The 72089-nt window shown below is 46.8% G+C and overlaps 1 long non-coding RNA gene across 1 annotated transcript; it reads right to left on the reverse strand.

Moving 5' to 3' along the window:
- Positions 1-17860: 17860 nt before the first annotated feature.
- LOC141063380 (uncharacterized) lies at positions 17861-57249 on the reverse strand. Its single transcript, XR_012224868.1, has 4 exons — positions 57217-57249; positions 49518-49651; positions 49119-49286; positions 17861-17938 (listed from the first exon to the last, which is right to left on the reverse strand). It is a non-coding gene; the product is annotated as an uncharacterized lncRNA (long non-coding RNA).
- Positions 57250-72089: the final 14840 nt, after the last annotated feature.

A 72089-nucleotide genomic window follows, 5' to 3' on the forward strand; every position in this document is an offset into this window, starting at 1 on the left:
GTCCTCCACGCCGGCGACATGTTCTTGCGGCGACGCCATCTTGACTATCGCGGGATTTCGCCAATCCAAAATGGCGTCGCCGCAAGAACATGTCGCCGGCGTGGAGGACGTCTAGATCCAGGATGGCGCCGGCGGAAGAAGATGTCGGGGATCATGGATCAGCGGCGATGGCGGCGTGAGTATGAGAGACGGAGTGAGAGAAAGGGTCGTATGTGGAGTGAAAGAGTGAGTGGACGTGAGTGGAGATGGTGAAAGGTGAGAGGAGTGTGTGTGTTGAGGAGGAGTGGTGTGTTGTGGGTTAACATGGAAAGAGGTGTGCGGTGACGTCACCGGTTACAACTGGACGGAAGTTGTTACAACCGGAAGCTGCTTAGGGCATTTATTATTATAGATATTACCAGAACAGATTAACAGATAATACAGATGACAATTATTATCTTATTACTCAAATATTCAACTCTCATACAGACATACTCACCACTCACTGGTGGTGTGGCTTCTTTTGAACCGTGTTGTACAGTCTTACCCAGAGATATGTAGACATCCTTAGAAAGGTTGCAGATGCAGAATCAATGTAAGAATAAATGTTCTCAACTGCTGCAGCCTGGATTCTGCATATTCAACCTCCCAGGAAGCTCCCACATACGGATTCCGAATAGGCTGGTTTCCATGGTCCACGTTGGGCGTCAAAAACTGTCTTAGCTGCTTTTTGTTCTGACCAAGCGTCAGGTATGCCAGATCACCAGTGAGTCCGGATTGTGAGGTTTTCCGCCCTTCTGTTGTAAGCGCTTGGAGACAAAGAGACTCAACACACAAGCCATGGTCAAATCACTTTATTTGACGTAATGAAATACAAGGAAACTTTTATACCATTTACAACAATATGTGACTCTATGGAGCTCATTAGGCCCCCACCATCACCTCAGGGTCGTACCTTGTTTACAATGTACCCAGAATATGTTGTTGAGAACAAATATGATAATAAGTATAGTTTCCTTGAAGACAGAGACTAATAGTCTACATAAGAATAACACATAACAATAATAGGCAAAAGGCAGTTGAAGTCTTAAAGGCAATTAAAGGGATATAAAGCAAACCATTAACTCTTCTATATCACGGGGTATTTGGACAGCTCGGGTGTGTAGCCTACCCGAGCACTAAGGAGTATACCCCCTGACTGACTATAACCAGGGGGTTAGGGGTATAGCATAGTCCTTGTAACCCCTTACATATGCATGGTTCCTCAACCCTATCCTTGTATGCATGGCTCCTCATCACTATCCTGTTATGCATGGCTCCTCTTCTCTATTCTTGAATGTATGGTTCCTCATCCCTATCCTTGTATGCGTTGTCCCCATGAGAAAAGCATAAAAAAACATCCTACTTACCTTCCCTGCATGCCCTCATAAGATGCTGATCTTGCTCCAGTGACAGCAGTTCCTGCAGCCGGGCAATCACGTGTCCCAGCTCATTATGGGAATGAATACTCACCTGTCTCCATGCCTATTGAAGTGTAGATAGGTGAATATTCATAACTCTTAAGTAACTTGCACCCGTGATAGCCTGGTAAATTCTGGAAGTTGGCGGCTGTGGCTGACACTGTGAGAGCAATAAGAGAAATGAATATTCCTTGCTAGTGCAGTGAATATTCATTTCTCTTTAGCAGTGGGCACAGCCCATATAAAAAGCAGACATTTTGCTTTGCTGGTGCCATTTTCTCAGTGTTACAGTGCAAAGAGGCCACTGCTGCTGCTGCTGAAAGTGAACTTGTTAGTTAGCTAGATAGGATTCTGTCCTGTGTGAAATCTATCTCCCAGCATCTAACTGGATTGTGCGAAAACTGTGTTGCAGTGAGAAATCAGAAGGCCAGATTTCCACTTAAAAGTCACTATGTTTAATATTGAGGTTAAACCAGAAGGCTGAATGTGCTAATCCAAATTGTTTCTGATAAAACTGTTGCAGTGAGAAATCAGAAAAATTGCTAGGGCTAATAACTAATATTGTTGTTCAGCCGAGAGGCCCAATTTGCTAATCTAAGTTGTTTGTGATAAAACTGTATTGCAGTGGGAAATCAGAAGGCCAGATGTCCACTTAAAAATCCCTAGGTCTAATATTTTTGTTCAGCTAAGAAGCCCAATTTGCTAATCCAAATAATTTCTGATGAAACTGTGTTGCTGTGTGAAATCAGAGGGCCATATTTCCACTTAAAAATTGTTAGGCCTAATACTGTTGTTCAGTCAGGAGGCCCAATTTGCTAATCCAAATCATTTGTGATAAAACTGGGTTGCAATAAGAAATTAGAAGGCCACATTTTGACTTAAAAATCGTTAGGCCTAATATTTGGGTTCAGCCAGGAGACTCAATGTGCTAATCCCACTCGATTGTGATAAAATTGTGTTGCAGTGAGAAATCAAAAGGCCAGATTTCCACTTAAATTCATTAGGTATAACGGTATTGTTCAGGAACACTATCTAAGGGCCTTGTCACACATAGCGATGCACCAGTGATCCCGACAACGATATGACCTTGTCAGGATCGCTGGTGTGTCGTTACATGATCGCTGGTGAGCTGCCAAGCAGGCAGCTTCACCAGCAATCAGCACCAGCGACACGTGGGTAACAAGCGACGCACGTCGCTTAGTTACCCACTGTGTACCTTAGTTACCAGCATGCTGGTGCAGGGAGCTGGTAACCAAGGTACACATCGGGTTTCTAAGCAGCGCACAGCACTTAGAAACCCAATGTTTACCTTGGTTACCAGCTCCCTGCACCAGCGCGCTGGTAACTAAGGTATACATCGGGTTTCTAAGCGCTGCGCGCCGCTTAGAAACCCGATGTTTACCTTAGTAACCAGCAGCAGCTCACTGATCGCTGATCTCCCGCCTGTCACATGCAGCAATGCGTGCTGGCCAGCGGGAGACAAGAAAGAAGAAAGATGGCACAATAAGGCACAACCACCTGATTAACACAGTGAAAAAAGGCTTTATTGTAACAATAGTGCACACACTAATTAAAACCATTTAAAAAAAAAATTAAAAACATTGTGCAGGCTGTGTGACACAGATCGCAACAATATGTTGACAAACAATATAATCTGCTCTGTTACAATAGCAAGTGATGTTATGGTCTTGATACAATTAATGTCCTACCAAGTATGCAGAAAATCATTATGATAGTAAATACGTAATTCTTAAATAGAAAAACATACATTTGTCAACATATGGCACAATAAATAATAGCCCATAATAAGAAATATCACCCCTGGCAATGCAAAGACATGTGAGCACCTAATACTGTGTCAAATACTGTGGTTCCATGCATATTATATAAATGCAGAAATGGCCATACTCGCCAATGATTAATGTTATATTGCACTGCCCGTCCCTGGCCAGCGGGAGACCAGCGATCAAAAAAATGTCCTGGCCATTCCAGGATGATCAGAGATACCTGGCAGGAGGGCCGGTCGCTGGTCAGTGTCACACACAGGGATCTCACTGGCGAGATCGCTGTTGCGTCACAAAACTTGTGACTCAGCAGCGATCTCGCTAGCGAGATCGCTATGTGTGATGGGGGCTTAAGAAAACAAATAATGATTGTTTATTTAATAACAGGTGACAGACAGGTGTGGTCCTAAGGTTGTTAAATAGCAGATAAAAAGTGGTACAACATGAGCTGGAAAAAGCAAGGTCATGGTGGAAGGTGTTAATGTTAATTAAAGCTCAAGGGAACAAACACTGTCTTGTCCTAGCCAAATACCACTGACAACATTTGTTACTGGATGGGCTACAACGTTCCCTTTCTTTGGAAGTCGTACAGCAGTATGCATTGTAGATGAGACTCAGAAAGTGCATGTAATCCAGAGTATGGCAAGCACTGAATAAAATGGTTTGTCCTCCTCTTTCTCCACATTTACATCACACAGACACAGCACAATCCTCAGAGGTGGCACCCCAAACACCCTTGATCTCCCCCAGAGTTACAAATTTCCAACCGGCCAACTGACTGTGGAGAACCACAGATGAGACATTCTGCAGAGCTGTTCACATATTCTATCTCATGGGCAACAGAGGTCTGCTCCAAGGATTCACAGAATCCATAGAAGGAAAGCATCTGCACCAATGCTCAAAATATTTTCATGTTGGATCCAAAACTAGATGAAGTAGGGTTTGTGCAGGATCCAGACAGTTTCATTTCACCGGAAGAATTGCACTGAGTAGAGTTGAGCGAAACGGGTCCAACAATTTCAAAAGTCGCCGACTTTTGGCAAAGTCGGGTTTCATGAAACGAAACCCGACCCTAGGATGAGGTCGGCCAGGAGGTCGGCGACTTACGCGCCAAAGTCGCGTTTCAAAAGTTTGTTTTGTGCTCTTTTTCAGCCAATCAGGATCCACGGACACTGTGGGCAACGTGATGACATAGGCAGGGGTCACCACCATCTTTCAGAAGGGCATGCAAGTGATTGGCTTGCTTTGGTGGGCGTCACAGGGGGTATAAAAGGGCGTGCACGCCGACCGCCATCTTACTTCTGCCGATCTCAGTATAGGGAGAGGTTGCTGATTCTGTAGGGAGAGCGTTAGGCAGGGAAGAAGACAAAAAAACTGCTTCTGCTGCTAGCGATTTGGCCTGCACAACACACCAGTCACTGTGTGTGCAGTGCAAGGGGAGGCTATATAGTGGTGTATCAGTGGTGTTGGTTGTTGGGCTGCCTTCTAAGGCTTCCTGACATTCCTGCATTGCTGTTTACCCACTGCTCCGCAAACTGCTTTTTTAAAAGCAATCCAATCTCCCTTATCCTCTAGTCACTTTTGTCAAAGCTGTGCCATCGAGCCTGTGACATAGCGCTCAGATATCAGTGGGCCTCACACAATCCAAAAGTGTCCAGTGTCCAAAAGTGTGTGCAGAGATTCAAAATCTCCCTTATCCTCTAGTCACTTTGGTCACAGCTGTGCCATCGAGCCTGTCACATAGCGCTCAGATATTCATTGGGCCTCACACAATCCAAAAGTGTCCAGTGTCCAAAAGTGTGTGCAGAGATTCAAAATCTCCCTTATCCTCTAGTCACTTTGGTCACAGCTGTGCCATCGAGCCTGTCACATAGCGCTCAGATATTCATTGGGCCTCACACAATCCAAAAGTGTCCAGTGTCCAAAAGTGTGTGCAGAGATTCAAAATCTCCCTTATCCTCTAGTCACTTTGGTCACAGCTGTGCCATCGAGCCTGTCACATAGCGCTCAGATATTCATTGGGCCTCACACAATCCAAAAGTGTCCAGTGTCCAAAAGTGTGTGCAGAGATTCAAAATCTCCCTTATCCTCTAGTCACTTTGGTCACAGCTGTGCCATCGAGCCTGTCACATAGCGCTCAGATATTCATTGGGCCTCACACAATCCAAAAGTGTCCAGTGTCCAAAAGTGTGTGCAGAGATTCAAAATCTCCCTTATCCTCTAGTCACTTTGGTCACAGCTGTGCCATCGAGCCTGTGACATAGCGATCAGATATCAGTGGGCCTCACACAATCCAAAAGTGTCCAGTGTCCAAAAGTGTGTGCAGAGATTCAAAATCTCCCTTATCCTCTAGTCACTTTGGTCACAGCTGTGCCATCGAGCCTGTGACATAGCGTTCAGATATCAGTGGGCCTCACACAATCCAAAAGTGTCCAGTGTCCAAAAGTGTGTGCAGAGATTCAAAATCTCCCTTATCCTCTAGTCACTTTGGTCACAGCTGTGCCATCGAGCCTGTGACATAGCGCTCAGATATCAGTGGGCCTCACACAATCCAAAAGTGTCCAGTGTCCAAAAGTGTGTGCAGAGATTCAAAATCTCCCTTATCCTCTTGTCACTTTGGTCACAGCTGTGCCATCGAGCCTGTCACATAGCGCTCAGATATTCATTGGGCCTCACACAATCCAAAAGTGTCCAGTGTCCAAAAGTGTGTGCAGAGATTCAAAATCTCCCTTATCCTCTAGTCACTTTGGTCACAGCTGTGCCATCGAGCCTGTGACATAGCGCTGAGATATTCATTGGGCCTCACACAATCCAAAAGTGTCCAGTGTCCAAAAGTGTGTGCAGAGATTCAAAATCTCCCTTATCCTCTAGTCACTTTGGTCACAGCTGTGCCATCGAGCCTGTCACATAGCGCTCAGATATTCATTGGGCCTCACACAATCCAAAAGTGTCCAGTGTCCAAAAGTGTGTGCAGAGATTCAAAATCTCCCTTATCCTCTAGTCACTTTGGTCACAGCTGTGCCATCGAGCCTGTGACATAGCGATGAGATATCAGTGGGCCTCACTCAATCCAAAAGTGTCCAGTGTCCAAAAGTGTGTGCAGAGATTCAAAATCTCCCTTATCCTCTAGTCACTTTGGTCACAGCTGTGCCATCGAGCCTGTGACATAGCGTTCAGATATCAGTGGGCCTCACACAATCCAAAAGTGTCCAGTGTCCAAAAGTGTGTGCAGAGATTCAAAATCTCCCTTATCCTCTAGTCACTTTGGTCACAGCTGTGCCATCGAGCCTGTGACATAGCGCTCAGATATCAGTGGGCCTCACACAATCCAAAAGTGACCAGTGTCCAAAAGTGTGTGCAGAGATTCAAAATCTCCCTTATCCTCTAGTCACTTTGGTCACAGCTGTGCCATCGAGCCTGTCACATAGCGCTCAGATATTCATTGGGCCTCACACAATCCAAAAGTGTCCAGTGTCCAAAAGTGTGTGCAGAGATTCAAAATCTCCCTTATCCTCTAGTCACTTTGGTCACAGCTGTGCCATCGAGCCTGTCACATAGCGCTCAGATATTCATTGGGCCTCACACAATCCAAAAGTGTCCAGTGTCCAAAAGTGTGTGCAGAGATTCAAAATCTCCCTTATCCTCTAGTCACTTTGGTCACAGCTGTGCCATCGAGCCTGTCACATAGCGCTCAGATATTCATTGGGCCTCACACAATCCAAAAGTGTCCAGTGTCCAAAAGTGTGTGCAGAGATTCAAAATCTCCCTTATCCTCTAGTCACTTTGGTCACAGCTGTGCAATCGAGCCTGTGACATAGCGCTCAGATATCAGTGGGCCTCACACAATCCAAAAGTGTCCAGTGTCCAAAAGTGTGTGCAGAGATTCAAAATCTCCCTTATCCTCTAGTCACTTTGGTCACAGCTGTGCCATCGAGCCTGTCACATAGCGCTCAGATATTCATTGGGCCTCACACAATCCAAAAGTGTCCAGTGTCCAAATGTGTGTGCAGAGATTCAAAATCTCCCTTATCCTCTAGTCACTTTGGTCACAGCTGTGCCATCGAGCCTGTGACATAGCGCTCAGATATCAGTGGGCCTCACACAATGCAAAAGTGTCCAGTGTCCAAAAGTGTGTGCAGAGATTCAAAATCTCCCTTATCCTCTAGTCACTTTGGTCACAGCTGTGCCATCGAGCCTGTCACATAGCGCTCAGATATCAGTGGGCCTCACACAATCCAAAAGTGTCCAGTGTCCAAAAGTGTGTGCAGAGATTCAAAATCTCTCTTATCCTCTAGTCACTTTGGTCACAGCTGTGCCATCGAGCCTGTCACATAGCGCTCAGATATTCATTGGGCCTCACACAATCCAAAAGTGTCCAGTGTCCAAAAGTGTGTGCAGAGATTCAAAATCTCCCTTATCCTCTAGTCACTTTGGTCACAGCTGTGCCATCGAGCCTGTGACATAGCGCTCAGATATTCATTGGGCCTCACACAATCCAAAAGTGTCCAGTGTCCAAAAGTGTGTGCAGAGATTCAAAATCTCCCTTATCCTCTAGTCACTTTGGTCACAGCTGTGCCATCGAGCCTGTCACATAGCGCTCAGATATCAGTGGGCCTCACACAATCCAAAAGTGTCCAGTGTCCAAAAGTGTGTGCAGAGATTCAAAATCTCCCTTATCCTCTAGTCACTTTGGTCACAGCTGTGCCATCGAGCCTGTCATATAGCGCTCAGATATTCATTGGGCCTCACACAATCCAAAAGTGTCCAGTGTCCAAAAGTGTGTGCAGAGATTCAAAATCTCCCTTATCCTCTAGTCACTTTGGTCACAGCTGTGCCATCGAGCCTGTGACATAGCGTTCAGATATCAGTGGGCCTCACACAATCCAAAAGTGTCCAGTGTCCACAAGTGTCTGCAGAAATTCAAAATCTCCCCTGTCCTATAGACACCTTGTACCTTGTTTTACATTACTATATAGTTTGTTGGATTTTGTCTACATTTCTACCAAAAATGAGTAAGGCTGGTGGAAGAGGCCGTGGAATTGGGCGGGGGTTGGCAGCTGGTAATGATGGTGTTGGTGGTGGATCTGATGGTAGTGGCAAGAGCAAAATAGGACCGAATGCAGGAGGTGTTGAGCCTGCGTCATCGTCTGGCTACATAAGGCCTCGAACGCTTAGTTTTCTAGGAGTTGGCAAACCGCTTTTAAAGCCAGAGCATCAGGAAAAAGTTTTGTCTTACATTGCTGACTCAGCCTCCAGCTCTATCGCCTCCTCTTCTTCAGTTGTAAAAAGTAAAAGCACTGAGTCGTCATTGGAGGCTCATGTTCATGAACCACACCTTTCCTTGTGTCCTTCACCCCAACCAAGATTGAAGGATGACGCAGGCCATACTACTGATTACTCCATGGAGCTGTTTTCACATACCATGCCTGGATTATCAAGTCAAATGGTGAATTACCCAGGCCAAGATGAATCTGACATGAAGTGCACTGATGCACAGCCGCTGATAGATTATTCTGCTGGTACATTCACTCAGAGCACTACATTGTCCTCGCAGTGTACAGAGCCAGATTCTGACCCTGATGAGACTCAGGTGCCCCTTCCCGCACACTATACCACCATACACGGTGACACAGAGGAAGGTGCACATGACATAGAAGAGGAGGTGATGGATGACCCAGTTGTTGACCCAGATTGGCATCCATTGGGGGAAGAGGGTGCTGCTTCCAATAGCTCAGATGAGGAGCATCCACAGCAGACATCGACATCGCAACAACTGTTATCTGGCAGGCCCGTAGCACTCCAAAGACAGGTTCCAAACATCAAAAGAGTTGCTGGACAGCTTGTCCAGAGGGTCAAAAGATCACAGCGTGCTAGGCCGCAAAATGTCTGCCAAAGTAGGAAGAGTGCAGTGTGGCACTTTTTTGAACAAAATCCTCATGATCAGGCCAAGGTTATCTGTAAGAAGTGCGCAAAGACCTTTAGCCGAGGGAAAAATCTGAAAAATTTGAATACCAGTTGCATGCTTAGACATTTAACCAGCATGCACTTGCAAGCGTGGATACAACACCAAACCTCAAGTGCCACATGTGCAACTGATCACAACGAAGGTAGTCAGCAACGCTACATTGTTTCCCCCACTGTAAGCCCACCGGTTAGCACAGCAGCAAATGTTGAGGTGTCGTTGCAAGGCCACAGCAGTCAGGGAATCCCACTGTTATATCAACAAAAGACTGATTCTAGGCCATCAGAAAGAACACCAACTCCATCACCATCATCAACCCTCTCTCAGTCCGCCCTGTCCACCGCTACTTCCACCATATGCAGCTCTCAAGTCCAGCTCACCCTCCCAGACACTATGAGTAGGTCAAGAAACGTACTCAGTCTCTCATCCGCGTACACTGGGTTTGAACGCCCACATTGCCAAACTAATCTCGTTTGAGATGATGCCCTTTCGGTTGGTGGAAAGCACAGCTTTCCGCGAACTCATGGCCTATGCAGTACCACGCTATGACCTACCCAGTCGCCACTTCTTCTCTCGAAAAGCCATCCCAGCCCTCCACCATCATGTGAAAGACCGCATTGTCCATGCACTCAAGCAGTCAGTGAGCGGAAAGGTGCACCTCACAACTGATGCATGGTCCAGTCGGCATGGCCAGGGCCGTTACGTGTCCATCACTGCGCACTGGGTTAATGTGGTGGATGCAGGGTCCACAGGGGACAGCGGTGGTGGGACAGTGCTGCCTAGCCCACGGTATAGGAAACAGTTGGCTGTAGGCGTTCCACCCTCCTCCTCCTCCTCCAGAAGCGAAAGCTCGTCCACAGAGCGCAGTCGTACGAGCACTCCATCTGCAGCTGCCACTGTTGCACACGATGTGTCCCCCTATCGCGCAGCTAGTGGAAAGCGTCAGCAGGCTGTGTTGCAGATGATGTGTTTGGGCAACAGACACAACGCCGAGGTGCTGGCCGAGTACTTGAAGCGACAAACTGAGTCATGGCTGGGCAGTGTACATCTTGAGGCAGGCAAGGTAGTTAGTGATAACGGCCGTAATTTTGTGGCAGCCATAGCCCTTTCAAAACTCAGCCACATACCTTGCTTGGCTCACACCTTGAACCTGGTGGTGCAGTGCTTCCTCAAAAATTATCCGGAGTTAACAGCCCTGCTCCAGAAGGTGCGAAGACTGTGCTCGCACATCCGCCGGTCGCCTGTACACTCCGTTCGTATGCAGAAGCTGCAGCGATTGCTCCACCTTCCCAACCACCGCCTCATTATCGACATTGCAACAAGGTGGAACTCCACCCTGCACATGGTGGAGCGGCTGTGCGAGCAGAGGCAGGCCATAATGCATTTGTGGGAGGATACACGGCCAGGCACTTTGAGAGCAGACATGGAGTTGACAGGTGTGCAGTGGTCGAAGCTGAAAGACCTTTGTAAAGTCCTTCAGTGTTTTGAGGAATGCACACGGCTGGTAAGCGCAGACGACGCCATCCTAAGCATGAGCATCCCACTTATGCGTCTGCTCATGCAAACTTTGACGCACCTTAAGGAGCAGGCGTCTGCAGCCAATGTTGATGAGGAGGAAGAGGAGGAGGGAATCCTTGATGACATTCAGCCATTGTCTGCTCAGGGACCTCTCCTGGACGAGGTGGAGGAAGAAGAGGAGGAGGAGGATGATGATGGGGATGATTACTTAGGGGAGGAGGATGCATCTCGTGGGGCAAGTGAAAATGTTGGCGTGGCAAGGTCTGGTACAGGGTTTGTGCGTGACTGGAGGGATGTGGATTTGCCAGAAAGTGCTCCTCCACCCAGCACTCGCAGTGCATCATTGACACCGGGAACATTGACCCACATGTCAGATTATGCCTTGCAGATCCTAAAAAGGGACCCCCGCATTGCCAAAATTATGAACGATGACGACTACTGGTTGGCCAGCATCCTGGATCCACGCTATAAAGGCAAATTACAAAACATCATGCCACAGGAGAACCTTGACCTAATATTGGCTAATAAACAAGCAACTCTGGTAAATCGGTTGCTTGAGGCATTCCCAGCACACAGCAGCGGTGATGGTTCTCACACGAGCCGTACGGGCCGGGGGCAGCTTGGCAGAGGTGTTCGTGGTGCACACAGCAGAAGTGGCGTTGGAGACAGGGGTTTCATGACAATGTTGTGGACTGATTTTTCAAATACCGCTCACACAACTGGTAATACTGCATCGATGGAAAGTGACAGGAGACAGCAGTTGTCAACTATGGTTACAAACTACTTTTCCTCCCATATCGATGTTCTCCCACACAGGTCATTCCCCTTTGACTATTGGGCCGCTAAACTGGACACCTGGCCTGAATTGGCCCAATATGCCTTACAGGAGCTCGCTTGCCCAGCTGCAAGTGTGCTATCGGAAAGAGTCTTCAGTGCAGCTGGATCAATCCTGACAGAAAAAAGTACCCGTCTGTCAACCCAAAATGTGGATGATCTAACCTTCATTAAAATGAACCATGCATGGGTTTCCAAGGATTTTGTCCCACCTTCCCCTGATGACACATAGGGTGACAGAAAAATGGCTTGCTTTGGTCCACCTCTTCCTGGGACTTCACCTATTTCGCCTTTTGCATCAGCTGAATGTCCAACATCAACATATGCCACTTTCTAAAACTCCCTAACTGTGCTGCCTCCCCCCCATGGCCGGGGTCACCACCTAGCGCACGACACCGTGCGAGTGCCGTTGCCCTGGACAGGTGGGTAGGCCGACTCTTGGGCGCGGGCACTGGCACAGGGTCCCTCATAGTGCAATCAAGTGTCTCTGACGGTGGTGGTGCACACCCGCCGTCAGACACACCGCCGTACTATGAGGGGCCCAGTGCCAGTACCGACGCCCACGAGTGGGCCCCCATTGCTTGGGCAGGGCCCCAGCATTTGCAATCTTTACCTCTCCCTGCTCCTCCGCTGTGTAATCTGGGCCGTCAAATCCATACTGTGCCTGACACCATCTGAGCCTGCCTCCTGATGTATAGACATATATTTTGAATGTGTACGCTATCCATACATGTTATCTGGGGATACGGTACCCTTTCTAACCTTTGTGCAATCACGTGCAATCCATACTGGGCCTAACACCGTCTGAGCCTGCCTCCTGAGACATATATTTTGAATGTGTACGTTATCCATACATGTTATCCGGGGATACGGTACCCTTTCTAACCTTTGTGCAATCACATGCAATCCATACTGGGCCTAACACCGTCTGAGCCTGCCTCCTGAGACATATATTTTGAATGTGTACGCTATCCATACATGTTATCCGGGGAAACGGTACCCTTTCTTACCTTTGTGCAATCACGTGCAATCCATACTGGGCCTAACACCGTCTGAGCCTGCCTCCTGATGTATAGACATATATTTTGAATGTGTACGCTATCCATACATGTTATCTGGGGATACGGTAACCTTTCTAACCTTTGTGCAATCACGTGCAATCCATACTGGGCCTAACACCGTCTGAGCCTGCCTCCTGAGACATATATTTTGAATGTGTACGCTATCCATACATGTTATCTGGGGGATACGGTACCCTTTCTAACCTTTGTGCAATCACGTGCAATCCATACTGGGCCTAACACCGTCTGAGCCTGCCTCCTGAGACATATATTTTGAATGTGTACGCTATCCATACATGTTATCTGGGGATACGGTACCCTTTCTATTTCTTTGTGCAATCACGTACAATCCATACTGGGCCTAACACCGTCTGAGCCTGCCTCCTGAGACATATATTTTGAATGTGTACGCTATCCATACATGTTATCCGGGGATACGGTACCCTTTCTAACCTTTGTGCAATCCATACTGGGCCTAACACCGTCTGAGCCTGCCTCCTGAGACATATATTTTGAATGTGTACGCTATCCATACATGTTATCCGGGGAAACGGTACCCTTTCTAACCTTTGTGCAATCACGTGCAATCCATACTGGGCCTAACACCGTCTGAGCCTGCCTCCTGATGTATAGACATATATTTTGAATGTGTACGCTATCCATACATGTTATCTGGGGATACGGTACCCTTTCTAACCTTTGTGCAATCACGTGCAATCCATACTGGGCCTAACACCGTCTGAGCCTGCCTCCTGAGACATATATTTTGAATGTGTACGCTATCCATACATGCTATCTGGGGATACGGTACCCTTTCTAACCTTTGTGCAATCACGTGCAATCCATACTGGGCCTAACACCGTCTGAGCCTGCCTCCTGAGACATATATTTTGAATGTGTACGCTATCCATACATGTTATCCGGGGATACGGTACCCTTTCTAACCTTTGTGCAATCACGTGCAATCCATACTGGGCCTAACACCGTCTGAGCCTGCCTCCTGAGACATACATTTTGAATGTGTACGCTATCCATACATGTTATCTGGGGGATACGGTACCCTTTCTAACCTTTGTGCAATCACGTGCAATCCATACTGGGCCTAACACCGTCTGAGCCTGCCTCCTGAGACATATATTTTGAATGTGTACGCTATCCATACATGTTATCTGTGGAAACAGTACCCTTTCTAACCTTTGTGCAATCACGTGCAATCCATACTGGGCCTAACACCGTCTGAGCCTGCCTCCTGATGTATAGACATATATTTTGAATGTGTACGCTATCCATACATGTTATCTGGGGATACGGTACCCTTTCTAACCTTTGTGCAATCACGTGCAATCCATACTGGGCCTAACACCGTCTGAGCCTGCCTCCTGAGACATATATTTTGAATGTGTACGCTCTCCATACATGTTATCCGGGGATACGGTACCCTTTCTCACCTTTGTGCAATCACGTGTAATCCATACTGGGCGTGAGAACGGCTGGCGAGCTGTTAAGCAAGCTATAGCACCTGTGGTTTGCACACGTAAGTTTTTCATTTTTTCAGGAATGACGGTTAGGCCTAATTCCGGAACTGCGGTTGACCTGCACTTACTGGGAAATCATTGTTCGTGGGTAATAACTGTAATCAGTGATCCCCATCACTAACGTTGTTCAGCGGGTTATCTGCACCTGTAAGCGACAAACGCTGGCCTTTTCAGTGTAGCGCACATGCAGCCATGGACATGTAAGGGCATGACACACCAGTTATTGGCCAATCTCATGTGCCAGAGCCTCACGTGTCCCTCTAGTAAGCCGGACTCGGACCGTGGGGCATGACGGAGTCTCGTTTGTTAACGGAATTAAGCTTGCAATGTGTGCATCTGTTCTGTAGCTGGCATGGTTGAGGTTTCCCAGGTGGAGTCGAATTTAACCGTAGGCTCCACTCCTGGTGGTGCCCTTGTGGACATTCCTTTAAGGTTCAGCTTTGCAACCATACTGCCCACGTAAAACAAACACTTTGCCTTCATGAACGCTGTTTGGAGGGTCATGACTCGTGGGAATAACGCCGCCCAATCAGTTAACCTGCTAGAGAGATCCTTTGTTGCTCCCAAGCATGACATCACACTCCCTAGGAAGAAGGTAATGCCACTGTGGCGACCGTACTCCTGGGGGCGACACAAGTGCACTGATGCCCAGCCACTGCTCGATGAATCTGCTGGTACATTGACCCAGACCACTACATTCCCCTCGCACGCTACCCGGCCTGAATCTGACCCTGATGAAACTCAGGTTACCCTTCCCATATACAGTTCCATCTTACACGGTGACAAAGAGGAAGCTGCAGATGAAAGTGCAGGTTCGGCCCACCCGCCATCAGACACACCACCGTACTATCAGGGGCCCTGTGCCAGTGCCGTCGCCAACGAGTGGGCCCCCCCTGCTTGCCCAGGATCACAGCACTTGCAAAGTTGAAATACTGTGCAGTGAGATGGAAGATGGGGACGACGAGGAGTCTAGACTAGTACAGGGATTCCCTAGCGAGGAGACTTATTTGATTGTTTTCAATGTTGGGACAGCAATTTTTGGGGAGCACTATACTCTGGAGAATGATAGATGGGGCCCACCATACACGGAACATTCCACAGGTGGACATCAGACACTGGAGCAGCATTTACAGGGCCCATTATACACTAGAGCATTAGAAATGGGGCCCATTATGTTTGGAGCATTATTTGGGCCCATAAGACAGTGGAGCTTCATCCATGGGGACCAACATATACTGTAGCATTATGTGGAGCTCATCATATACTGTTTCAAACATTATATGGGACCAATGATTCTGTATGGAGAAATAGATGGGCCTCGTCATGAGATGTAAAAAGTGAGGTATTTTTCATTGTACTATACCGCTATTTCTCTGCCGTATCGGAGCATGATGAGTTGTGGTATGTGTTAAAGGGGCGCTCTTTCGCCCAGGGCACATGAAAACCTGCAGCCAGCCCTCCCCCCCACAACTTTAGCCAAATAACCCCCATTTTTCAGTGCATAACTTGTATTATGAAGTTAATTAAGGTTGACAAGCTTAAGTAAGAAGAATTGATGCTTTTGGCATTCAAATGGGCACTGTAGGTGTGTTTCCTGTCCTCTCACTGCCGACTTTTATTCCCCATTGACTTACATTGGGTTTCGTGTTTCGGGACCACCCCGACTTTTCCCTATAATAGGACGATCTTGCTCGACCCGACTTTTGGAAAAGTCGGGTTTCACGAAACGAAACGCGACCCTAAAAAACCAAAAGTCGCTCAACTCTAGCACTGAGGTGAATTTGAACTGCGGTGAAATCCCCAGACATGGATTATAGCGTGGGACAGAATGTCAGACAGGTGATGGATATTGTTTTTTTAATTTTTGTTTTATTACAGGATATGAAGGATTCAATGTAATTGTCATTAGGTTAGTATAACTGCGTTTGTTATTTTTAAATAAAAAAGGAAAATTTTGGTTTTCTTTTATTTCAAATAAAACACTTTATTCTTGTTGTGTCTTTATTTACAATAGAACTATAGGATTATTAATGGATAAGTGTCCTATAGACACCTCTCCATTAGTAAGCCATGGGCTTGATGTTACCAGACAATGTAAAGATGACATCAACCCCAAAAATATGAACCCCACTTGCCACCGCTACAAGGCAAGTGGGAAGAGAAGGGCAATGCACCCAAATTGGCGCATCTAATAGATGTGCCTTTTCTGGGCAGCTACGGGCTGCTATTTTTAGGCTGGGGGGCAATGTCCATGGCCCTTAATCTGCTTAGAAGTTTTTCTGGTCTCCTTTGTTACCATTCGTATTGTCTGTCTCTTTGATTTCTCATCAATTTTCTGCATTTGGCCACGTCCAGGGAGGTTGGCCACAGTCCCATGGAGCTTACATTTCTGAATAATATGTTCAACTGTAGTCAAAGGAATACTGAGCTGCTTGGAGATGGTCTTATAACTTTTACCTTTAACAAGTTTATCTATAATTTTCTTTCTAATCTCCTGAGACAACTCTTTCCTTCGCTTCCTCTGGTCCATGTTGAGTGTGATACAGACCATGTCACCAAATAGCACAGTGAGTATCTGTAGCCCTCTGTACAGGCCCACTCACTGATTCCAAGACTGTAGACACCTGTGATGCTAATTAGTGGACACACCTTGATTTAACAAGTCCCTTTTGTCACATTATGTTCAGGGGTTCCATCATTTCTATCCTGGCTTATTTCATGAGTTTTATTTTTTTTTTAAATTCATTTGGTCATTTTCATAGATTTTTGATTTATTATTACTTTTGTCAGATTCAAGTTATTTCTGTGACAATTGTGGGTTTTTTTCTGTCATTAAATGAGGGGTACCAACAATTCTGACCACGTGTGTAGATGGAGAGAGATCTTTCTGTCAACTGGTGTGAAACATGAGAATCTGGCTGCACTGGACTTATGTTGTCTTTTTCTATTGTCACTGGCCAGCTCTTCAAACTATGTTTTCTGTTAAACGCTGGAGCGTTATACAGTTAAAAATTCATGGCTGTAATCACACCGTTATGCTCTCTTTCATGCTGCCAGTGGTAGTGCATTATATGGTAGTGTCATTATATGTGTACCACTGTTAACTGTTTAAGTCATCATTTTTGTGGTCTTACCAAAAGATTCAATGGATTTTTGTTTTGAAGAGGAAGCAGAAGCATAGCTAGGGGTTCATCTCAGGGATAGCGAAACATCTGATAAGGTAACCACGTCTACATCTACGATGGTGCACCCTGACTGACAGCATAGAGGAACCTGAGAAGACGATAATGCTGTTACTGAAAATCTCCATAAAAAGAATAACATTAATATTATTGCCGTATACAGTTCTAACCATAAAATGGCATATACCAGTCCTGCAGAACAAAGATCACGATGCAGTTACAGAAACTTACAGCTGACGTTCTTTCTGATAGAATCATTCACTTTTCCTTTCTTTTCCATCTGGCTTGCACTGCCATAACTTATTCCAGCCACAACTCGTCTGCAGTTTACAACAAAGACACATGACGTGACTTCTCACATTTACAGCACCATCTCCAACTGTGCCCAACCTGCACAATTTCTGCATCTTGCTGCCACAGGAAAAATAGAAGTGGATCCAGCTCACTCACAGGGCTTATTTAAAAATTGGAAAACTTTTATTAGATAATTCTTGAAATATTCAGGATTACTAAACAGACATCTCATATGGCACTGCAATGACTGGGGGTGGTGTGTAATTGTTCTTTTAGTCTACAAACTTCTGACAACGTCTCCAAATTTCCAAGCAATACCTTTTTTTTTTCTGAAAAAGAGAAATGGTCAAAATTAAAAAACAAAAAGTGCTTTCAGACCTCAAATAATGCAAAGAAAACAAGTTCAGAAACATTTAGAAACAACAATACTAATGTTTTAACTCAGGATGAGTTCAGAAATCAATATTTTGTGGAATAACCATGATTTTTAATCACAGCTTTCATGCGTCTTGGCATGCTTTCCATCAGTCTTTCACACTGCTTCTGGGGCAACAATTTAAGCAGCTCTTCTTTGTATGATAGCTTGTGATTATCCATCATCCTCTTGATTACATTCCAGAGGTTTTCAATGGGGTTCAGGTCTGGAGAGTGAGCTGCCCATGACAGGGTTTTGATGTGGTGGTCTCTTAAATTTTGCCAGAGCTGTATAGTTCCTATTGACACAGTGTGATGTCATCACATTTCTCTATAGGCAGTATGATGCCTTATACTCAGCATGATATCTCCCTCAACTCCCCCATACATAGCATAATGGACCCACAGTTTCCTATAAACAGTGTGATGTCCTGATGGCCCCACATCTCCTTGTAAGTAGTGTGATGTCCCCTTTATCTTCCTATACACAGTGTGATGCTCCCACCTCTCCCTATGCACACTGTGATGTCCCCACATTTCCCCCTATGACGTGTGATGTCCTACACTGCATGATTGCCCCTATTAGCCCCCACATGCTGTATGATGGCCTGAAGTAGCTTCACTTACACTGCATGATGGCACCCAGTAGCCCTACTCACACTGTATGATGGCCCCCAATAGTCAACTCAAACTTTATGATGACACCCCAAAGCCACCGCACACTATATTATGGCCCCCAGTAGTGCCAACACACTACGTTGGCCCCCAGTAGACACCTTTCCCTCTATGAATAAAAACAAACGCATGGGCCATGCACATAGAGTGATCAAGTTGGTAAGACAGTGTTCACACCACCAAGAGACTGGAACACAGAGAAACACAGTACAACAAATGTGAAAAATACTCTGCTGTAAAAAAATCCCAACAATTAACAGCAAGTGCTAGTAAAAAGATGATAACAAACAGGGTATTTAGTTGATACGTTTTTTGCAAAAAATGTACGCTAAGCCGCTTTACCAAATGCCAAGGTATACCCACATCAGAGCAGTCTTATCCAATGTATTTAAAGCCTGACCATGTGAACAGGTTTTGTGGAAATGCTTCTCTAGTTAGAGCTTTGGGGGTGAGGCAAGAGAGCTCTACAGATTTACCAATTTTGACCAATTAGCGTCAACAAAGCATAACAATACACATTTCTATCTGTGTATAGAGCCTGTATGCTGGACCCTATAACAAATATAAATATTTAAAAATGTGAAAATATAAAAATTTAGCACAACTAGCTGAAGAGCCCTGCGTTGCCCGGGCATAGTACCTGACTGTGGGTCCTGCTGTCTTCCTTAACAGCCCCGCTCTCCACCTGCCATCATGCTCTCTCCTTCCGCAGCCCTGCTCTCCACCCACCATCCCGTTCTATCCCTCCACAGCCGCACTCCACATCCATGTCCCGGTGTCCCTCCACAGCCCCACTCTCTTCTTCCACAGCCCTGCTGTCCCGCTCTCTCCCTCCACAGCCCCGGTCTCTTCGTCCACAGCCCTGCTCTCCCCATCCACAGCCCCGTTCTCTTCCTTCGCAGCCCTGCTCTCCCGCTCTCTCCCACCACAGCCCCGTCCTCTTCCTTCACAGCCCTGCTCTCCCGCTCTCTCCGTCCACAGCCCCATTCTCTTCCTTCACAGCCCTGCTCTCCCGCTCTCTCCCTCTACAGCCCCGCTGTCATCCTTCCTCCACTACCCCACTCTCCATGCACCACACGCGGTGATGCCGGGACCAGGAGAGAGAGGTGCGCAGATTGTTCATTCGGCCGGAGTGGGCAGAGCTGGATGGAGTGCGCGGAGCTAGAGCAGAGCTGCAGTGCATGTGATTGGACGGCCTGGGGGCGTGGCCTAGCACAGGCATCTGGAGTGGGTGGAGCTTGCAGGAGTGGGCGGAGCTAGAGCAGAGCTGCAGCGCATGTGATTGGGCGGCCGGTGGGGGGGTGACCTAGCCCTGTAGTAGGCCGCAGTAGAAGCCGGGGACTAAATTTAGGCCGGAAGCTGCAGGGGAGAGGGGGATAGTGCAGTTGGCGACGGGGAGCGCCGACTGAGCTGGGACAGGGTTGGGAGGGTGGCGGCACTATTCGGCTCCTGTCCTGAAGACTGTCTTCCTTCACAGCCCTGCTCTACATGCACTGTCCTGCTGTATCCACCCTCAGCCCCGCTCTTCATCCGTGTCCCACGCTGCTGCTTCATGATTGGTTGATGTCCCACTCTGCTGCTTCGTGATTGGTTGGTGATGCACACACACACACACGCATTCAAATTTATATATAGAGAAAAAAGGGTATATAAGGTCAACATGACAGCAGCAAACATATAAGGATATAAGGTCAACACTTACATCTGCATTTATAAAACCAGACAATGTCTAAAACAGTTTCACAATTTAGCAAAACCCACACACAGATTATTTTCCAAAGGAAAACTAAGCAAAACTGAATGTCAAAGTTATATCGCTCAGATATATAAATTGTCTTAAATAATAATAAAAGCAAGTTATAAAATATTAACCATAACAACATATAGTTGTGAAGTAGACTATACTGGGTATAAATTACTATACGCCGAATACAAATCTAATATGGTTCTGAAAAAATAAAAGACTTTATTTGCTGATTAAAGCATTTTGTTAAGTTCTGGGAACATCACAAATAGGCACAATGTGGTGAGCGTATTTAGAAAAAAAATGACTTGTTTGGCTGCCGCTGCTGAGTGTTTACAAGAGAGATGACTTTTTGTGGATGAGCTGGAGAAATGCATTCTCTTTTCTTTTTACATCATTTTCTAATACACTTTCATTGTCAATGTTTTATTTATATTTAATGAAATCAATAATTTAAAAAGTGAAAATGCCCAGCAAAAGTCAAACAACCTACTGAAAAATAATTAACATCCATGTAGTTTTTTTGCTCTATATATACATCAGTGACAACAGTGGCATCTCCAGGCTACAGCAATCTACTACAGACTAAAAAAGAAAGTAAAGAAAATGTTAAAAATATCAAATTTTGTTGCTTTCTTTCATTTCATAGAATTGAAATGATTTGTAATATTTAAATGAAATATATTTCTAAATATAAAAGTAGCAACAGTTCACTGTATTAACCACAAAGAAGCAAACCATTTAATTTGATTAAAAATTATTTCTTTTTATTGAAAAAATTAACAAGCTCTTAAAAATAGCCACATATACATGAATCCTTAGAAATTCATGTATATGTGGCTATTTTTAAGAGCTTGTTAATTTTTTCAATAAAAAGAAATAATTTTTAATCAAATTAAATGGTTTGCTTCTTTGTGGTTAATACAGTGAACTGTTGCCACCCTGTTTGTTGAAACACTTAGTTTGAAGTGCCATGTGATAATGTTTGGACGTATTGTGTATATAGATATAAAAGTAATAAAAAAGTTTATAAAAAACCTTGCAGACTTTACTTTATCCCTAATATTGAGGTTTGTGCTGTAATGATGATACAAGCTAATTATTATAAATCGACTTCACAACATAGACTCCTTACATTATTACATTGTACATAGGAAGGAACAATGATCATAGACCTCCTCCCTAAATTCCTATGACTTAGCTTACACTAATCTATAATAAATTAAAAATATCCATACACCTTAATGTGGCTTTTAAAAATCCAAGGCCCTGCTTCAGAAACAGCCTCATTCATTTCCAAACATGTGTGGATGTACCCATTGGCGCACCCACCGTGGGGCAGGGGGGGCAGCTGCCTCCCCCTAGAAGCAGTGGCACACAATGAAACAACACCTCCTGGCCACGGTAGTGGAGAGCGAGTTTACTTTTCCCGCCGCCATGCCCCCCATGCACCTCATCCTCGCCCTCCCAGAGCACTCCCCTGCCACCCACTGCAGCCCCTCACTGCTAAATCCCAGCAATGATGTCACTGGGCTTCACAGGACCTGTGATGAGGTCACAGGAGGGGAGGAGTCAGGGGTCACATGATCAGGAGCCTCCATGTATGCAGGACTCTCCTGTGCTGGTTGTCATGGTGCTGGATGAGGGGAAGTTTATGTGTGGGGTCAGGAGGGGTTTACAAGGTGGATGTAGCAGAGCTGCGTGTGCACGAGGTATACAGAGCGGAGCCGCGTGTGTACGAGGTGTATGGAGCAGAGACGCGTGTGTATACGAAGTGTACGGAGCCCGAAGTGTACAGGGTGTAGGGAGCAGAGCCCTGTGTGTACAAAGTGTACAGAGCAGAGTCGTGTGTGTGCAAAGCAAACGAAGTGTAGCTGCGTGTGTACAAGGTCTACGGCGTGGAGGTGCATGAGTACAATGTATACGAGCAGAGCCATGTGTGTACAAGGTGTACGGAGCATTGCCCCGTGTGAACGAGGGTTACAGAGTGGAGCCATGTGTGTGACTGAACGGCAGAGAGGTAAGGATGTTGGTGATTTTTTATGTTATTTTTGGTGCAGGTCATGGTTTTTTGGGATTACCAGACTAATAAAAATTTGTCAAAAACTTGGTGTATTTATTTCATTAAAAGACTTTTTAATTAATGTCTGTGTGTGGTTTTTAACCCTTTCTTAGTATAGGGTTAATAATGGATCGGTGTCTTATTGACACCTCTCCATTATTAATCGACTTAATGTCACCTTACGATCGAATGGTGACATTAACCCTTTGTTATATTAACCCATTTGCCACCGCTACAGGGCAATGGGAATAGAGAGGATAAGTGCCAGAATTGGCACATCTTATAGATGCGCCATTTCTGGGGTGTCTGGGGGCAGATTTTTGTAGCCAGGGGGGACCCAAAACAATGGTCCCTCTCATGGCTATTAAATCTACCCTCACTCACCTGCTTTACCTCTCTGGTTGACAAAATACAGCGGGAGCCCACACATTTTTTTACAACGAATTAACCCCTTAAATTAACACCTACACCTCCCAAATTTTCCACACAAACCCTCATCTAATTATTAGTCAGGGACATATAAAAAAAACATGAAATGAAATGGTTTACTGTATGTAAACCATGTGTCATTTCATTTCAGGCTGGGGAATGATTTGACAGAAGCCGACAATTGAATTAGCGGCTATTCTGCTATGAAGAACTCTGTGAAATATAAATATATATATATATATATGTGTCTCAATGACATGTGTATATATATATATATATATATATGTATTCTATGTGTCTAGATCTACTCTTTTGTTTACATTTGAAAACCTGTCATTGGGCTCCATTACATGTCCGTTTTGCAAGCCTGCGAGAAAAAAACGGTATACTGTTTGCACAAACTGAACAGGCCCGTATTGGTAACCTGCCCAACCGGGCAATTTCCCACTGGGCCGCTATTTATGAGCCAGTGGTGGGCCACTGGCTAATGTGGCGGCCACCGGCCTCTTTTAACCGCCGCCGGCCCTTTAAATTTGTGGGTACGGCGGTGTTTTCAATTGGTGCGCGCACTGAAGATTTTGGGGTGGCATCCTAGGGGTTAAGAACGTGCCGCGACGTGAAGCTGCACGTCGTGGCACGTTCTTTGAGGGCGGAGCCGGAGAGAGTCTGCTGTGCCGCTGCTCTTCTGTCAATGGTTGCTTGCAGGGCAGGCAGCTGCACCTGCAGTACTCACTCATAGTCAGACATCACGTGTGTGTGTCCTTTCATTGGTGTCCTGGCAGGAATTCAGGAGCGGCTGCTGCAACTCCTACCCCCACGCGCTGGCTCAGGCTTCTTCAGTTTCAGGTCCAGTAAGTTGGCCAGGGCGGGGTGAGTACTGGGGGAGCGCGCCTGGGGGGGTGCCTGGCTGGGGGAGTGCCATCTGCCTGAGGCTCCTGAGCTGATGATATGTGATGGTTACAGGGGGGCCTGGCTGGGGAGGCCGCCATCTGCCTGAGCACCGAGCGGGTATATACAGGGGCTGGCTGGAGGGGCCGCCATCTCCCTTAGCGGGTATATACAGGGGCTGGCTGGGGGGCCGCCATCTGCCTGAGCTGGTATACAGGGACTGGCTGGGGGGGCTGCCATTTGCCTGAGCTGGTATATACAGGGACTGGCTGGGGGGGCTGTCATCTGCCTGAGCTGGTATATACAGGTGTGTCTGCTTGCATGCGTGCGATTGTTTATAAGCATGTCTGTCTGTGTGCATACATTTATACGAGTGTCTATAAGCATGTCTATGTACTTATCTAAGTGAGTGTGTGCGAGTGTCTCTGTATGCATGTCTGCATGCATGTCTATGAGCGTGTCTGCGAGGGTGAGCCCCACTATATACTATATACACAGCTCCACTCTATATTCCTTACCACAGTATATATTGTGGAGCTGTGTATACTTCTATCCTGTATACATGTTGTAATTCTCAGTATCTGCGCTTATTATGTGTGTGTATATGTGTATATATATATATATATACTAGAGGTGTGCCTGATACTATCGCATCGGGAGGGAAGTGTGAGTACGTGTGTGTGAGTACATATGTGTGTGTATGTACGTGTGTGTGTACGTGTGTGTGTAGCAGCTGCCTGCCCACCCACCTCCGTGCAGTCACAGCCGGCAGGAAAGAGGATGGTTTGCGGCCTGTGCTGGAGATGTGAGTAAATGTGTGTGTATGTGAGTACATGTGTGTATGTGAATACATGTGTGTGTGTATGTGAGTGTGTGTGGTGTGAATACATGTGTGTGTATGTGAGTACATGTGTGTGTATGTGAGTGTGTGATATATATATCACTCTCAAAAGTTGTGATAAAAGTGCCGGACTCTTTATTAGCCAATGTGGCAACGTTTCAGATCCATAACATAACCTTTTCTCTGCTGTAGGACTGAAATGTTGCCACATGGGCTAATAAAGAGTCCACCCCTCCCCGCTTGCTCAGGGCCCTGGCACTTCCGGTACTTACCTCCTCCCGCTCCTCCGCTGCGGCGTCTTCTGACTGTCATGTTTCAGGTCAGAGGGTGCAGTGATGTCACGTCTGTACTCCCTCTGCCTGAACAGTCACAGTGCAGAAAGCCGGAAGATGCCGACATTTAGGAGTCCGGAGCAGAGCAGAGGACAGAGCAGGATTTTATTTTTTTTTTAAAAATGTTTTGAACAATATATGGGTCCCATCATATACTGGAGCATCGTATAGGGGGATCATCATTCTGTATGGAGCAATATATGGGGCTCATAATTCTGTATGGAGCAATGTATGGGGCTCATTGTACTGTATGGAGCACTGTGGTGCCCACAATGCTGTATGGAGCAATATATGGGGCTCAACATACTGTATGGAGCACTATGTGGTACTCATAATACTGTATGGAGCATTATATGGGGCTTATTATTTTGTATGCAGCAATATATAGGGCTCATTATACTGTATGGAGCACTATGTGGTACCCATAATACTGTATGAAGCATTATATGGGGCTCATTATTTTTTATGGAGCAATATATGGGCTTCATTATTCTGTATGGAGCATTGTATGGGGCTCATTATTCTGTATGGAGCAATAAATAGGCCTCATTACACTGTATGGAGGACTATGTGGTACCCATAATACTGTATGGAGCATTATATGGGGCTCATTATTCTGCATGGAGCATTATATGGGGCTCATTATAATGTATGGAACATTATATGGGGCTCATTATTCTGTATGGAGCAATATATGGGCCTCATTATTCTGTATGGCATAATATATGGGGCTCATTATACTATATGGAGCAATATATGGGGCTCATTATTCTGTATGGAGCATTATATGGGGCTCATTATTATGAATGGAGCACTATATGGGGCCATAATACTGTATGGAGCACTATATGGGGCTCATTATTCTGTATGGAGCCCTATGTTGTACCCATAATACTGTATGAAGCATTATATCGGGCACATTATTATGAATCGGGCAATATATGGGGCTCATTATACTGTATTGAGCATTATATGGGGCTCATTATACTGTATGGAGCATTATATGGGGCTCATTATTCTGTATGGATCATTATATGGGGCTCATTATTCTGTATGGAGGACTACACTGTCTGGTTTCTGACCTATTGCACAATAGTTATCACTCATGTAATGTAAGAAGTGAAAGCTTTGGCATTGTATACCTATATTTCTCTGCTGTATCTGTGCATTATGAATTGTGGTATGCGTTAAAGGGGCCACTGAGACTCTTTCACCTGCGGCCCACAAAAACCTGAAGCCGGCCCTGTGTGACTTGCACACTACCCACTTTTCCTGTCTTGTTGTCGAAGAGGCAACATTGGGTTTTGGGAGGGTCAATACTGGTTTAGTATTTTTAATATTACTATGGCCAAATAAAAATAAAAAATTGGAAAAGCTGTTTAAATGGATTATCCCAAGTAATATGCTCTCCTCTGGATAGGGGATAACTTTCCAATTGCTGAAGATCCGACTGCTGAGACCCCCATGATCCTGAAAATTGGAGCTCTGTAGAGCACCATGTAAATGCAACTGTGGTCGATCATACGCACTGTGGCGGCATTCACATGTGGTTCTTCAAATAACTCCTTTTAAGAGAGTGAGGGGCACGACAAAGTATAGCAAAAATTCACTGATCGGGGTGAGGAGTGTTATAGTTTGTGGGCTGGTGGAGTTTGTGTGGCAGGGCTGCGTTTTTGTCCCAGTCCGGCCCTGAAACTGAACCCTTAGGCTGGAGTCACACAACTGTAGAAAACGGGTGAGTGCTATGCGAGAAAACATTGCATAGCACTCTGACCAGTTTTAATCTATGGGGCAGCTCATATCACCTTTTATTGTCTCGGGCATATTCCAGTAACTATCACAGACATCTATATATCTACCTATTCTATTTGTATTTACTGTATGTAATCCGTCTCTTCTATCCTGTCGGCTCCTGCAGTGAATTTAAAGTGCACGGCAGATAAATTGCCGGGTTTTCTTCTATCTATGTATGTAACATACATACATACATGCCTCTGTCACTGACATCTATATACAGTGGGTACAGAAAGTATTCAGACCCCTTTAACTTTTTCACTCTTTGTTTCACTGCAGCCATTTAGTAAATACAAAAAAGTTCATTTTTTTTCTCATTAATGTGTACTCTGCACCCCATCTGGATTGAAAAAAACAGAAATGTAGAAATATTTGCAAATTTATTAAGAATGAAAAAATGAAATATTACATTTATCATAAGTGTTCAGACCCTTTGCTCAGACACTCATATATAAGTCACATGTTGTCCAGTTCCTTGAGATAATCCTTGAGATGGTTCTACTCCTTCTTTGGAGTCCAGCTGTATTTAATTAAACTGAAAGGACTTAATTTTTAAAGGCACACACGTGTCTATATCTGATCTCACAGCTCACAGTGCATGTCAAATCAAATGAAAATCATGAGGTCAAAGGAACTGGCCAAGGAACTAGGAGACAGAATTGTGGCAAGGCACAGATCTGGCCAAAGTTACAAAAGAATTTCTACAATACTCAAGGTTGCTAAGATCACAGTGGCCTCCATAATCCTTAAATTGAAGTAGTTTTTGACCACCAGAAGTCTTCCTAGGCCTGACCATACAACCAAACTGAGCAATCATGGGAGAAGAGCCTGGGTGAGAGAGGTAAAGAAGAACCCCAAGATCACTGTGGCTGAGCTCCACAGATGCAGTAAGGAGATGGGAGAAAGTTCCACAAAATCAACTATCAACTATCACTACAGCCCTCCATCAGTCGGGACTTTATGGCAGAATGGCCTGACGGAAGCCTCTCCCCAATGCCAGACATATGAAAGCCCACATAGAGTTTTCTAAAAAACACATGAAGGACTCCCAGACTATGAGAAATAAGATTCTCTACTCTGATGAGACAAAGATAGAAGTTTTTAGTGATAATTCTAAGCAGTATGTGTGGAGAAAACCAGGCACTGCTCAGCACCTGCCCAGTACAATCCCCAGAGTGAAACATGGTAGTGGCAACATCCTGCTATGGGGGTGTTTTTCCACTGCAGGGACAGGCCGACTGGTTGCAATTGAAGGAAACATGAATGCGGCCAAGTACAGAGATATCCTGGTTGAAAAACTTTTCCAGAGTGCTCTGGACCTCAGACTTGGCCAAAAGTTTACCTTCCAACAAGACAATGACCCTAAGCACACAGCTAAAAAGCAAAGGAGTGGCTTCAGAACAAATTATGGAGTCCACTGTGATCACAGCTCACAGTGCATGTCAGACCAAATGAAAATCATGAGGTAAAAGGAACTGGCCAAGGAGCTCAGAGACAGAATTGTGGCAAGGCACAGATCTGGCCAAAGTTACAAAAGAATTTCTACAATACTCAAGGCTCCTAAGAGCACAGCGGCCTCTGTAATCCTTAAATGGAAGTAGTTTGTGACCACCAGAAGTCCTCCTAGACCTGGCCATCCAGCCAAACTGAGCAATTGCGGGACAAGAGCCTTGGTGAGAGAAGTAAAGAAGAACCCCAAGATCACTGTGGCTGAGCTCCACAGATGCAGTAGGGAGATGGGAGAAAGTTCCACAAAGTCAACTATCACTGCAGCCTACCACTAGTTGGGCCTTTTTGGTAGAGTGGCCCAACAGAAGCCTCTCCTCAGTGCAAGAAACATGAAAGCCTGCATAGAGTTTGCTAAAAACACATGAAGGACTCCAAGACTATGAAAAATAAGATTCTCTGGTCTGATGAGATGAAGATAGAACTTTTTGGTGATCAGTCTAAGCGGTATGTGTGGAGAAAACCAGGCAATGCTCATCACATGCCCAATACAATCCCAGCAGTGAAACATGGTGGTGGCAGCATCATGCTATGGGGGTGTTTTTCAGCTGCAGGGTGTCACGCGGGGCTTAGGTCAACTAAGGCTGAAATACCCGGGGCCCCTGTGGTGTCCCTTTAACTAGGGGAAACCCTGTCTGACCCTCAACCCAGGGTTTTTGCTAATGGTGCAAATGCCTGAGCCTCCAACCTTTCCTTATCTCCTGCTCAGCCCTAAGCTGAACCCTCCACCCTCCACCCAGTGAGGAGACAAACCACCAAAGCCCACACAGTAATGACAGACAGGGAGAACTTAAACCGCACCGCGCCGCATACACACAGGACAATACCGTAATGTGAACAGGGCAAAACAAAGCACAAATATAGGAAGGCGAAAAGGTAACAACGGATCATATGCCACCAGATACGAATTTCTCTCTCCAACACCTCCTCTCCAGACCCCCGCCAGTGTATCAAATACTGAAGAGTACGGCGCACTACTCGAGAGTCCACTACCTTGGAGACCTCAAACTCTAAATCGCCATCTACCATGCCCGGAGGTGGCATCGGCGTCGTGTCCACAGAGCCTACCACCTTTTTAAATAAAGCCCTGTGAAACACGTTGTGTATCTTGTATACCGCAGGAAGTTCCAACCGATAAGCAACTGGGTTAATGATGGCTGCAATCTTAAAAGGCCCAATAAACCTTGGACCCAATTTAAAGATGGAATTTTGAGTTTTATGTTTTTAGTCGCTAACCATACCCATTCACCCACACACAGGTCCGGACCTGGCACGCGTCTACTGTCAGCCACCCGTTTGTACCTCGCACTCATGCTCAACAATCGCTGTTTCACCCTCCTCCAGACCGATGATATTTGAGCTCCTAGCTGGTCCTCCTCCGGGACGCCCCCCGAGTCACCCTGACGTAAGGTACAAAATTGAGGATGTTGACCGTAAACACAAAAGAACGGAGACTCTCCCGATGACTCTTGGCTGTGATTATTTAACGCGAACTCGGCCAGAGGAAGGAAAGTAGACCACTCCTCTTGGTTGTCGGACACAAAGCATCGTAAATACTGCTCCAGATTTTGGTTCATGCGCTCAGTTTGACCATTTGACTGTGGATGAAACGCCGATGAATGTGACAACTTGATCCCCAAACGTGAGCAAAACGCTTTCCAAAACCTCGCCACAAATTGAGTTCCCCTATCAGATACTATGTCTGACGGAATTCCGTGGAGTCTGACCACCTCCTGCACAAACACCTGAGCCAACGTCTTTGCATTGGGCAAGAAAGGCAACGACACAAAATGCGCCATCTTTGAAAATCGTTCAACCACCACCAGGATGACCGTGTTCCCCGCCGAGGCTGGCAAGTCAGTGATAAAATCCATGGAGATTTCTGTCCATGGCCTATTAGGTACCCCCAGAGGCTGTAGCGTGCCAGCAGGACGGGCTCGGGGCGACTTGGCCCTAGCGCACGTGATGCAAGCTGCCACGTACAAGACCACGTCCTGCCGGATTTTGGGCCACCAGAAACGACGCGATACCAGCTCCAAGGTGCCCTTAACCCCTGGATGACCAGCCAGTACTGAGTCGTGGTGTTCCCTCAACACCTTAAGATGAAGATGAAGGGGTGCAAATGATTTGTTGGCGGGAAGTCCTGGCAGTACCTCCTCTTGGGCCTCGGCAATCTCCACCTCTACCTCAGTCGTGAGAGCTGAGACCACTACACCTTCCTAGAGTATGGGTACCGGCTCTTCCCGAGGTTCTCCCCCCGGAAAACACCTGGACAAGTCATCCGCCTTGGTGTTTTTAGCCCCGGGATGGTAAGTCACCAGAAAATTGAAACGTGTAAAAAACAATGCCCAGCGTGCCTGCCTAGGAGACAGACGCTTGGCCGACTCCAGATAAAGCAGGTTCTTATGGTCGGTGATGACTGTGACCTGGTGAGCCACCCCCTCCAAGAAGTGTCGCCATTCCTCAAAAGCCAATTTGATGGCCAACAACTCCCTGTTGCCGATATCTTAATTCCGTTCGGCCGGCGACAGCTTCTTGGAGAAGTAGGCGCATGGATGCATATCGCTCAAGGACGAGCCCTGTGACAGTACTGCCCCCACTCCCACCTCAGACGCATCAACCTCCACCACAAAAGGTTTAGACACGTCCGGTTGCACCAGAATGGGGGCTGAAGCAAAACTGTTCTTCAGACGCTCAAATGCACGTATCGCCACCACAGACCAGCTAGCCAAATCGGTACCTTTTTTTGTCATGTCCGTGAGCGGTTTGGCTATAGTAGAAAAGTGTTTTATAAATTTCCTATAATAATTAGCAAACCCAAGGAACCGCTGGAGCGCTTTCAGATTATCAGGCCTTTCCCATTGCAGCACCGCTTGCACCTTCGCGGTGTCCATTTTAAACCCTGCGGCGGACACAATATATCCCAAAAAAGGCAACTCCTGAACAAAAATAAGCATTTTTCCAGCTTAGCATAGAGCTTATTCTCCCGGAGCAACTGTACACCTGCCTGACATGCTCTAAATGAGTGTCCCGGTCGCTCAAATAAATGAGGATATCATCCAGGTATACAATCACAAATTTCCCCAGGACATGAGCAAATACATCATTAATAAAATGTTGGAAAACAGCAGGTGCGGTTGTCAACCCAAATGGCATAACCAGGCTCTCAAAATGACCCTCAGGAGTGTTAAACGCCATCTTCCACTCATCCCCCTGACGGACCCTTATGAGGTTATACGCCCCCCTGAGGTCAAGCTTGGAAAACCACTTTGCCCCTGCCACCTGGTTGAACAAATCAGGGATCAAAGGCATCGGGTATGGATCACGGATCGTAATCTGGTTTAACTCCCGGAAATCCAGACACGGGCGTAACCCCCCATCTTTCTTCTTAATGAAGAAAAACCCCGCTGCTACAGGCGAGGACGAAGGCCGGATGTGTCCTTTGCTCAGACTCTCCGCGATGTAGTCTTTAAGAGCTTGTCTCTCTGGACCAGAAATATTAAACATCCTGGCCTTAGGCAATTTGGCCCCAGGTTTTAACCTAATCACACAGTCATAGGCTCGATGATGGAGGCAGTTCTGAGCAACCCCTCTCAGAGAATACATCCGCAAAATCCTGCAAAGCCTCAGGAAGGCTGGGCGTCACGGCGGACACACATGTGGCCAAGCAATTGTCCTGGCAGAAACCACTCCACTGGACTATGTCCTGAGTTTTCCAATCAATCACCGGGTTGTGCCTGGACAACCATGGAAAACCCAGGACCATTTGTGCTGGGAGATTACGGAGGACCCTACATGTAACCCACTCAGAATGTAGGACCCCAATGTGGGGTTTCACCTCAGCCACAAACTCCATAATCTCCCCTTGTGGGAGGGGAGTGGCATTAATGGTAACCACCTGAATGGGATGAGGGAGTTTTTCGATCTTAAACCCGGCAGTGCGTGCAAACTCCTCATCTATGAGATTGGTGGCGGAACCGCTATCCACAAACACTGATATTGGTAGCTCTCTGCCTGCGATAATAACCTTGGCAGGGAGCATACATTGAGATACCATCATGGAGGATATGCATATGCTCAGTTGGGCCTCCTCCATACCCTCTGAGCTTAACAGTTTTCCGCCGGTGTGACCTTCTTCGGTAGCACAGGACAAGCGTTAACATAATGATCTCTTTTACCACAGTAAAAACATGCTCCGAGCCTCCTGAACCCAGGAACGCGACGCTTAACCTGTGACACCCCCGCAATTTGCATAGGTTCAGTGGGCTCACCTGCAGCAACCACACTTGCACCTCTGCTTTCCCCCAGGGGTAGCGTCTCCTGTGCCCCCTGACGCAAACGGCGATCAATACGTATAACCAAACTCATGGCAGACTCCAACGATGCAGGAGTCTCATACATCAGGAGGGCCTGTTTAACGTTCCCTGAGACCCCATGAATAAACTGGCTCCGCAGCGCTGGGTCGTTCCACTGTGTGTCTACTGCCCAATGGCGAAATTCCGAACAATAGTCCTCCGCCAAGCGCTCCCCCTGGCGGAGGGCGCGGATTTTAAATTCCGCTAGAGCCAATCTGTCAGGATCATCATAAATGAGCCCGAGTGCAGAAAAAACATTATCGACAGAATGAAATGTAGCAGAGTCAGCTGGTAAGGAAAATGCCCATGCTTGGGGGTCACCACTCAGTAATGATAACTAGAGTTGAGCGATACCAGCCGATACTTGAAAATATCGGATCGGAATGGATCGGCCGATCTTAAAAAAAAGTATCGGTATCGCCGATTCCGATACCGGGAACCAATGCAAGTCAATGGGGCCAAAATATCGGAATTAAAAAAAAACCTTTCTTTCCTTGTAGGTTAATTCTACATGAAGAAAAACAACTAAGAATAATGTAGAATGTATTGTGGGAGGTGGAGGAGACATTAAAGCCATAGAGGTTTAGCCCAATCAAATGGAATAGCAGGAATTAAACTTTCTTTTTAAAGACGTTAGGAGTTACAAAGATATTGACTATGTTAGCCTCATTTATATTTTGCCAGACATGTATGTCTTCTTCTTCTTCTTTCTTCTTTCTTCTTCTTTCTTATTCTTCTTCCTTTTTTTACCTTCTTCTTCTTATTCCTTTTTTTACATTCTTCTTCTTCTTCTTCGTCTTCCTTTTTTTACATTCTTCTACTTCCTTTTTTTACATTCTTCTTATTCCTTTTTTTACATTCTTCTTCTTCCTTTTTTTAAATTCTTCTACTTTCTTTTTTTACATTCTTCTTCCTTTTCTTACATTCTTCATATTCTTCTTATTCAACAATTATTATTCTACATATTCAACTTCTTCATCTTCTTCCTATTCTTCTTCATCATATTCTTATTTGTGTCAGGCATTCCTGTAGTTGTTATCTAGAAAAGTTAGAAGTTTACACCTTCCGTTCTGCCAGTCACAAAAGATTTACAACAGGATTTGTCCGCGTTCAGTTTGGCCTGCAGCAGCAGGCCTTTTCCAGGGGCACCACGAGGAGGAACGGACTCACCCCCATACACTGCTTAGTCTTCTTCTGCTTATAAATAAGATAATATCATTTGCTCAGAGTATTAGTCTTATGCTTAATGTTCTTCTGCTTTGTTTTTTTATGCTTCTTTGTCTTCTCTCTCTTGTTGTTCTGCATCTTGGTGGTTGTCTTCCTGTTTTTTGTCCTCTTGAACCAGCTGACGGTACTGGCACCCGGAGGGGCAGCAGAAGGAACAAGAGCCAATGGCACTACCGAGGACCAGCTGACGGTGCTGGAACCCAGTTACTAAGCAGGAGGTACCTGTGCTACAAAGCACTACCAAGGACCAGCAGACGTTGCCGGAACTCGGATACCGAGATGGAGGCACCTAGGCCAAAGGCTCTGCCGAGAACCAGCTGACGGTGCTGGAACCCGGATGGTTAGCATAAGCTGCAAGAGCAAATGGAAATATCGAGGACCAGCTGACAGTGCTGGCACCCGGAGGGGCAGCAGAAGGAATAAGAGCCAATGGCACAACCGAGGACCAGCTGATGGTGCTGGAACACGGTTACTAAGCAGGAGGTACCTGTGCTATAAAGCACTACCAAGGACCAGCAGACGTTGCCGGAACTCGGATACCGAGATGGAGGCACCTAGGCCAAAGGCTCTGCCGGGAACCAGCTGACGGTGCTGGAACCCGGATGGGTAGCATAAGCTGCAAGAGCAAATGGAAATAGCGAGGACCAGCTGACAGTGCTGGCACCCAGAGGGGCAGCAGAAGGAATAAGAGCCAATGGCACAACCGAGGACCAGCTGATGGTGCTGGAACCCGGTTACTAAGCAGGAGGTACCTGTGCTACAAAGCACTACCAAGGACCAGCAGACGTTGCCAGAACTCGGATACCGAGATGGAGGCACCTAGGCCAAAGGCTCTGCCGAGAACCAGCTGACGGTGCTGAAACCCGGAGGGGTAGCATAAGCTACAAGAGCAAATGGAAATAGCGAGGACCAGCTGACAGTGCTGGCACCCAGAGGGGCAGCAGAAGGAATAAGAGCCAATGGCACAACCGAGGTCCAGCTGACGGTGCTGGAACACGGTTACTAAGCAGGAGGTACCTGTGCTACAAAGCACTACCAAGGACCAGCAGACGTTGCCGGAACTCGGATACCGAGATGGAGGCACCTAGGCCAAAGGCTCTGCCGAGAACAAGCTGACGGTGCTGGAACCCGGAGGGGCAGCTGAAGTTACCCCTGAAAAGCAAAGTTGGCATGCCGCAAGCTGGCCGCAGTTACCGAATCACACAGTCCTACAGGGGGTGCTTGTCCTACTGGCACTACGGAACAAGCCTTTCTTACCAGAACCCGCAGTCCACATAGGAAGCACCTAAACTGCTGGCACCCTAGCCTCGGCTAACCCAACCGCAACATGACATGGCAACTTGGGGTGGCAAACTGACATTGACACTTCCCGGAAACAGCAGGCAGGGCTGGAACCAAGCTGGGCAGGAGGGAGTACCCGTGCAAAAGTCAGTTATGAGCAGCAACTGGCGATGTTGGAGCCCAGGGACAAGCACTTAGCAGGCTGAGGCCTGATGTGCTGTCAATTGGGAGGCAGCAGGACAGATTGCCATCAAAACAGCAGGGGAACAGCTGACGTTACTGAACACCACAAACACAGGAGCTAGTGTTTTACTCTGTGAAGACGGCACTTCCGAGCAACAACTGGCTGTGTTGAAGCCCAGGAAATAGGAGGGTGTAGGCAGAGGCCTACTGTCTTTGGAATGCGGAGACAGCAGGAGAGACTGCCATCAACACAGCAGGGGAACAGCTGACGTTACTGAACCCCACTGAGACACGGCAGCAAGTGTCTCTTTCCGTGTGGACGGCACTTCCGAGCTACAACTGGCTGTGTTGAAGCCCAGGCAAAATCTGGGTGTAGGCTGAGGCCTACTGTCTTTGGAATGCAGAGGCAGCAGGAGAGACTGCCATCCACACAGCAGGGGAACAGCTGACGTTACTGAACCCCACTGAGACACGGCAGCAAGTGTCTCTTTCCGTGGGACGGCACTTCCGAGCTACAACTGGCTGTGTTGAAGCCCAGGAAATAGGAGGGTGTAGGCAGAGGCCTACTGTCTTTGGAATGCGGAGACAGCAGGAGAGACTGCCGTCCACACAGCAGGGGAACAGCTGACGTTACTGAACCCCACTGAGACACGGGAGCAAGTGTCTCTTTCCGTGTGGACGGCACTTCCGAGCTACAACTAGCTGTGTTGAAGCCCAGGAAATAGGAGGGTGTAGGCAGAGGCCTACTGTCTTTGGAATGCGGAGACAGCAGGAGAGACTGCCATCCACACAGCAGGGGAACAGCTGACGTTACTGAACCCCACTGAGACACGGCAGCAAGTGTCTCTTTCCGTGTGGACGGCACTTCCGAGCTACAACTGGCTGTGTTGAAGCCCAGGAAATAGGAGGGTGTAGGCAGAGGCCTACTGTCTTTGGAATGCGGAGACAGCAGGAGAGACTGCCATCTCCACAGCAGGGGAACAGCTGGCAGTGCTGAACCCCACTAACACTTGAACAAATGTGTTTTGCTCTGTGGAGACGACACTTCTGAACACCAACTGACGCTGTTGGAGCCCAGGATTAGGCGAGGAGCAGGCTGGGGCCTGTTGCTTTTGGCAGGTGAAGGCAGCAGGAGACTTGCCATCTCCACAGCAGGGGAACAGCTGGCAGTGCTGAACCCCACTAACACTTGAACGAATGTGTTTTGCTCTGTGGAGACGACACTTCTGAACACCAACTGACACTGTTGGAGCCCAGGATCTGGCGTGGAGCAGGCTGGGGCCTACTGGATTTTGGCAGGTGTAGGCAGCAGGAGACTTGCCATCTCCACAGCAGGGGAACAGCTGGCAGTGCTGAACCCCACTAACACTTGAACGAATGTGTTTGGCTCTGTGGAGACGACACTTCAGAACACCAACTGATGCTGTTGGAGCCCAGGATTAGGCGAGGAGCAGGCTGGGGCCTGTTGCTTTTGGCAGGTGAAGGCAGCAGGAGACTTGCCATCTCCACAGCAGGGGAACAGTTGGCAGTGCTGAACCCCACTAACACTTGAACGAATGTGTTTGGCTCTGTGGAGACGACACTTCTGAACACCAACTGACGCTGTTGGAGCCCAGGATCAGGCATGGAGCAGGCTGGGGCCTACTGGATTTTGGCAGGTGTAGGCAGCAGGAGACTTGCCATCTCCACAGCAGGGGAACAGCTGGCAGTGCTGAACCCCACTAACACTTGAACGAATGTGTTTGGCTCTGTGGAGACGACACTTCTGAACACCAACTGACGCTGTTGGAGCCCAGGATCAGGCGTGGAGCAGGCTGGGGCCTACTGGATTTTGGCAGGTGTAGGCAGCAGGAGACTTGCCATCTCCACAGCAGGGGAACAGCTGGCAGTGCTGAACCCCACTAACACTTGAACGAATGTGTTTGGCTCTGTGGAGACGACACTTCTGAACACCAACTGACGCTGTTGGAGCCCAGGATTACGCATGCCGCATGCAGAGGCCAATGGGCAGCGGTTTTTATGGAGGTTGTTGACTACTACTGATTCTAACCATGCTCCACTTAGGCCTCTGGCTCCACTGTCTCTACTATTTACCCTGGCCTCCAACCCCGCCAGCTACATCTCTGAAGTGGCGTCAGCACAATCTACACTTGTTCCTGTGTTACTGGTGCTCAGTCCCGTCAGTTGATCCCCTGATGTTTGTCCGGCAAGTTTGCCAGCTCTGTCCTCATTCCCACTACTGGTTATGGGAATGTGGACAGAGCAGGAGACCTTGCCGGACACACATCAGGGGATAAACTGATGGGACTGAGCCACAGGAACACAGGAACAAGTGTAGATTGTGCTGACGCCACTTCAGAGATGTAGATGGCGGGGTTGGAGGCCAGGGGAAATAGTAGAGACAGTGGAGCCAGAGACCTAAGTTGGGCACGGTTAAAAATCAGTAGTGGTTTGAATGTTGATGGAGCTGGTGACTTTGCCGTCCACACAGCAGGGGATCAGCTGGCGTTACTGAACCCCACTAACACAGGAGCTAGTGTGTTTCTCTGTGCAGACGACACATCTGAGCGACAACTGGCTGCATTGAAGCACAGGGATTATAGTTCAGGTGGTAGAAAAATGAACACACCAGCAGACCTGGATACAGTTGCCAACCACTAATTTAGTCTGTAAGAGGAATGGCAAAGTCTTTGGAGATCCAGGCCTTGTTCATTTTCAGAAAAGTCAGCCGGTCAACATTATTGGAAGGTAGTCGCGTGCGACGGTCTGTTAGTACACCACCTGCGGCACTAAAGACGCGTTCCGATAATACACTGGCAGCAGGGCAAGCCAGCACCTCCAAAGCATACTGGCTAAGCTCTGGCCATGTATCCAGCTTAGAGACCCAAAACTTGAAGGGGGAAGAGCCATCTGGGAGTACAGTGACAGGGCAAGACATGTAGTCTGACACCATCTGACGGAAGCGTTGCCTCCTGCTGACTCGAGGTGTCGCTGATGGTGTAGACAATTGTGGTGGACACACAAAACTTTGCCACATTTGGGCCATAGTGGTCTTGCCTTGTGCTGCGGCGCTGCCTCTGCTCCCTCTTTGTGCAGAGTTTCCTCCACTGCCTCGACGCACAGAGCTGCTTTGTAAAGCACTAGCAACAATGCTGTCGGGTGGAATGGAAAACATTATGGACTGCACCAGTGACTCTTCGTACTCCCGCAGTTTACGCTCCCGGTTCAACGTTGGTATGAGCCTTTGTACGCTGTCCCGGTAGCGAGGATCTAGGAGGGTGTACACCCAATAATCAGCCGAGACGAGAATGTGGGCAATGCGGCGGTCATTTCTCAGGCACTGCAGCATGAAATCAACCATGTGCTGCAGACTCCCAACTGCCAAAGAACCGCTGTCCCCTGTTTGAGGCGTGACCTCGGCCTGCTCTGCATCACCCCACCCTCGCTGTACATACTGAGTAGAGGTTTGTGTACCTCCCTCCTCTGGAGAGATGTCTTCCTCCTCCATCGACTCCTCCTCATCCTCCTCATAAAGTGTCCCCTGCCTAGGCCTTTGTGAGGAAACACGTAGCGCAGACTGTCCAGAAGCAGATGGCATTTGGGACTCCTCATCCTCCACCTCTTCCGAAACCTCATCCCTTAGTGCTTGCAGTGTTTGTTGAAGCAGGCAGATAAGGGGGACAGTCATGCTGACTAGAGCATCATCTGCACTCGCCATCCGCGTGGATTCATCGAAGGCACGCAAAACGAGGCAGATGTCCTTCATAGAGGCCCACTCAATGGTGCTGAAGTGTGAACGGCGCACAGTGCGACTTGTTTGCGCCTGATGCAGCTGGTACTCCATGACTGCTGCCTGCTGCTCACACAACCGCTCCAACATATGTAACGTTGAATTCCACCGGGTGGGTAGGTCACATATGATGCGATGTTCCGGAAGGCCAAATTGTCGCTGCAGAGCAGCGAGGCGCGATCTTGCCGTGCTGGAACGCTGCAAGTGAGCGCACTCTATGCGGACCTTGTGCAACAGTGCATCAAGATCCGGATAGTCCCTCAGAAAGCTCTGCACGACCAAGTTAAGCACATGTGCCAGACATGGGATGTGTGTGAGGTTGCCTAGGCCAAGAGCTGCCACCAGATTTCAGCCATTGTCACACACTACCAAGCCCGGTTGGAGATTCGCTGGCCCAAACCACACATCGCTCTCCTGCTTGATAGCATTCCAGAGCTCCTGCGCTGTGTGGCTTCGATTCCCCAAAGAAATTAATTTGAGTACAGCCTGTTGACGTTTGGCCACGGCTGTGCTCATATCGGTCGTAACAGGCTCCTGCTCTGCTGTTTCTGAGGAACTTGAGTAGGAGGAGGAGTCTATGTGTACAGACTGGAGTCCTGCAATCCGTGGCGTTGGAAGAACACGTACAGCGCCACTCTCCAGATCTGTACCCGGCTCCACAACATTGACCCAGTGGGCAGTGAGGGAAAGGTATCGTCCCTGTCCATGGTTACTGGTCCACGCATCGGTGGTCAGGTGGACCTTGCTACTAACGGCGTTTAGTAGCGCATGTTTTATTTTGCCCTCAACATGTTTCTGCAGGGCAGGGACAGCTCGCATGCTGAAATAAAAGCGGCTGGGCACGTTGTATTGGGGGACTGCCAATGCCATTAAGTCCCGGAAGGTGTCAGTGTCCACCAGCCTGAATGACAGCATTTCAACTGCCAGAAGTTTGGCAATGCCAGCATTCAGAGACTGTGCTCGGGGATGGTTTGCCGAGTAAGGGTGCCTTTTATCCCATGCCTGTGCTACCGATGGCTGTGATGGATGGGAACGTGCTGCTATGGGTGGAATCTGACAGGGTCTCCGGACAACAGTGGCAGAGGTTCTTCCTTGGTGATCCTGTGAGGAAGCCGAACCAGCAGTGTGTGAGCTGGAGGAAGAGACCCCAACACGAACTGAAGAGGTGGTAGGTGGTGCTGTACATTGGCCTACGTCTTCAGGGTGTCTCTGCAACTCCAACTCGTGCTTGGTGCGCACATGTTTCCACATATTTGTGGTATTGAGGTTGCTGACATTTCTCCCTCTTTTGACTTTCTGATGACACAGCTTGCATTTGACAAAGCAAATGTCATCTTCAACTGTGTCAAAAAAGGACCACGCACTGCAAGTCTTGGGAGCACCCGTTTTGCCTTTGGAATGAGGAATGCTCCTAACGGGTGCCGAAGTGGAGGGTACAAGCAACCAAGTCTTCCCCCTCCCTCTGCCTCCTGTTTTGGCCGGTAGGGGAATCTCTTCCTCCGAGTTGCTCCCACCACCTTCCTGTTCCTCACGCCATGATGGGTCAAGGACCTCATCATCTTCCCTCCCCTCTTCAAACAGCTGCTTCTCCGGGGTTGTCTCGCCAGCACCGTACGCACCAGAAAGTGGCAACTGAGTCTCGTCATCATCTGATGCGTACTGAGGTGTGCTGACCATAGGCACTGGCCCACTCGCCTCTTCAGATTCAGAGGGACAAAGAAGTTGCGCATCACTGCATACTCCCTCTTCTTCACATTCAGGAATGCTGCTTGGCTGGCCCCCTCTTTCCAAGCCAACAGATTCCGAGAACAGAAGTAGAGACTGTGATGGCTCCTGTCCATGTCTCTCTGACTGCCTGGGCACTTTGGCAGGTGGTGAAGAGACAGATGGTTGCTCTTCGGTGCTCTGGTCCTGAGAGGCTGTGGAAGTAATTGAAGTCGATGCATTAGCTGCCATCCATCCGACAACGGCTTCAATTTGTTCCTCCCGCAGCAGTGGGGTACGTTGAGGTCCTACAAAGCTGCGCATAAAGGACTGTTTCCTGCTAAAACTGGGGGATGCTGATCCACTGGTGCCCGCAGCAGGCCCAGAATCCCCACGTCCTCTACCTGCAGAATCCCCACGTCCTCTCCCTGCAGAATCCCCACGTCCTCTCCCTGCTGAAACTCCACGCCCACGCCCACGCCCACGCGCCTTACTCCCTGCCTTCTTCATCTTGCCAGACTGCTTAAGATAGGCAGAAAAGTACAAAGGGGGGCCTTAGTGTGCTTATTCCTGAACAGCTGGTTACAGGTACAAGAAACACTAATTTTATGAAGTGTGTGGACTACACTTTAATAGGAGCTGATGTGGCCTACACAAGTTCCAAATGTAGTGTTTGGTGAACTTTTTTTGTGGTTTCTTTGTTGGAAACAAACTCAAAGTATGTGAACAAAGAATTGAAACTGATAGTATCACCAACTTTTTGGAGCTATTACAATGCAGGCAGGTAACCTACAATGCAAAAGATGAGGCTCCAAAAAATTGGGTAATACTAATCTGGCTGCGCCGGCAGGGCACAAGCCAGAAAAAAAGGCTCCTCTATCTACTCCTATATAGTGTTTGCAACCAACCAATGTTGATGGATACGGATGGATGCACACTAATAGGAGAAGAAAAAATGAGCTGCACTCAAAGACAAATATGTGTGAGGCAGTGACGCACGTTGAGCGTCCTACAACCAGACGTAGCTACAGGACACTCTACTCAGCGTGAGCTGCACTCACACACAGTCAGAGACCTCTCAGACAGCCGTGAACAGTGCAGCTAAGTGGGCACTGGCACTGACAGGCTGCAGAAAGGCTCCGCTGTGTACTCCTATATAGTGTTTGCAACCACCGTAGATGGAGATGGATGGATGCACACTAATAGAAGAAAAAATGAGCTGCACTCAAATAAAAATATGTGTGAGGCACTGACGCACGCTGAGCGTCCTACAACCAGACGTAGCTGCAGGACACACTACTCAGCGTGAGCTGCACTCACACACAGTCAGAGACCTCTCAGACAGCCGTGAACAGTGCAGCAAAGTGGACACTAGCACTGAAAGGCTGCAGAAAGGCTCCGCTGTCTACTACTAGTGTTTGCAACCAACGTATATGGATACGGATGGAAGCACACTAGATTGAAATTATGTAAAAAATGCAGCTCAAAAATTAAAAGATGTATGAGGCAGCAGTGAGGCACGCTGGGCAGCCTACAACCTGACGTGGCTGCAGGACCCACTCCACAGCGTGAGCTGCACTCACACAGCCCTTGCAGACAGCTGTGAACACTGCTGCTAGGGCAAAGAAGGCTACAGTGGTGGTTTATGTAGGCTGGGTAAAGCACTAGATGTTTGGTGGAATCGCTATTTCTAACTGTCCCTCACAGTCTTCTACAGCAGCCTGTCCCTAACTGAATTCACAGCAGAGTGAACCAGAAATGGCGGCTGCGGTGGCTTTTATAGTGCATCATGACATCATTTCGGCAGCCAATCACAACCATGCCAATAGTTAACATGCCTACATGCCTAACAGGATGTGCCCACACTTCGGAGGATTCCCATTGGCTTAATCAAAGCAAGCAGGCTCATAGCATGATGGGAACTTCCGATTCCGGTATCCGATATGACAAAAGTATCGGAAGTCAGTATCGGAATTCCGATACCGCTAATATCGGCCGATACCCGATACTTGCGGTATCGGAATGCTCAACACTAATGATAACACCAGACCCACCCGCTGAGCCTCATTACCGGAGGAGATAGGGCGCATGCGGAAGTATAAATTGCAGGCCTCCCGAAATATGACAAATTTGCTGTGTTCCCCTGAGAATCGTTCTGGCAGCGGGATCTTCGGCTCTGTACCGATACCTGCAGATGCCGTTTGCACCTTCGATACTACCAGGCCCTGCTGCTGAACTGCCCCTTTCAACTCGGAGACCTGTAAGGACAGCGCCGCCAACTGGCGGGTTATGGAATCCATGGGATCCATGGACTCCTGAAAAATGTAGGCCGATTATAATGTCACGCGGGGCTTAGGTCAACTAAGGCTGAAATACCCAGGGCCCCTGTGGTGTCCCTTTAACTAGGGGAAACCCTGTCTGACCCTCAACCCAGGGTTTTTGCTAATGGTGCAAATTCCTGAGCCTCCAACCTTTCCTTATCTCCTGCTCAGCCCTAAGCTGAACCCTCCACCCTCCACCCAGTGAGGAGACAAACCACCAAAGCCCACACAGTAATGACAGACAGGGAGAACTTAAACCGCACCGTGCCGCATACACACAGGACAATACCGTAATGTGAACAGGGCAAAACAAAGCACAAATATAGGAAGGCGAAAAGGTAACAACGGATCATACGCCACCAGATACGAATTTCTCTCTCCAACACCTCCTCTCCAGACCGGAACCACTTGGTATGAAACACAAGCTATAATCGGCGATGCCCATAAGCCAGGACGACTATTTAAAGACCTTGGGCGTGACCAAACATCCAACCTGATCTCCAGCTAGATTAACCCCCGATAGCCTGAGAAAATCAAGCCGGCGCCACTGAGGCTATAGTGGACGGAGGTGGAACTACCTCTGCCTGCCGGACGCAGTGGTGTGAATAGCGTCCGACATGACACAGGGACAGGATGACTGGTTGCAATTGAAGGAAACATGAATGTGGCCAAGTACAGAGATATCATGGATGAAAACCTCTTCCAGAGTGCTCTGGACCTCAGAATTGGCCGAAGGTTCACATTCCAACAAGACAATGACCCTAAGCACACAGCTAAAATAACAAAGGAGTGGCTTCAGAACATCTCTGTGACCATTCTTGACTGGCCCTGCCAGCGCCCTGACCTAAACCCAATTGAGCATCTCTAGAGAGACCTGAAAATGGCTGTCCACCAATGTTCACCATCAAACCTGATGGAACTGGAGAGGATCTGCAAGGAAGAATGGCAGAGGATACCCAAATCTAAGTGTGAAAAAGTTGTTGCTTCATTCCCAAGAAGACTCCTGGCTGTACTAGCTCAAAAGGGTGCTTCTACTCCATACTGAGCAAAGGGTCTTAATACTTATGACCATGTAATATTTCAGTTTTTCTTTTTTAAAAAATGCAAAAATTTCTAAATTTCTGTTTTTTTCAGTCAAATGGGGTGCAGAGTGTATGCCAATGAGAAAAAAAATGAACTTTTTTAAATTTACCAAATGGTTGCAATAAAACAAAAAGTGAAAAAATTAAAGGGGTCTGAATACTTTCCATACCCACTGTATCTATGTATTCTATATGCAAATATCTCTTCTACAGTATCTATTCTATTCTAACCTGTCATGTTGTGATATTAACCCCTTTCTGCCATCCGACGTACTATCCCGTCCATGGGACCTGGGCCCCTATGCCCATGGACGGGATAGTACGTCGGCGCGATCAGCAGCGCCAACGTGGTGAGCGCCGCTGATCGCGGCCGGGTGTCAGCTGATTATCACAGCTGACACCCGGCACAATGTGTCAGGGGCGGTCACGGACCGCCCCCGACACGTTAACCCCTTGCACACCGCGATCAAACATGATCGCGGTGTACCGGGGGTTAAAGGGAAGCATCGGCAGGGAGGGGGCTCCCTCCGTGCTTCCCTGAGCCCCCCACGGCAGTGCAATGTGCAGCGCTGCTGCGGGGGGCTCCTTTCCTCCAGGCCCCCGAATCCAAGATGGCGACGGGGGCCTGAGGAAGCTGGCTTCCTCAGTGCCTGCAAAGCGCAGGCATGAGGAAGCCTTCTGCAGTGCCTGTGTCAGATCGCTGATCTGTCACAGTGATCTGTGATGTGACAGATCAGCGATCAGTCACAGGACAGTGATGTCCCACCTGGGACTATTTAATAAAGTAAAAAAAAAATAAAAAAAGTGTTAAAATAATTTAAAAAAAATCGCCAAATAAATTAGAAAAAAAAAAAAATATTCCCCCAATAAATCCATTTTTTTAAAATAATAAAAAAAAAAATAAAAAAAAATAAAAGTACACATATTAGGTATCGCCGCATCCGTAATGACCCGCCCTATAAAACTGTCCCACTAGTTAACCCCTTTAGCGAACCCCTTAAAAAATAAAAACAAAAAACGAAGCAAAAAATAATGATTTATTATCATACCGCCAAACAAAAAGTGTAATAACGCGCGATCAAAAAGACGCATATAAATATCCATGGTACCGCTGAAAATGTCATCTTGTCCCGCAAAAAACGAGCCACCACATAGCATCATCAGCGAAAAAATAAAAAAGTTATAGCTCGCAGAATAAAGCGATGCAAAAATAATTATTTTTTATATAAAATAGTTTTCATTGCATAAAACCGACAAAAACATAAAAAAAGACCTAAATGAGGTATCGCTGTAACCGTACTGACCCGAAGAATAAAACCGCTTTATCAATTTTACCGCACGCAGAACGGTGTAAACGCACCCCCCCAAAAGAAATTCATGAAACGCTGGTTTTTGTTCATTCTGCGTCCCAAAAATAGGAATTAAAAGCGATCAAAAAATGTCACGTGCCCGAAAATGGTACCAATAAAAACGTCAACTTGTCCCGCAAAAAATAAGACCTCACATGACTCGGTGGGTCAAAATACGGAAAAATTATAGCTCTCAATATGTGGTGATGCAAAAACTTTTTTTACAATAAAAAGCGTCTTTTAGCGTGCGACAGCTGCCAAATATAAAAACCGCCATAAATAGTAAATCAAACCCCCCGATACCATCCCCTTAGTTAGGGAAAAATAATAGAATTAAAAAAAAAGTATTTATCTCCATTTTCCCATTAGGGTTAGGGTTAGGGCTAGGGTTAGAGCTAGGGTTAGGGTTAGGGTTAGGGCTAGGGTTAGGGCTAGGGTTAGGGCTAGGGTTAGGGCTCAGATTAGGGTTAGGGGTGTGTTGGGGTTAGGGTTGGAGTTATAATTGGGGGGTTTCCACTGTTTGGGCACATCAGGGGCTCTCCAAATGCAACATGGCATCTGATCTCAATTCCAGCCAATTCTGAGTTGAAAAAGTCAAATGGTGCTCCTTCCCTTCCAAGCTCTGCCATGCGCCCAAACAGTGTTTTATCCCCACATGTAGGGTATCAGCCTACTCAGGACAAATTGCAAAACAATTTTTGGGGTCCAATTTCTCCTGTTACCCTTAGGAAAATAAAAACTTGGGGGCAAAAATATCATTTTTGTGGAAAAAAATGATTTTTTTATTTTCACGTCCGAGTGTTATAAACTTCTGTGAAGCACTTGGGGGTTCAAAGTGCTCACCACACATCTAGATAAGTTCCGTGGGGGGTCTAGTGTCCAAAATGGGGTCACTTGTGGGGAGTTTCAATAGTTTAGGTACATCAGGGGCTCTCCAAATGCACATGACACCCACAGACCATTCCATCAAAGTCTGCATTCCAAAACGTCACTACTTCCCTTCCGAGCCCCGACGTGTGCCCATACAGTAGTTTTCTCCCACATATGGGGTATCAGCATACTCAGGACAAATTGGACAACAACTTTTGGGGTCCAATTTCTCCTGGTACCCTTGGGAAAATAAAAAAATGGTGACTAAAAGATCATGTTTGTGGAAAAAATACAAATTTTTTATTTTCACGCCCGGGCATTATAAACTTCTGTGAAGCACTGGGGGGTTCAAAATGCTCACCACACATCTAGATAAGTTCCTTGGGGGGTCTAGTTTACAAAATGGTGTCATTTGTGGGGGGTTTCCACTGTTTAGGTACATTAGGGGTTCTCCAAAGGCAACATGACACCCGCAGACCATTCCATCAAAGTCTGCATTCCAAAACGTCACTACTTCCCTTCCGAGCCCCGACGTGTGCCCATACAGTAGTTTTCTCCCACATATGGGGTATCAGCATACTCAGGACAAATTGGACAACAACTTTTGGGGTCCAATTTCTCCTGGTACCCTTGGGAAAATAAAAAAATGGTGACTAAAAATCATGTTTGTGGAAAAAATACGAATTTTTTATTTTCACGCCCGGGCATTATAAACTTCTGTGAAGCCCATGGGGGTTCAAAGTTCTCACCACACATCTAGATAAGTTCATTAGGGGGTCTAGTTTCCAAAATGGTGTCATTTGTGGGGGGTTTCCACTGTTTTGGTACATCAGGGGTTTTCCAAACGCGACATGGTGTTCGATCTCAATTCCAGCCAAAAACGTCAAATGGCGCTGCTTCCCTTCCGAGCTCTGCCATGCGCCCAAATAGTGGTTTACCCCCACATGTGGGGTATCAGCGTACTCAGGACAAATTGCACAATAACTATTACGGTCCTGTTACCCTTGGAAAAATAAGAATTGAGGGTGAAAAGATCATTTTTGTGGAAAAAATATGATTTTTTAATTGTATGGCTTTATGTTATAAACTTCTGTGAAGCCCATGGGGGTTCAAAGTTCTCACCACACATCTAGATAAGTTCATTAGGGGGTCTAGTTTCCAAAATGGTGTCATTTGTGGGGGGTTTCCACTGTTTTGGTACATCAGGGGTTTTCCAAACGCAACATGGTGTCCGATCTCAATTCCAGCCAAAAACGTCAAATGGCGCTGCTTCCCTTCCGAGCTCTGCCATGCGCCCAAATAGTGGTTTACCCCCACATGTGGGGTATCAGTGTACTCAGGACAAATTGCACAATAACTTTTAGGGTCCTGTTACCCTTGGGAAAATAAAAATTGGGGTGAAAAGATCATTTTTGTGGAAAAAATATGATTTTTTAATTGTACCGCTGTACGTTATAAACTTCTGTAAAGCCCTTGTGGGTTCAAAATTCTCACCACATATCTAGATAAGTTCCTTGGGGGGTCTAGTTTCCAAAATGGGGTCACTTGTAGGGGGTTTCCACTGTTTAGGTACATCAGGGACTCTCCAAACGTGACATGGCGTCCAATCTGAATTCCAGCCAATTTTGCATTGAAAAAGTCAAACGGCGCTCCTTCCATTCTGAGCTCTGCCATGCACCGAAACAGTGGTTCCCCCCCACATATCAGGTATCTGCGTACTCAGGACAAATTGCACAATAACTTTTGCAGTCCAATTTCTCCTGTTACCCTTGGTAAAATAAAAAAAATTGAACCTGAAGTATTTTTTTATGAAAAAAAGTTAGATGTTCATTTTTTTTTAAATATTCAAAAAAATTCCTGTGATGCACCTAAAGGGTTAATAAACTTCTTGAATGTGGTTTTGAGCACTTTAAGGGGTGCAGTTTTTAGAATGGTGTCACTTTTGGGTATTTTCTATCATATAGACCCCTCAAAGTGGCTTCAAATGTGATGTGGTCCTAAAAATAAAATGGTGTTGTAAAAATGTGAAATCGCTGGTCAACTTTTAACCCTTATAACTTCCTAACAAAAAAAAATTTTGGTTCCAAAATTGTGCTGATCTAAAGTAAACATGTGGGAAATGTTAGTTATCAAGTTTTTTGTGTGCCATATCTCTGTGATTTAAAGGCATAAAAATTCAAAGTTGGAAAATTGCGAAATTTTCAAAATTTTCGCCAAATTTCCATTTTTCTCACAAATAAACGCAAGTTATTTGAATGAAATTTTACCACTAACATGAAGTACAATATGTCACGAGAAAACACTGTCAGAATCACCGGGATCCATGGAAGCGTTCCAGAGTTATGACCTCATAAAGGTACAGCGGTCAGAATTGTAAAAATTGGCCCGGTCATGAACGAGCAAACCACCCTTGGGGGTGAAGGGGTTAATGTACGTAGCACATGAATTGCCGGCTTTTATTCTTTCTATTTGTCTATCTACACAGTATATATACTGTATGTGTGTGTGGTTTGATGAATATTTCCTTTGAAAATGATGTATAAATGACAGAGAAGTGCTCTATGTAAAAGCCCATGTTAATACCACATTGCAATCGGATAGCAATCACTCTGCATTCGGATGTAAATCAGATGCTAGGTGTGAAAAATCGGATTATACTCACATGACACTAGCATGACACTCACATTACACTCGACTCTCGACAGGGAGACTCAGACCGATTTTCCATATGTTTAGTGTGTCGCCAGCCTTAACAGGCCACTCATCAGTCGGACCAACTGATTGTAATAACAGCAATTCAATCCACTTTTCTCAAATGACATGCTGGTGTCTAATACAAAAGGGAAGGTTTTTAATGGGTTAATTAAATTTCCTATACAGGAAAAGCATTGAATTGTCACACATTGTCATATGTAGTAAAGGATGTGAGATATAACGCACTGAGTACAGTGCAAATGCCATACCATAATTTTTACTAGATTATTGTTCCATGGAATAATGTACTATACTTTGGCATTTTATGCAGATGTTTTATATGGCTCACCACCAAAGATGAGGGTACCTTTCAAGGTTCAGTTTGGTTCGGATTGGCAAATGTCCAGGTGTTCGCCAAGCAGTTCGCCCAACATATCCAATGGGAATTCAATGGGAGGCAAAACCAAGTGCGTAGACAACACCTTCAGGGAGGCCAAAAAGCTGCAAAAACAGCAAAAAATAGGGGCAGACACTAGGAAAAGTGGCATCAATTGACCAGCGATGCACCATGAGACTTTTTCTAACTGTGCTAGAGGTGATCTCTATGTGGTCTCCGCAGTTCAGAGGCCCAACTGGGAATGCAGCCTCAGTGACTGATAGTGACCTCGAGGACGTCACCACCAGTCACTGATGCTGAGCTCACACAGCAGCTCATTTTTCAGTGGTTTTCAACCTGGATGATCACATCTTGGCACCATTCAGGTTGAATACTTTTTATCCCCAGACATGGATTGTGGCGTGGGACAGAACGACGGACAGGTGAGGAATATGGTCATTTTTTTATTTTTGTTTTATTACAGGAGACCTTGGCTTCCATGGAATAGGCATTAGGTGAGTGAAACAACTTTTTTTATTTTTAAATGAAAAAAGAAAAGAGTGTTTTGTTTTTTATTTCAAATAAAGGACTTTATTCTGGCTGCGTGTTTATAATATAACTAATATCCATGACCCCTTACCAGCCTGATAATACCAGCCCCCAACTGTCTGCTTTAGCTTGGCTGGTGGTAAAAAATGGGGTGGACCCCATACCATTATTTTTAAATTATTTATTTAAATAATTAAAAAATATGGCATGTGGACCCCTCTATTCTTGATAGCTAGCCATGCTAAAACTGACAGCGGAGGGTTGCAGCCCACAGCTGTTAGCTTTCTCAGGCTGATTTCAAAAATACAGTGGAACCCCACATCATTTTTTGGGGGGTTCCCCATTGTAATAACCAGGAAAGGCTAAGTATGCTGCTGTGGGCTGATATTAATAGCCTGGGACTCTTTATGAATACTGTAACTTTCCCAGAATATTAACATCAGTCCCAAGCCATCAGCTTTCCCTCAAATGTTTATTAAAATTGCAGGGGACCCTACTATTCTTTTCTGTTTATTTTTTTTAATTTTTTAACAAGTACAGTAAAACATGCACCCAAGGTAACCTTAGTTTACAGCCTTTTGGTAACCTTAAAATGTCCCTCAAAGTTTCATTTGAGGTTTCCAGGTCTGCCAGCTGCCAGAAGATCCAATGGCTTTGAACGCTGGTAGCCTGAAAGATTACCTGAGTTCAAGCCACCTGGTCTCATAGCAGTTCCAGTGCCAGACTGTTTAATGTAGAACTGCCAAGTGCTGAACTCATGGCCATTCATCAGTCCGGCACTGACACTTGCAAAGCAATAGAAACTGCTGCTATGAACTCAGGTGACCTTACTGTTCTTGATGAAAATTAAGAAGGGAATTGGAAGAAAATGAGAGGGAGTCTCCTGTAATTTTCATAATCAGCAGAGAGAAAGTGCTGATTCTAATATTCTGGGAAAGAGACAATATTCATAAAGGTTCCTAGGCTATTAATATCAGCTCACAGCTGTATACTTAGCCTTTCCAGGTTATTAAAATGGGGGTTCCACCAAAAAAATTATGTAGGGTCCCACTATATTTAATAATCAGCAAAAGCTAGGCAGAAAGCTGTGGGCTAATATTAATAGCCTTAGAAGGGGCCATGGATATTAGCCCCTCCAAGACTAAAAATTTTAGCTCTGAGCCACCCCAGAAATTGAGCATCCATAAGATGCACCAAATCTGGCAGCCTCGCTCTTCCCACTTGCCCTAGTGAGGTGGTAAGTAGGGTGCTAGTTGAGGGGTTGATGTCACTGTTGTATTGTCAGTTGACATCAAACACAGAGGTTAGTAATGGAGAGGCATCTTTAAAACACCACATTACTAACCCAATTGGCATAATGTATAAAAAACACACACCCATAATAAAGTCCTTTAATTGAAAGAATGACACAGACCTCTTTAATGAACCTAAATTAACCTAAATTAAACCATATTCATGTAATTGCCCAGTCCACAGAAGCCAATGTCTTCTGCTACAGAAGTAAAATAATAAACAATAGTGTTCCTCACCAGTCCGCAGAGAAGGTAATAATCCATTTGTCCCAGGATGGGTCTAGCTCTGTTACATCTAGATGGCAGGCTGCATTGTTGCATGATGTGACTATGCAGTCTACAATCTAGCAAAGGAGGATGTGGAAACCACAAAAAGAGGTGATCAAAGATCCATATGAGGTAAAAAAAAATATTCTTTATTAATTAAATTGGACAAAAGACAGGACCAATGGACAACATGTGTAAAGAGATCCAGCTCCCAGGTCATAAAGGCATAGCCTAAAACATCATTACCTTATATAAAGGACACATGTCCAGGTGGCTTGGGTCAGTGCATCTACCCTGATGCGCTTTTCGGAGGCTTTCTCCTTCGTCAGGGTACGACAAAGGAGAAAGACTCTGAAACGCACGTCGGGTTAGAAGCACTGACCCGAGTCACCTGGACATGTGTCCTTTATATAAGGTAATGAAGTTTTAGGCTATGCCTTTATGACCTGGGAGCAATATGTTTTCTCTTTGGAATGGGTTAGTCCCATATTAACTATGGGGATTAAGGCTACATTTAGGATTACTTTCTTGCCACTTGAATATATTTAAACTTTTGTATTTGGTACTTCACCCCTAAATCATAATGAGTTATATCATATGATATGGGGCAATAAGCTCGGTATTTCATCAAGTTATTTGCATGGTTATGTGGTGGCCTCTTTTATATGATCTATTAAAACTGTCATCTAATGTATAAGAGAATATCAATAGTAGTGTCAAAACGTCTCTCTGCACAGTTGCACTTTGGATTGTGCACATGTGGTCCATTGGTCCTGTCTTTTGTCCAATTTAATTAATTAATAAAGAATATATATTTTTTTACCTCATATGGATCTTTGATTGCCTCTTTTTTGTGGTTTCCATATCCTCCTTTGCTTCTATGCATTTGGGCGATTGATCCTCATTTGTCGGACCAGTTTTTGAGGACAGCTAACACTAAGTTATCGATGTGTTTGATAAATACATATAATGCTGCTGTCTACCATTTGTTTCATTTAGCCTACAATCTAGCAGAGACCGGAGTAGCATGTGCTACCGCTGCTCAGTATCTCGCGATGAACTCCTTTGACATGATTGCCATCAACACGAGCGTGAGAAAGTTCTCACGCTCGCGGTGCCATTAGAAAGGTCTTGAGAGTTCATGGACAACGAACTCAGTTCAACTCACTCACATCAGCGCAAGTGCCGTTACAACTTTTCCCATGGCTCTTGCGCTGATGTCAGCGAGTTGAACTAAATTCATTGTCCGGAGTGAAAAAAGGGAGGAAATCCACGTCCATTTTTTAAATAATTTATTTAAATAAATAAAAAATGCAGCGTCAGGATCCCTCTATTCTTGATAACCGCCTTGCTAATGCTGACAGCTGTAAGATTCTGTATTTTTCATTGAGCCTGTTTGCCCTTGTCCAAGATGGAGTCTTGTATCTCGCCCTGTCCTGGAACATACTGTCTTTAAGCCTGAAATGTTACTGCTCTGGGACTCGTAGTTATTTATAATTGGGTTTACAGAGTTAGTCGGAGAGCTGGGTGGGGCTGGCTAACCACACAAACACCGCCCACCTATGGAGTGGTTACAGCTGCATAATGTGACCAGGGTGTGCGTCACATGGTTTGTTGTTCTAAGGTCCTGAAAGGTCTATGTGTTGGAAGGTCCCAGAAGGGGATGGACTTCCTGAAGAGCACAGGGTGAGACCATGGACTGGCAGAGTCTGTGATGACACTGCATTGGGGAAGCTACCATCCATCTGAGGGTCTGGAACTGTCAGGTGGCCTGGTGAGCAAAGCATTGTCCGGGACCGTGATCCCAGTTGGACAGCTTCCCTAGGAACCAGGACTGACTGGAGGTCAGTGTGTGGAGCAGGAGCTCCTGGAAGGTAACTCCAGAAAGGGGGTTATAATAACGGCAGTGAAGTATCTGCCATTGGAACAGACTGTTAGTCTTTATTATGTTCCGTTGTTATATATATATAATGAACATCGTGCGGTCACCCACGGTAACTAGACAAAGTGAGAAGTCTGGTGTGTTTAGTGACTGTGAGTTGAAGCCGTATAAAATGTGATGTAATGAAGTGTTCGTGGTGCGGTTTATGAGTCTAAATAAACTGGAATAGACTGTTTTGTGAAGAAACCATTCCTGTGTGACTGAATCCCATTGCCAAGTGAGTGTCCCCCAACACACCATAAGCGCTGTCTTACAGTGCATTCTCACTAATATTATCGCTGGACTCCCATGTTTAAGCACTGTGAGCATTCTCACTAATATTATTGCTGGACTTCCATGTTTAAGTGCTGTGTGCACTCCTGCGTCATATTACTGCTGGACTGGTTCATATTAGCGGTTTCTCCCCGCTATTCAGTTTGCTGATTATTTCTATATTGTGCTGAGCACTTTGTTACTATTGCAGGAAGATCTCTGTTAGATTCTGTTCAATTTCTTTGTTAAATACACTTGTCTTCCTCAGCTTTGGTCTCAGTTTTGTTTTATCCCACGCAATCAGATTCCATAGGACCCACATAATTATTACAAAAGCGGAGTGTTGCAGTCCACAGCTGTCAGTTTTGCTTGAGTGATTATCAAAAATTCAGTGGAACCCCCACATCATTTCATTTTATTTATAGCACAGATGGCAGCTGATGAATACTCCCGTCAGCCAACCCCTGCTCTCGCTGTTAACAGTTGAGTAAAACTCGCAACATTGTCCCTTGCTAGCACTGATTTTAGCACAAGCTGGGAACAGTGATGTGAGCTGTCTTCACTTCAGCACCCAGTGCCTGGGAATAGCAGGAACATTAACGCTGATTCCCAGGTGCTGGTACATGTCACACTGATGTCACAGGGATGTCATCTGCAGGTAATCAGTGTAAACTTGTACTGGACGTTTTGCAGCTACAGAAAACACCGAAGTCTGAAAGAATCTTAGTGAACTCGGTGTTAGGGTTGACGGATTGCACAAAATAAGATATAAACTGAAGTGCAATCGCAACCTGGGGTCCACTGTGCAGAGATGTATAACTGCTGCTAGTGTGAACAATGGAGGAATGAAGCAGTGATCATTCTCCTAAATCAGACTGCGATAACTCCACACAATATGAACAGAACACAGAATACCCAGCTCTGTTTTCTTCACAGGGAGGTAGTGCAAAAGGGTTGAGCTTGTTCTGTAATTGAACTGTGCTAATAAGAGTCAGTGATAAGCGGTCATAGAGGAGCGCTTAGGAAGCAACCCAGGGGCAGACAAAAATGTCAGGTCTCCACCCCAGCTCCAGCCGAAAACCTCCAATGGAGGATAGGAGCAATGAGAAAATGGAAATGGTCTTAGGAGCGCAGGAAAGAGACTCAGACAAGAGACGAGGTTAAACCACAACGCGTTTCCGTCGAAACGCGTTGTGGTTTAACCCCGTCTCTTGTCTGAGTCTCTTTCCTGCGCTCCTAAGACTGTTACCATTTTCTCATTGAACTGTGCTAATGGCACACTAAAATGAAACAGATGCTAAGTCAAGAAAAAACAACTCAAGTTACACTAGGTACAAAACCCTGTTGACTTCACAGAGAAGTACAGCACATAAGTTGAGCTTGCCCTGTTACTGAACTGTGCTAACTGCACACATGAATGAGACAGATGCTAAGCCAAGCGGAATAACATAAGAAGCTCAGACTCAGAAGGTAGACAAATACACACACGTGCAGACAGAGTGGTAGAGTATCCACTCACACACAGAACCTGAGAGATACTAGTGCCCCCGCATGCGCCACTGAGAGACTTTTAAACCCAAAGCTCCAGCCCAAACACTCATGCCGAGCCGGCCATGACATCACCCGCAGGCCAGTCGGGAGCTGCCACATCACCAAAGCAGCTAACGGGCGACCACCAATTAGAAGACGCTACATCACGGACATGCTCAGTAAGGCGATCTCTGGACTTAGATTCCAGAGTGCAAGACTGCACCAGAATATCACTAGTTACCATAGACTTGGCTAGAGGGCCGGCAGTAGCAAAACATATACCATGAGCCTGAGCAAGACGCCGGGACCAACTCCTGTTCTGAGCAGCAATCCCGGCTGTTAGGGCTGGCGGAACGCACCAAATAATAAAGATGGTGATAAGGTGCGTTCACAGCCCGGGGTCCACCGTGCAGGGGTGGTAACCTGCTGCTCAGTAATGGCGGATGCTATATGGCGGTATACTATAAGAACACATGCGGGTTAACGTCACCCGGTGTGTACAGGGGCGGACTCTGTTGCTTCACAGAGCCGCACTACTGCTGAATATAAACGCCGGAGCCTGTTTGTGCTCACAGAGCTCGGCTAAAAGAGCGCACAGTGTACGGCCAGAGAACTGTACCCCATGGACACGGGGTTAGAGTCCTTCTAGGCCCACTGAACGCGCGCCGCTAAAGACGCTGGCTACGGAGCACGTGCACTGAGGCGTGCCGAGTCCCTGGTGAGGCCTGATGCCTGATTCAACCTCAGACCTACCTACGCCTAAGTCTGGCGCTAGCAGTCTAGGCTGCACAACCTTTTATACCCACTGTGATGCCACACAAAGCCAGCCAATCACTTCAATGCCCTTCTCTAAGATTGTGCTGGCCGCTGCGCGTGTCATCGCGTGGCCCACAGTGTGCGTCCTCCATCATTGGGTGAGAAAAGGCACTGAAAGCATCATTTGAAACGCGACTTTGGTGCGCTGATTGGCGACCTCATGGCCGGCTTCACCCTAAGGTTGGGTTTCGATCGGCAAAACCCGACTTTGGCGAAAGTTGGCGATTTTTGAATCTCACCGACCTGTTTCGCTCAATTCTAATGCTGACATGTCCGTTTTTTAACAGCAGCACAGTCTGCAAAACGTCCTGCACATGTGCACACTGATGATGCACATATGACATCCATGTGTCCTCAGTGTGACACGTACCGGTGCCTGGGAGTCATCGGTACAGTTTGCACTGTTTCCCGGTGCTGGGTGCTGACGACAGATTTAGGGCTGGCGGAACACACCAAATAATATAAAGATGGTAATAAGGTGCGTTTGCAGCCCGGGGTCCACTGTCCAGAGATGTTAACTGCTGCTCGGTAATGGCGGACATTAAATAGCGGTATCGCACTGGACACACATGGGTTTAGACGCCACCCAGTGTGTAGTAGCAACGGGCTCTGTTGCTTCGCAGAGCCACAGTACTGCATAACACAGAGGCTGTACCCTGTTGCCTGTCACAGGGCACAACTGAGTCAACGCTATTGTACGGTCACAAGACTTTTCCCCAAAGGCACAGGGTAAAAGCCTCTCTAGACCCACTAGGAGCACGGCATCACACCTGTGAACGCTGGCTATTGTAGAGTGTAGACCAAGTACACAGTGGCATATAGGCAAGCCACTACTTGGCGCCGAAGCTAGTCCCTGACGCTGCCTCCTACCTGCACTATCAGCCTAGGCACTAACTGGCAAGGCTGAACAACACATGTGTACCAAGTGCAGGGGTTTCTTAATGAGTCATTCACCAGAGACATGCATATGTGCATACATCACTCATTCCACATAGTCTGTAAATACAGTCTATCTAGTGCATGGGCGAGCAGCCATGCGAACCTTTTATAGCCACGGGCGTCCGGGACCTTCCTGGCTTCTCGGATGGGCCAATCCAAACACAAGCAGGACCTGAGCACGTGACCCTCGATCTCCAATGGGAGATCACTCCACGGGCATGCTCAGTGGCCCGACATGAGGACTTAGTCCCTGGAGAATCTCACTGCTGAGCAGCATGCATTGTCATAGCTGTGCCAGAGGGGGCAGCAGCAAGCAAACCCACGGAGTTGGCCTGGGCAGAGCGCCGGGACCGATGAATCTGCTGAGCAGGCTCCACTGTGGCTGAAGAAAAATGGGAGACCACTGGGTGCAAGGCTCTGGATTCCTGCTGTGCAGTGGCAGGAACCTGACGCCTAACATTACCCCCCTCCTAGGGCCCCCTCCCCTCTGAGCCTCGCTACGCTCAAATGCCGAAATGAGGAGCGGAGCGTGGATGTTCTCCACTGGCTCCCGGGTCCGAGCCTCTGGACCATGACCCTTCCAATCCACCAAATAAAACTTTTTGCCCCGCATCACCTTGCATCCCACGATAGTATTGACCTCAAACTCATCCGAAGACAAACCTGATGTCCCGGCAGATGACTCGGAGAACCGGGACAAGTGAACAGGCTTAAGGAGGGACACGTGGAATGTATCAGAGGTAGCCAAGTGTGGTGGAAGGGCCAGATGGTAGACCACAGAGCTGATCCGCTCGAGAACCTTGAAGGGGCCAATGTAGCGTGGTGCGAAATTAGCGGAGCCTGATGTTTTGGACGGAGAGCCACACCAAGTCGCCAGAGGCAAAAGTCGGAGCAGGGCGCCGGTGTGCATCAGCGGAGGTCCTCATTCTCTCCTTGGAAGCCCAGATAGCATCCTGGGTGCGATCCTAAATGTCACGTGCTTCCACCGCCCAGTCTGCCACCCTGGAGTCAGTGGATGACACGGGCATGGGCACAGGGATGCGCAGATGCTGACCGTAATTTAGGAGGAATGGGGTCTGACCGGTGGAGTCGGCCACAGCATTGTTCAAAGCGAACTCTGCCCAGTCGTCCTGCCTGGCCGAGACAAAATGTCGAAGATATGTGATCAGGGTCTGGTTGGCTCTCTCTACCAGCCCGTTCGTCTCGGGATGATAGGCCGAGGAGAGATTCAGCTCAATGCTGAGCAGGGAACAAAGCTCTCTCCAAAACCGGGACGCAAACTGAGGACCCCGGTCACTGACAATCTTGTCCGGCATGCCATGCAGGTGGAAAACGTGCTTAATGAACAAGACTGCCAGGCCCCGTGCAGAAGGTAACCGGGAGAGAGGTACCAGGTGCACCATCTTAGAGAAATGGTCGATGACAACCCAAATGACCGTGCTGCCACTGGACTTGGGTAGCCCCACCACAAAGTCCATGCCGACCATCTCCCAGGGCCTGTCCGCTACCGTCAGAGGATAAAGAAGTCCAGCGGGCCGCTGCCGAGAGGACCTATTCTGGGTGCAAGTGATGCACGCCTGAATATAGTCCCTGACGTCACAGGCCATATGCGGCCACCAGTACTTCCTCGTCAGAAGCTCAGAGGTCCGTTTTGTCCCGAAATGTCCACCCACCCTGGATGAATGAGCCCAAGAGAGGACCTCCGGTCGCAGACAGGCAGGGACAAATGTCTTGCCCGGAGGTACTGACTCAAGGGCAACCGGAGCCACAGTCCTCAGGCTTTTGGATGGTACGATCAGCCGAGGCTCCTCCTCCTCTTCCTCCGATGACACCACGGAGCAGGAGAGAGCATCGGCCCGGACGTTCTTCTCCCCGGAGAGAAAATGGAGGGTGAAGTGAAACCGGGTAAAAAACAAAGATCATCTGGCCTGGCGAGAGTTTAGCCGCTGGGCTGTTTGCAAATACACCAAGTTTTTGTGGTCGGTGAACACCAGGAAAGGGTGGCGAGCCCCCTTCAGGAGGTGTCTCCACTCCGAGAAGGCCAACTTCATCGCTTCATGGCATAATTCCTCTCCACCGGTGTGAAGGTCTTGGAGAAAAAGAAGCATTGGTGCTTCTGACCTTGCATGTCCTTCTGAAACAGGACCGCTCCAGCACCGACGGAAGAGGCATCCACTTCCAGAATGAAAGGCTTATCTACATCGGGGCGATGTGGAATGGGAGCATTAGCGAAATGGGACTTAATGGAGGAGAAGGCCTTGGTTCCGACCACAACTTGGGATTTGCACCCTTCTTGGTGAGGGCTACCAAGGGTGCTACCAAAGTCGAGAAGTGAGGGATGTATTGGTGATAGTAATTTATGAACCTCATAAAGCGCTGCACCGCTTTGAGAGAATGAGGTTCCTGCCAATCCATCACCGCCTGTAGCTTGTCAGGATCCATGGCCAATCCCCGGGCGGAGATGATATAGCCCAGGAAAGGCAAGGACTCCTGCTCAAACACACACTTCTCCAACTTGGCATAGAGGGAGTTTGCCCGCAGGCGATCGAAAACTTTGCAAACATCTCTCAGGTGGGAGTCAATATCTGGAGAGTAGATGAGAATATCATCCAGATAGACTACAACCAAGGTGGTAAGCATATCCCGGAAGATATCGTTCACAAAGTCTTGGAAGACGGCCAGGGTATTACAGAGGCCGAAGGGCATCACCAGGTATTCATATTGCCCATCCCTGGTGTTAAATGCTGTCTTCCATTCGTCCCCATCACGGATGCGAATCAGGTTGTAAGCCCCCCGCAGATCAAGTTTGGAAAACACCCTCGCTCCCCATAGCCTATCAAACAGCTCTGATATCAGGGGCAGAGGATACTTATTCTTAACGGTGATGGCGTTAAGACCCCTGTAATCAATGCAAGGACGTAGTTCCCCACTCTTCTTCTGGACGAAGAAGAATCCCGCCCCCGCTGGTGACACTGAGTTACTAATGAATCCTCTTACCAGATTCTCCCTGATGTATTGAGACATGGCCTCTGTCTCCGGGAGAGATAGGGGATAGACTCGACCCCGGGAGGCTCAGCACCAGGCAAGAGGTCAATAGGACAGTCATAGGGGCAATGCGGTGGAAGGGTCTCTGCCGCCTTTTTGGAGAACACGTCCGCATACTGTCGTGTTATGATTGAGTAACCGTAGGAGGCAAAAACAGAAATGCTAGCTAAGTCCAGAAAACCAGAGAGGTTGGCAGCTAACGGATTGCAGACCCCTGATCCTATCCACAACAACTAACAGTAGCCGTGGGGGGTTCCTACGATGCCCTAGACCCCTCGATCACAGCCGGAGAATTAAATAGGCCTAAAGAAAGAAAGGGGAAATCTAAACTGCCCCAGAGCAGACCCCAAAGCAATAGGCAGCCCCCAACATATAATGATGGTGAAGCAAGATGAAGACACTAACACAGACAGAAAGATAGACTGAGCAAAGACGGGGCCCAAGCTAACTAGATAGGAAAGGACAGGAAGGCTGCTGTCTGCGATCCGTGAAAAACCCTATGAAAATAAGAGCCAACAGACTGACAGTGAAAAAGGCCCTGAAGACGCTAGGCTTCAAAAAAGCTATGTCAGTACTCAGGAATATTCTGAAGACAGAGCAACCGGCAAAAGGAGATTCAGCTCACCCCAGCAAGGAATGGCAGAATCCAGAAAAGCAAGGAAAACAAAAACAAAACACCAATGCTAAAAGGCAAAGCAGAAAACTTAGCTTTAGAGGAGCAGGAATCAGACTGGTGTCCTAGAAGTCCACAGAGAAATCACCCGCAGGGCAGAAGGGCGTCGGCAGCCTTATATCCAGTCCGTGACTCCACTCAGCCAGTCATCCTCATTAGGCTCAGGTGCCTGATAATCAGGCCCACTACCTTCTTTCACCAGAATAGGGAGTTCACCAGACCCCAGTGACGAAGGGGAAAATGAACTCACAACACTGTCGATAGTGTTTGGGGAGCGAGGAAAGATCAGCGGATACCTCGGTGGAGGCAACCTGAGCACACTCCCTCAGACATCTACCCTCACATGATTTACTCCACCCAATAATACTCCCTGAGGACCACTCTATATGGGGGGAGTGGTACCACAGCCAGGGGACCCCTAGAAGTACCTGGTCAATACCCTCGGGCATGATGAGGAGGGATATCGTCTCCTGATGAGATGGAGCCACTGAGAGTAACAAGGGGATGGTCTGGTGGGTTATCTGTGAGGGTAGAGTGGCGTCGTTCACCACTCTGACGGTGACTGGTGTAGACATCATAACCAGGGGTATAGCGTGCCATTGAGCGAAGGCTGACGACATAAAATTGCCCTCTGCCCCGGAATCCACGCAAACCTCCACCGCCAGAGTGGACGAATCAAACTCAAGTGTCCCCTTAAAGGACAGCTTGGAGGAAAATGTCACTGATTCTAGTGCGCCGCCTCCTACGGCCACTAGAAGCCAGCCTTCTCCCAGCTGCAGTGGGCACTGGTTGGCAAGGTGACCGGACTGCCAGCAAACATGACAGCTCACAGGAGCTCGAGCGGACCGGGGCCTGGATCCCTCACGGGAAGCCCCCTGACGCTCAGACGACCGATCGGAAGATTCCAGAGGTTTAGCAAAACTAGGTGCCAACCTAAACCTCTGCCTACACTGGTCCCACTCCAACCTTCGCTCGGAGAAGCGAAGATCTATACGGGTGGAGACAGTGATAAGCTCCTCCAGTGCAGCGGGAATCTCCCTAGTGGCCAGAGCGTCCTTCACATGGCCAGCCAAACCTCTCCAGAATGCCGGAATGAGGACCTTATCTGGCCACTCTAACACAGAGGCCAGTGTCTGGAACTGGATGGCAAAGTGGCTGACCATGGATGAGCCCTGTGACAATGCCAGCAGCCGGAGCGCGGTGTCATGGGTGACTCGTCATCCCAGGAAGACCTGCTTCAGAGTGTCCAAGAACCGTGAGACACTCTGCACCACATGATCACCACACTCCCACAGCAGTGTGGCCCACTCCAAAGCCCTGCCTGACAAGAGGGAAATAATAAATCCCACTTTAGCCCACTCAGAGGGGAATCGTGTGGTCAGCAGCTCCAGCTGTATAGAGCACTGGCTTACGAAACCCCTACAAGAAGCACTATCACCTGAGAATTTCTCAGGCAGCGGGAGGCGGGACAAAGTCGGGGCAGGGATGGCTGAGGTCACACGTGAGACAGCCTCTGTGGCTGCCTGAACAGTGACCGCAGTAACATCCGCAGCTGAGGCTGAATGCTAGAGAGCCGCCAACCTGCCCTGCAGCTGCCGGATGTACTGCAGCAGTAGCTGTTCGTCCGCCATTACTCGCCAGACCCTGGTATTAGGATAATGTTAGGGCTGGCAGAATGCAACAAATAATAAAGATGGTGATAAGGTGCGTTCGCAGCCTGGGGTCCACCGTGCAGGGGTGGTAACCTGCTGCTCAGTAATGGCGGATGCTATATGGCGGTATACTATAAGAACACATGCGGGTTAACGTCACCCGGTGTGTACAGGGGCGGACTCTGTTGCTTCACAGAGCCGCACTACTGCTGAATATAAACGCCGGAGCCTGTTTGTGTTCACAGAGCTCGGCTAAAAGAGCACACAGAACTCTACCCCAAGGACACGGGGTTAGAGTCCTTCTAGGCCCACTGAACGCGCGGCGTCACTGCTGCGAGCGCTGCTAAAGACGCTGGCTGTGGAGCACGTGCACTGAGACGTGCCGAGTCCCTGGTGAGGCCTGATGCCTGACTCAACCTCAGACCTACCTATGCCTAAGTCTGGGCGCTAGCAGGCTAGGCTGCACAACACATGTGTACAAGGGTAGGGGTTTCTTAATGAGTCATTCACCAGAGACATTCATACGTGCATACATCACTCACTCCACATAGTCTGTAAATATAGTCTCTCCTAGCGCATGGGCGAGCGGCCATGCGAACCTTTTATAGCCACGGGCGTCCGGGACCTTCCTGGCTTCTCGGATGGGCCAAACCGAACACGAGCAGGACCTGAGCACGTGACCCTCGATCTCCAATGGGAGATCACTCCACGGGCATGCTCAGTGACCCGACATGAGGACGTAGTCCCAGGAGAATCTCGCTGCTGAACAGCATGCATTGTCATAGTTGTGCCAGAGGTGGTAGCAGCAAGCAAACCCACGGATTTAACCTTTGGCAGAGCGCCGGGACCAATGAATTTGCTGAGCAGGCTCCACTGCGGCTGAAGAAAAATGGGAGACCGCTGGGTGCAGGGCTCTGGATTCCTGCTGTGCAGTGGCAGGAACCTAACACCAGCGGCCGGAGCAGAATGGGAGACCACAGCACTAGATCATGCCTGGGGTCTATCCTGCACAGCGGGAGAATCCCGGTGCCTATCACTCGGTCATTTACTGAACATTGCCTGACTTTTGTCAATTTTTAGGGAATAAGTTGGGATTCCGAACACGAATCAGATTGTACAATATAGGTACCGAATTTGAGATTTGTGAATGTTTTCCAAACAAGTACGGTCATCTATACTCAACATGAATATTCAACGTTCCTACTGATTATGTGCAGACTGTGTAGTACAGTTACATCAATACAAATTAAATGCTTCAAAGTTTATATGTTTAAAGGAAACATGACAGCTGATATACAAGCAGCTTGTATCAAACACTGTATGAATTCAGCCAAGCATGTTTTAACTTGAAATGCTGTGGTTTTTGGAGAAAAACATACGGTACTTTAAAAGCTGCTGGGACAGAGCCATATGGGAGACAGGTAGGAAAGGTGGGTCCCCGGCACTGGCAGCTTCTCCTCAGCCGGTGTCAGTGGCTCACAGGTATTTCCATAAACAAGCATATGTATGCTACTGGAGAAAATAGTGCAATAGGGTCTTATCCGAGGAACAAATGATTGAAATGATAGTATTGTACTCACCAGATTGAGCCACAAAACAGGCTTGTAGAGATTTACGCTGCAGCAGATCCACTGGTCCACCGGTCCACTCGTGACCGAAGATAAAAAAAAATGGGTAGATTGTGGATTTAATCTGCGCTGCTGAATGATTCAATGTCCAAAACATTTAGCCATTCAATTGTGGATTTATTCAACGCGTTTCAAAGTACATGACTTCTTCAGGAACACCACAATGAGGAAGAAGTTGTGTACTTTGAAACGCGTTGAATAATCCATAATTGAATGGCTACATGTTTTGGACCTTGAATCATTCAGCAGCACAGATTAAATCCACAATCTACCCATTTTTTTCATATGCAAGCATACAGAGAGAGACCTTTCACTCAAGGGAAGTGGGAGGAGAGAAGTTTCCAGGGACCCGCCTGTCCGAGTAGTCTCCTTGCAGCTCAGGCAATGGTGGCTTTTTAGGCTAGTTTCACACTTGCTTTTTTTTGCAGCGCGTTTTTCCCGCAAAAAAACGCATTGAAAAAACGCATACATAAGCATACAACTGCTGCGTTTTTTTCAAGCATTTTTATGAGCATGCATGAAAAAAACGCAGCGTTTTTATGCGTTTGTATGCGTTTTTAGCGCGTTTTTACCGCGTTTGCGTTTTTTTCCAACATTTTTAGGTGGCCCCTCACACTACCCAAACCATGACTTTACTAACCCTAACCCTGACCCTAACCCTAACCCTAACCCTGACCCTAACCCTAACCCTAACCCTGACCCTAACCCTTAACCAAATCATACTTAACCCTAACCCAAACCCTAAACCCTAACTAACCCTAACCCTAACCCTAACCCTGACCCTAACCCTAACCCTGACCCTAACCCTAACCCTAACCCTGACCCTAACCCTAACCCTAACCCTGACCCTAACCCTTAACAAAACCATACTTAACCCTAACCCTAACCCTAACCCTAACCCTAATCCTGACCCTAACCCTGACCCTAACCCTAACCCTAACCCTAACCTTAACCCTTAACAAAACCATACTTAACCCTAATCCTGACCCTAACCCTGACCCTAATCCTTAACAAAACCATACTTAACCCTAATCCTGAACCTAACCCTGACCCTAACCCTAACCCTAACCCTAACCCTGACCCTAACCCTAACCCTAACCCTGACCCTAACCCTTAACAAAACCATACTTAACCCTAACCCTGACCCTGACCCTAACCCTAACCCTAACCCTAACCCTAACCCTGACCCTAACCCTAACCCTAACCCTAACCCTGACCTTAACCCTTAACAAAACCATACTTAACCCTAATCCTGACCCTAACCCTGACCCTAATCCTTAACAAAACCATACTTAACCCTAATCCTGACCCTAACCCTGACCCTAACCCTAACCCTAACCCTAACCCTGACCCTAACCCTAACCCTAACCCTAACCCTGACCCTAACCCTTAACAAAACCATACTTAACCCTAATCCTGACCCTAACCCTGACCCTAATCCTTAACAAAACCATACTTAACCCTAATCCTGACCCTAACCCTGACCCTAACCCTAACCCTAACCCTAACCCTGACCCTGACCCTAACCCTAACCCTAACCCTGACCCTAACCCTTAACAAAACCATACTTAACCCTAATCCTGACCCTAACCATGACCCTAATCCTTAACAAAACCATACTTAACCCTAACCCTGACCCTAACCCTAACCCTAACCCTGACCCTGACCATAACCCTAACCCTAAACCCCCTTAACTAACCCTAACTCTAACCCAAACCCCTAAATTCCATGGTTTAAAAAAAAAAACGCATATGCAAAAAAACGCATACATGAGCATGCCAGTGCGCACATATGCGCATCCATAGGCTATAATGGCCATTTTTAGCGCAAAACGTGCGCATATGTGCGCATGCGCTTTTTTGCAGGGCCAAAAAATGCAACATGCTGCGTCTGGAAAATCCCAACGCACACCCCAAAAAAACGCAGCGCATGAAAATCGCATACATGCGCTGACCAGTGCGCAGGTATGCGCACCCATGTTAAATATAGGGGAAAAAACGCATGCGCAGGTGTGCGTTTTTTTCCAGCGCTAAAAAACGCAAATGTGAAACCAGCCTAAGGTATGTTTTTCTCTGAAACACCACAATGACATTTGTCAGTCTTACTATGCAGACCAAAACAAGGGCAGCTCAAATAACAGCTCGGTATATTTTTCTCTGAAATGAGAGGCTGACCGCGAACTATATGGATAGTTGAGACAAGTTCGACACAGCACCCAGCCAGCTTCTCTCCAGTCCAGGTGATTGGCAGGACTCTCCTTATGTACACACAGGGGAGAGACTTGAATGTCGATTTGAGTGGTGTGGAGGAAAGCCATTCAAGGGCAGAGCCAAATTAATCACATCTCTCCCTATTGACCCTGTCTGGCTCTTCAGACTATGTCTTTTTTTAAGCGTCAGCGTGTTTTATAGAAAAGAAACATATCTTGCTCCAATCGTGCAGGTAGTCTCTGTCATGCGGCCTGTGATTTGTGCAGCATGAATCGATTGACAGGTTATCTTTAAAGTAATTGATTGATTGATTAATTCATTGGTGGGAGTTTTTGACAGTTTATATATTAAGCAGAAATCATTTAAGGTGTTATCATCTATCAACAAAATAGGTGACAATTTTGCTTATCCCTGAGGGTTTGATCACTGGGACACTCACTAATTTTACAAATGCCCAATTAGACTTGAGTGGGGGCCATGTATGCGTGCTCCTGCTTCATTTATTGTCTTTGGCGCTGCTGCAGATAGACTAGTACCATTCTCAGATATCTATAGAAGTCTCGTAGACAATAAATAGAGAAGTGGCACCTCTTCATTTCAGTGGGGCATTTCAAAGATCCTTTCTCAAGCTGTAACAAATCCTGTCACATGATGTGAAGAAGGCCTAATCTTTAAGTTACTAATTTTGTAATTATTTTTCTTTTAATAAAGATCTTTGGAAAGAAATTCGAAGTTCCAATTATTCCTTACAACTGAATACACCTAATGCAGGCAACATTATATGCTTTACATGAGCACTTTATGTGTAGAAAATAATGGAATGTAAAATTCCCTATAGAGCATTTCTTGCTAGTCATACACACAATGGATAATTGCATATCACAGTGTAATTTAAAAGCCAACTTTAAACATGTGATGAACAGACTACATTTCCAAGAATCTTGATGTGTGTGCGTGTTTATTCTATAATTATTCATTGTAGAATCTGTTCAGTACATTACGAATAAAGCAATACAGCATATAAAATGAACCCCAAATGTGATAACATGTTTTGCTTGTTTTTTTTTAATTTATGGAGAATAATGTGTGTTATGAATAAGATGCAATTCACTATTGGCAAATATTAAGGTGTTGTGTGAATGTGTCTAAATTAAGAACAATTTGTGATCAGATTAGATTAAATTGTGAGGTTACGTTGTTCATCTCGTATTCATCCTAGAACTGTATGAATAGATTGAGAACTGTCTATTACCATTAACGGTGTTATTAGGTAATGTCTCCAAACTGTCTGACACTATCAGCATTAGATGGCCAGTCTTAGAATATATCGGCACGAGCCCCATTAACAAGAAGAATGGTACTGCTTATTTGTCAAATTACTCTTATATTTCCACCAGGAATACAGTGTAATGAAACAATGCTGAGTTCTAAGAAAATAGGCTTTTAGTATTGTTATTTCATGAAGAATTAAAGTAGGTATTGAAACAGACATCAGGGAAGCCGACAGATCCTTTCATATTGGAAGCCATTTTACTGACCTTGAGGCAATAGCAGAATTAGGATGATGTTGAAACATGAAGAAGGAACATTCAGATGGAATTGGAGATGATTTGACGCTCACCATACAAGAGTATTGCATTAAAAATTGTATTGATTTTGTTCATTAATCAACTCTTCAGTCAGAAGTGATTTTCCAGCATAGCTTCAGACTCCCAGGGTAAATTATCACTTGAGAATGTTTTGGAGGTAATCTTGATCATGGGCAAACAGTGTGTAAATTCATTTGTGCTGTCTTGCAACAGACATGTAGAAATTAAACATAATTAACCAAGAAAATATTCTACGTCCACTTCCAAGCTTAGAGTCAAAACAGACAGGGAGAAACACCTCATTGTGATTGTTAGCAAATCCTGATATTGATGTAGCTGTGGTTCCGGTTCATGCATTCTCTTTGTAAACTAGACAGAATTTAAAAAAAGATGAATAAATAAGCTCAATTTTTTTCTAAAAACTTTAACATGTATTTGTTTAAATATTTGGATTGTTACTAGTATATATTAAACCCATAACAGCCGCCAACATTCCTTTTTAAGGGAATCTTTCAGTAGGATCATCCCTCCTAAACCATCTATAGGGGTATGTAGGCCTTATTAGGCTGACTAAAATGATACCATGATATCTGCGATTCAATGTCTTATTCCAGAGAATCCATGTTTTCCTTATATATAAATGAGCTTTCCAGGCTATGGAGTGGACACTAATCTGCATAACAATCTGCCTCCGAGGCCTGTTACATGAGGGAGGCACTACCAGTGTGATGTGTAATATCCACTCACTACTCTCCTGATCTCACTGCAGAGCTGTGTGTGATTATAACAGACACATCTGTGTTTGCAAGAAGACAAAGTTCATTTGTACATTTCTGTGTTTGTGAGGGCTTTTTCACATGTCCTGATAATTCTGGTATTGGAAAAAACAATACTGGAGAACAGAGATATCAGTGTCCATATCTGCAATACTTGTGGCATATGTGTGGCGACCGTATGCCTCTCGTGTGCCACATCAGTATCACAGGTAGCGACATACGGGAAGCAGCGGTACTGTTAGCACTGTTCTCCGGCACTGGGTGCTGAAGACAGATCTCATCATTTTCACCTGCTCGAGCTGTGATCAGCGCTAGCAGCGGAGAATGTTAAGAGTTATGTTAAAATGATAATAGCGAATGCAGGTGGCGACTGATAAAAGTATTCATCAGCTGCCGTCTACTCTATAAATAAAAAATTTTAAGAAAAAATGACATGGGTTTCTCCTGTATTTTTGATAACCAGGCAGCCAAAACTGACAGATGCAGGCTGCAACCCTCAGCTGTCAGCTAAGCAAGGTTGGCTATCAAGAATAGAAGGATCCCTATGCTAAATTTTTTAAATGTTTGAAAAATATTTTAAAAAAATGGCTTGGGTCCCCCTCATTTTTTGACAACCAGGCAAGCTAAAGCAGACAGCTGGGGGCTAGTATTCTCACATTGGTAAGGGGCCATCAATATTGACCCTCCCAGCCTAAAAATAGTAGCCCGCAGCCGCCCAGAAAAGGCACTTCTATTAGATGCACTAATTCTGGAGCTTTGCTCTTTCCACTTGCCTTTTGTTGGTGGCAAGTGAGGCACATATCTGTGGAGTTGATGATACCATTCCAAAAAAAACCATTAAAATTTCTCGTGGTGATCTGCAGTGAACTCACTGAGCTGAACTGCGGTAAACACACTGAATTTTTCTCACGGTGCTGAGGTCACCACAGTTCAGGGTCCATGCCTCAGTGACCCATGGTAACCTCAATGATGTCACCGCTGCTGTGCTCATAGCAGCTCATTCAACAGAGGTTCTCAGCTTGGATGATCGCATCTTGGCACTGTTCATTCTGAAAACTATCTATCACCAGACATGGATTACGGCGTGGGACAGAACAACGGACAGATGAGAGATATGGTTGATTTTTATTTTTGTTTTATTACAGGAGATGAGGGCTTCAATGGAATTGGAGTTATGTGAGATGCTATTTTTATGATGGGGTCGACAATATCCATGGCTCCTTACCAGCCTGAGAATACCAACCCACAGCTATCTGCTTTAGCTTGGTTGGTTGTCAAAATGAGGGAGACATTTTTTTTTATTTATTTTTTAAATTATTAAAAAATATGTCTTGAGGACCCTTCAATTCTTGATAACCAACCTCGCTAAAGCTGATAGCTGAGGGTTGCAGCCCACAGCTGTCAGTTTTGGCTGGCTGGTTTTAAAAAATACAGGGGAAACCCACGTCATTTTTTTAAATTTATTTATTGCGCAGGTGGCAGAAAATGAATACTTCCAACAGTTGGCTGCTCTCGCTAGCATCAGTTGAATACAACTCTCAACATTCTTCCCTGCTAGCTCTGATCACAGTGTGAGCAGGGGAAAATGCTAAGTGCTGCTGTTAGGCATTAAGTTCCCACCACTACACAGGGGGAATCTCAAGCCATCTCCTCTGCGGTCTCCCATTCTTCTGCAGCTGCAGAGGTTCCTGCTCAGCAGAGATGTTGGTCCCAGCATCTTGCTCAGACTGATGCTATGCATCTGATTGCTGCTGTTGCTGTCGCCCCAGGTTCAGTTATAGCATCCAGCATTAGTCAGCAGTGAGCAGATGCTCCTGGGACTAAGTACTGCTTTTCTCCTTCTGAGCATGTCTGCGAGACGATTGCTCAAAGGTGGTCAGAGGTCACATGTGAGACGATCGCTCAAAGGTGGTCAGAGGTCACATGCTCAGGTCCTCAAGCAGCTAGAATTGGGCCATCACCAAGGTCCTGGAAGGCTGTGGTTATAAATGGATCGCACAGCCGTGTGCTAGTATAGTCCATATGGAGTGAGTGTTGTATGCACGTATGAATGTCTCTGGTGAATGACTCATTATGAAATGCCTACCCTTGATACGCATGTGTTGTTCAGCCTTGCCAGTTAGTGCTAAGGCTGATAGTGTAGGTAGGAGGCAGAGTCAGGGACTAGCTTCGGCGCCAAGTAGTGGCTTGCCTGTATGCCACTGTGCACTTGGTCTGCACTCCACAGTAGCCAGCGTTCACAGATGTGATGCCGTGCTCTTAGTGGGTCTAGAGAGGCTTTTACCCTGTGTCCTTGGGGAAAAGTCTTGTGACCGTACACTAGACTGACTTAGTTTTGCCCTGTGACAGACAACAGGGTATAGCCTCTGTATTATGTGGTACCATGGCTCTGTGAAGCAACAGAGCCCGTTGCTACTACACACTGGGTGGCATCTAAACCCATGTGTGTCCAGTGCGATACCGCCATTTAGTGTCCGCCATTACCAAGCAGCAGTTAACATCTCTGGACGGTGGACCCCGGGCTGCAAACACACCTTATTACCATCTTTATATTATTTGGTGTGTTTCGCCAGCCTTAAATCTGTCTTCAGCACCCAGCACCAGGAAACAGTGCAAACTGTCCCGCTGACTCCCAGGCACCGGTACATGCCACACTGAGGACACATGGATATCATATGTGCATCATCAGTGTGCACATGTGCAGGACGTTTTGCAGACCGTTCTGCTGTTAAAAAACGGACATGTCAGCATTAGAGTTGAGCGAAACAGGTCGGTCAGATTCAAAAATCACCAACTTTCGCCAAAATCGGGTTTTGCCGATCGAAACCCGACCTAAGCGTGAAGTCGGCCATGAGGTCGCCGATCAATGTGCCAAAGTCACGCTTCAAATGATGCTTTCAGCACCTATTCTCACCCAATGATGGAGGACGCACACTGTGGGCAATGCGATGACATGCGCAGTGGCCAGCACCATCTTAGAGAAGGGCATTGAAGTGATTGGCTGGCTTTGTGTGGTGTCACAGTGGGTATAAAAGGCTGTTAACGCCGACCGCCATCTTACTTCTGCCGATCTTACAATAGGGAGAGGTGCTGCTGCTGATTCTGAACAGGGAGAGCGTTAGGCAGGGAAGAAGAAAAAAAAACTGCTTCTGCTGATAGCGCTTTTCACTGTAGAGTTAGTGTGCAGTGAAAGGGGAGAATTTTTGTTGTGTGCAGCAGAGCTGGTGGTGATTAGGCTGCCTTTTAAGGCTACCTGCTAGCTGCATTGCTGTGTGCACACTGCTGTTCAAACTGCTTTATTCAAAGCACTCCAAATTTTATTATTTTGTCGTGGTGAGTTACTGAGCGTTCATTTTTTCACACATCGTCTAGCGGTGTACGCTCCTCACACACTACCATGTAC

The sequence above is a fragment of the Dendrobates tinctorius genome, unplaced genomic scaffold (genome assembly GCF_039654945.1).
Source record: "Dendrobates tinctorius isolate UK_male_01 unplaced genomic scaffold, ASM3965494v1 ptg000250l, whole genome shotgun sequence".
In the NCBI taxonomy this organism is placed as follows: Eukaryota; Metazoa; Chordata; class Amphibia; order Anura; family Dendrobatidae; genus Dendrobates; species Dendrobates tinctorius.